Source organism: Nicotiana tomentosiformis, chromosome 5 (genome assembly GCF_000390325.3).
Source record: "Nicotiana tomentosiformis chromosome 5, ASM39032v3, whole genome shotgun sequence".
NCBI lineage: Eukaryota > Viridiplantae > Streptophyta > Magnoliopsida > Solanales > Solanaceae > Nicotiana > Nicotiana tomentosiformis.
In genome coordinates this window covers 67078518-67150606 of record NC_090816.1, presented here as the reverse complement: position 1 = coordinate 67150606, position 72089 = coordinate 67078518, and the positions used below count along the sequence as shown (strand labels likewise).

At 40.2% G+C, this 72089-nt stretch overlaps 1 protein-coding gene across 1 annotated transcript; it reads left to right on the top strand.

Moving 5' to 3' along the window:
- The first annotated feature begins 62182 nt into the window (after positions 1 to 62182).
- Positions 62183 to 71527, top strand: LOC138892522 (uncharacterized). Its single transcript, XM_070176250.1, has 4 exons — positions 62183 to 62257; positions 62330 to 62607; positions 71091 to 71187; positions 71303 to 71527. The coding sequence occupies exons 1-4, from the start codon at positions 62183 to 62185 to the stop codon at positions 71525 to 71527; spliced, it is 675 nt and encodes a 224-aa protein (XP_070032351.1).
- Positions 71528 to 72089: the final 562 nt, after the last annotated feature.

Here is a 72089-nt window from a genome sequence, read left to right as displayed (position 1 = left end):
AAAAGGAAAGAAAAGATTTTTTCTTATAAAAAACAATTTAACGGGGCGGGGTGGTGCAGGTTTATGCGATGTGGGGCGGGGCGGATTGAGAACTAAAATTTTTACTATGCGGTGTGGGTTGAAGTCTTAGCGGGTTAAGGCTGAACCCGCCCCTCCCCGCCACATTCCATCCCTACTTATTCACACGCTGCACGGACAACTCATGTGTCATATATAACCACTACACAGACAACTCACGTACTAACACAGCTGAGATCCCCACGGGCCACTCACGTGCTATCAACCCAGTCCATATCACACAGAAAGCATATACAAGAATAAATGTACATGAAAAATGGATATCAGTTTACATACTCATGGACTGATATAAGTTACATACTAAAGCGTAGGCATGTGCGAAGTGTGCTACCATAATTTTAGTTAGGCGATTATGCCAGAAGAATAGCAACTAATATCTTTGAACAGGAGATCAACCAACAAATAATTTCTAACATGCTTCAAATAGCTCACAAAGAGAATACAATAAAAGAGTTATGATAACATAAAGCTAAACAATAAATTCAGGGCATATAATAGCCTAATCACTACCACGAACATAGATAGTACCCCGTGCACGCACATGGGCTCGATCCCCTCACATGTGTGTCAACCATAGCGCATAGCTAACACTAATAATTCAGGAAACTAGTACCTCAATAAAGTTTAGGTAAGATACTTACCTCAAACAAGCCAAAACCATAGTCCAAAAATGCCTTTCGTGCGAATTGACCTCCAAACGGCTCGAATTTAGCAAAAAGCAATTAAAACATCAAATAATATCATAAGAATCAAATCCAAACGATAAAGGCCGAATCTTTAATCAAATACTAAAAATCAACATAAAAGTCAATCCGGGCATGCACCCTGGAACCCGGCAAAACTCACAAATTCGGATAATCCATTTGAATATGAGTTCAACCATACAAGTTTCATCCAAATCCAACTCCAAATCGATGTTCAAAACCCAATTATTCACTTTAGAAAACAATTTGTCAAAACCTCCAATTTTAATTTTAGATTTATCAATTAAATGCCAAAATAAAAGATGGAATCCGGTATAATAATAAAATCCAAGTCAAAAAATACTTACCCCAATCCATGTAGTGAAAATTGCCTCAAATATTGCCTCAATCCGAGCTCTCAATCTCAAAATATGATAAAATGAGTAAAACCCTCGAATATAATAACTTATAGATCTGCTCCAGGAATACCCATCGCGATCACGACCAATAACCTCGCGATCGCGAAGCACAGAATCACTATCGCCCTCATAACCAACTACGCGATCGTGCTAGACCAATCGCGATCGCCCTAGACCAATCACGATCACGGAAGACAATCAGCTTAACCATCGTGAAGGCGGATCCACAATGCAAATGCAGTGACAAAATTACCTCTGCTCAACTCAGCCCTACGCGAATGCACTACATCAATGCGAATGCGGAGACCTTCAAGATCTAACCCTTCGCGACGCCTTGTCGTGAACGCGATTCACAAATCCCCAGCTCACAACATATACTACGCGTTCGCGATCCTATTCATGCAATCGCGAAGAACACTCCGAGCACCAGAAAATCAGAGAAAACCAGCAATGCAAACATGAGAGAAAATGGCTCGGAACCACCCCGAAACTCACCATGTCCGAACATACCAACAAGTTTCAAAACATCACACGGGCCAACTTGAAGCCTTAAATCCCATAAAATAATATTAAAACTACAAATCGCATCTCAATTCAAGCTTAATGAACTATTTCAAATTTTCAAATTTCAAACTTACGCTGAACACATCTAAACAACTCGGAATAACCCCAAATTTTGCACACAAGTTCCAAATGACATAAATAACCAATTTCAACTCCCGGAACCATAATCCGAAACTGATAATATCAAAGTTAACTCCTGGTCAACCTATGAACTTTCCAAACCATCAAATTATCAACTTTCACCAAATAGAGCCAAAACCTTCTAGAAATATCCAAATAAGAATTCGGACATGCGCCCAAGTAAAAAATCACCATCCGGACCTAATGGAACCATCAAAACTCCGATACGAGGTCAAATACACAAAAGACAAACATGGTCAACTCTTCCAACCTAAAGCTTCTAAATTGAGAATCATTCTTCAAAATTAAACCCGGACCACTCGAAAACAAAAAACCGCCCATACACACTAGTCACAATATATCATATGAAGCTACTCAAGACCTCAAATCACCGAACGGAATGCTAATGCTGAAAACGACCGGTCGGGTCATTACATTCTCCTCCACTTAAATATATGTTTGCCCTCGAACCTACCAAGAGTCGTAACAAAGCCATCAAATCACTGCCTTAACTTAGCATACACATACCCATGGGTGATCCCACGCCACTCAATCCATACAAGCCCGTCAACACCACCTAACCGAAGATTCTTTCTTCAACCTTAGTTCATAAATCTTAGAATCCAATCTCCAACATTCGTAATTCATCATAAGACTTGATTCTCGTATCTAATCACTGTATAAGTCTAAACAAGCTGTATCAAACCATAACTATATCCCAAGCTATAATCACATGATATACCACATAACTCAAGATAGTCTCTCAATATCAAACCTGGCACCAGCAACATACCTCGTATCAAATAAAACCTTGTTCCAAACCTTCATATACTACCAATGAATAAAGAAATGCGTTGCAACTTATAACCACTTCTCATATCAACAAGTCGTGAAGCTCTCTCGCCCGCCAAGAACCATAGCCAAATTCTCAGCTGACTAGTGACATTACTCTTTCAAACATACCTTAACCAAATCTAATGGCTCAAATCCCAGGTCCAATAATGTCATTTTTACCCAGTGCACTACTCGACTGACAGACCACACCAATGACACCTAGAGCTCATATGATGCAATCCATCCACCAAACAAGCAACAACTCGAATGTCACTAATGATGGAAGGAAAACCGAATGAGAGAACCGTCCCATAAGCTCAATAGATACCACCACAAAGTGCAATGCTATGAACCTATCTTACATAGAAGAAACAAAACACACAAAATAAGCATAAAGGATCATATCCTAATATAACTCTACTACAATGCTTAACCCGATCCAAACTATACCGGTCCACATGGATTACCCATTACCCAAATTCTCATAATCACCAAACATGTGTATATCAACAACAAGCACGCGTAGTGCATGACCATAAACATGGAGAAGCGAATAGTACAATATACCATAGAAAGGAAAATAATAACCAAGGTGCAATCAACCATTCAACACCAAAGAGTCATCTCGCTCAAATATCTCCACAAGGCCCAAACAAAACCACATCATATGTGTAAATAGCCAACAGTCTGACAACCCATCGTAGCATAGGAGAGTAACACATGGAACATATTATAACATGAATAATATCAACTCTAGCCGATGACACACCCCCAACAATAGCTATGCTAAGTAAACAAACCCGATCTGATGTAGAATATACATTCTCATTAGGCCTACCAATGGGCCCTTAAATCAATTCCAATCCTCCCGAAATAGGTAAATAACCTTCCAAAGATCCATAGTAATCTATCCATAACACACACCATCATTGTTTTTAACTCTAGCCATATATTCACAGTCCACAACCAAGGAATAGTCTAACTTTAAGAACTCCCAGTCTCCAAATCCCAAGAATACAAGAATCTCCATATTTGATCTCAGCTCCACCACTCAATGACTGACATACCCCTCATACACAATCATCTCACAAGAAACACTCCCACGAATCTCCGCGCCACGTAGCAAGATTTGAACATTAGCAATCAACAACCAGGCGGATCTTGTAATATCAATCAAGCATCCACAAGTCAAGACGTAGTGCACCTTCTAAAATGTGCATCCTTCTCAGGTGATACCAGATAATATCGGCATTCTTCTAAACATCTGAAACCGTCTATGCTATCTAGAACTCATGACCTTCCCTTTAAAACTGAACAACGACCTTGTACATGCAAACCACAATCCCACACGCTTTACCGTATCTATCAGGCCTTCATATTAAAACATGATAACCCTATTATCAATCGTGAATCACAAGTAGGATAGACACCTATTAACCAGGAACTTTCCAATTGACCCCGTCCTGGAAGAAAAATCTCAACACGTAACATACTCTTCATACTTGTAGAAGACATTCATCTCAAGATGTGGTAGACACCATCGAGAAATATTCAAAACCCATTTGCACATTACCAAGCCGACAGAACTGGATCCCTATAATTAAATAATCAAGACTCACCCCAAGAGATCCTAGCATGATACCACGTCGTCTTAAGGCCCATAAGACAATGTATTCTTTCTTAAGCACCTAATAGTACCACCCGAGATACCTACTCTGAACAGACCTTTTGTGAATTTGAATTTGTTTCTCTATCCTCTCTAATACTAAAATGTAGAATCACTAGTAATATAGAACTAACACAAGTCTCGGCAACATCCAATGCAAATCTCAGATCTTAGCCATATACAAATTCGGGAAATAATTAAATACCTCTCATGAATCTTGAACTCATTAGAACCTTCTCTAGAGTCATCCACTCAGCTCTAATCTCCATTTTGTTGTCAATACAAGTTGAACGACTTGTGCTCCATTAGCACACAGACACCTCAAGAAGTAACCCCACCTTTAAGCAACCGAGTGAATCCCTTCTCTTTGCACACTACATCTACCACGAATAAATAATATGAATCATTCCAAGATTTCCATATGCCCATAAAGTACAGTACATAATGTGTCCAACATTTTCTTTGCTCGAGTCATCCTCGAAATCAACCTCTTCAAATCATAAGTATACCTCAGTCCAAAACTAATAACACATGACCATGCAATCTGATCATTGATAAAAGCCTCCCCTACTTGGCTCGAAGCCATATAACATAACATCTGATAACCAACAATACCCTTACTCCATAACTGTCATGATCTCGCATTGTAATTCAACTAAATCCTTCATAAGCTCTTGTAGTACTAGTTATAAATAACCTCAAATCTTTTGCCAAGCATATATTCACCCTTGTGACAGCTGTACGAACTTCCTCAAGTGACCCGAACTCAAACTACAGCACATATACCTCCCACTAGTTAGGAAGAAAAAACTTCACATAAATATCATAGAGACCACACAACCTCAGAACATCCCACATGAGATAACCCATATGCTTAGCCTCAAACTGGCATCTCTCTACGCCTAACATGGTCACAACTACTATGAAATCACTTAATCCTTCCGAGTATGAACACGTCAACAAGACATAAGAATCTACTTCATCCCACGAATGAACAATTGAAAAACCACTCAACACACCCATAAATCGAGATTGTACAGCACATTAAGATAGAAATCAAGCATCCATAGTTCATTACACCCCAAGCAAATCCTTCTAGTAACATACAAACCATCTAAGTGTAGTCCTCAATCACATAATACTCATCTTATAGCTATCCAACCACTCACTGAGCCATCAATCACACTCCTAGGGACACTACCAGACATATGATTCCAAAAGTACATACTCACACAACTGAAACCACCAAGCCCAAGATGTGGTCTAAACCTGGCCTCAAGTCCTCCAGACTGGCCTACCTCCACAACATAGAAAAAATATCTCGCACCTCATCCACGACATCACAAGTCATCGATGCACAACTAATACCTAGTGCTCAACATCATATATGTGTGAATGGAAAGAAAATGAAGATATATGCTTCGAGCTGAAATAAAGTCACACGATAAAGAAGAAAGATGGGATGTTTCCTAGATTCCATGTATCCTCTCGAAGATAAGTATGGACATCATCATACCGATCCACAAGACTCTACTAGACACTTGCTCATGACTCGTAGAACCTATGAACCTAGAGATCTGATACCAACTTGTCACGATCCGAAATTCACCTTGTTGTGATGTCACCTAACCCAACCTACTAGGTAAATCAAACAACAGTTACATAATTCTAATGAAAGATAATCAATAAATTAAATAGTTGAATTTCTATATGATATCCCAAAGATTTGGTAGTAAAAGTCATGAGCCATGGAGAATTAGATTTACAAGAATGGTACGAAAATAAATACATCGCCCGTTTGAAATATACACAAAGAGAGTACGAATCCAAAACTACCAAAGACAGGTGGTTGCTAAAATCAAAAAGCAGGTACATCTTCAAATGCAAGCTTTTGTCATCCACAGCAGCTCAGCTCCAAGATTAACGCGCAAGGTACAGAAGTGTAGTTTGAGTACAACCGACCCCATGTACTCACCAAGTAACATAATCAACCTCAGTGAGATAATAGAGGCAAGGATTATCAATGATACTCGCTAATAACCTATTCAATTCCTAAATTTCACATGCATACAACAATGGTTCCATCTAATCATATAACACAGATTAAACCACAATGGTGAAGAAAGAGATAACGTGCAAAATCCTGAACCAATTAACAATCCACCATATAGAGATATGCATGAAATACCAAATAATCCTTCACCAATTGAATATAGAGAAGATATGCATGAAAAATCAATTTATCCTTCAACAATTTCATATGGAGAATATATGCATGATTAAACAAGTCAAGCCATACGGATTCACATATAGAGAAGATATGTACCGTGTCTCATCTCATCAAGTAGGGTAGCATATAGAGAAGATATGCATAAAGGCATGTATACATTTCGAAACTAGCAAATATAGAAGAGATGCAGTAAAATCATGTACACATCCAAGGTAATTTCAAGTAGAGAAGAAATGTAATAACAAAAAAAGACACTGGCCAGTTTTCCTCATACCGCATGTACACTATCAAGAGTGAAACATGAGAGGGTGAACTTAGGGGAATGGACCCTTATCCACGCGCTGCACGGACAACTCATGTGCCATATATAACCACCGCATGGACAACTCGCGTGTTAACACATCTCAAATGTTGTGACGAGTCGATAGGTTGTTTTGATCACTAGCTCCTTTTTCTATGTTCCGAGATCTCTATTATCTTCATATGATATTATATGACTTGCGTGCATGGTCCCTGTCATTGTTTAGGAAACGTTTATGCAAAATTGTGAAGAAAATGTAATTTTTGACTTAAAATAAGGGTTGAGTTGACCACGGTCAACATTTTTAGTAAACAACCTCAAATCAGTATTTTGACGATTACGGTATGTTTGTATGATATTTTTGGACTTGTACACTTATTTTTTTAAGGTACTGAGAGACCCGAGGGCATTTCGGCGCATTATGTAAAAGATTGTAAAATGTTGTTTTGAACTTTAAATCCTTGAGTTTTTATGAATGTTTCTTGATATTTGATGTTCTTTTGGTGATTTGAGGGAGTGATCGAGTTTATATGATGTTATTACACTTGTGTGCATGTATGGATAGGAGCCCTGATGGCTCGGGAGAGTTTCGGGCGAGTTTGGTCGATTTTGGAACTGCTGGTAACTGCTATTAAGTTGTAGGTCTCACATTTGCGAGAACCTGATATCAATTGCGAGTCTTGCATTTGTAATGTCTGCCTCACAAATGCGAATAGGGAAATGGGGACTAGGTTTTGCTTTTGCATAGAAATCTTCGCATTTGCGATGACAGGGGACTTTGGTTAGCTTGTACCGCATTTGCGATGGCTGGGGGCTTTGCAAATATGAGGTATATGTCGCATTTGTAACTATAGCTAGGCCAGGACACTGATCGCATTTGCGATTAGTGGTTCACTTTTGCGATGGTCGCAATTGCGAATTGCGACATCTACATCTAGGTAAAAGTTGGAGAAAATGGGATTTAGCTCATTTTACACCATTTCTTAATTCTAGACTCCATTGAGGCGATATCTTGAGAGTTTTGTCTTCCCAAATTCATAGGTAAGCAACTCTAATTTGTTTTCCATCAATTCCCATTACTTTTCCATGAATTTCTACCTCAAATCTATGAATTTTAAGGTAGAAATTAGGATTTTTGGGCAGAATTTAGGAATTTTGTGAAATTGAGATTAAGACCTCAAATTGAGGTTATATTTCAAAACAAATCACATAACTGAGCTCGAGAGTGAATGGGTAATCGGGATTTGGTCCGAATCTTGAATTTCGACCACGTGGGCTCGGGGGTTGGCTTTTTAAATTTAGTTCAAGATTGAACCTTTTTCATTCATGGGTAGTTTCTAAAGCTTGTTTGGATTTTTTGAATGATATTTGACTAGATTCGGATTGTTTGGAGGCTTGTTCTAAAGGAAAAGTCGTGGTTGATTGTTGATTTGAATCCGGAACGAGGTAAGTGTTGTGGTTAAATTTGACTTGATGGAGTTATGACTTAATTGGTCTATATGCTACGTGATTAAAGTGTGGGGATGGTGTATATGCAAGGTGATGAGTGTATATGCACTGTCATGGGTTAAGCATGCGAGGTGGGCTATTAGTTGTGTATTTCAATTATATCATGACTTTTTTTGCTCCATGATACTATTCATATCATGCCTTCATTGTTACCTACCTTTACTTGCTAAATACATGTCTTCACTGCTACATGCCTCCATTTTCTACATGTCCTATGCATCCATGTTTGTACATGTTGTCCATTTTTACTTGTTCTAAGCCTTTAACTGTCAAATTTGCCTTCACTTGGTTCCATTTCATTTCGGGTTATATTGGTTTTCCATAGAGTATTTACATGTTTTGGTTCCTTTTTGGTACGATGTGAGCTACGTCGTAGTTGCTTGTAGTATCACTATATATTTGAGATTGGGTTGCATGCCGCAACGTGTTTGGGATCAGGTTGCACGCTGCAATAGTTATTGATAAGATATTTGGGATCGGGTTGCATGCTATAACGGATATTGGTATTGTATATGGGATCGAGTTGTACGCCGCAACGGTGTTGGCATATATATAAATATGTAGATCGAGTTGCACTCCACAACAAAAGATACATTATGATTGTTCTTGGGTGTTGGTTCCGTATCTGTGTTGTGTTGTAAATTTGAGCATAGATGATATTCTGGGGCCCTCTATTATGTATTTCTTATTCCGATATTCATGTTAATTGTTGTTTCTCTATTCTGCTATTATTTTTACTTATACTCGTACATGTTTACAGTGAGTGCCTTGTTACAGCCTTGTCACTACTTCATCGAGGGTAGGCTCGGCACCTATGGAGTACATGGGGTCGGTTGTACTCATACTATACTTCTGCACTTCTTATGTAGATTCTGGTGTTGGTCCAGCGGCATTTGGTAGGGGTTTGCTTTGACTGTCGTTATTTCTGAGAGTTGAGGTAGTACTGCACGGCGTTCGCAGACCCTGAAGGCCCATTCTTATCTTCATTACTGTTTATTTTATTCGGACAGTTGTATTTTCATTTAAGACCTTGTTTGTAGTACTTTTAGCAGCTCATGTATTTGTGACACCATTTTCTGGGCTAGACTAGACAACGTTGGTTTTAGATTTTTGTTATAATGCAAGTATTTCAGAATTATATTCTTATAATTTGCTTTTAAATTGTTAAAGTTGAATAACTGAATAGCTAGTATCGGCTTACCTAGGCGCCATCACGGCCTCGTGATTGGGATTTTGGGTCGTGACAAGTTGGTATCAGAGTCCGAGGTTGCCTATGTCTCACGAGTCATGAGAAAGCTTAGTAGAGTCTTAAGCATCAATATAGAGATGTTTGTAGTCATGTTCAAGAGGCTATAAGGCTCGGGGTGAGAACACATAATCTGTCGTAGATGGTGAGAACACATACGCTATCCACATATGGTTAAGAGCCGGATCCCCAGGCTACAGCCACTACTAGGGGTAGGGGCCAGGGCCGAGGTATAGCCAGAGGCAGAGGCAGAGCTCAGTCTAGAGCACGCGCAGCAACACCTGTCATTGAGCCTTAGATAAAGCAAGATGAGGAGATCCTTGTTTCGACAGTGCCAGTTGGACCGGCTCAGGTCCCAGAGAGGTTCATTGCTACCTCAGTACTTTAGGACGCCATAGTCCGCTTATTTGGTCTTATGGAGAGTATGGCCCAAGACGGTTTGTTCCCTATAGTACCAGCCGTCTCTCAGGCTAGGGGATGAGCCCAGACCACTGCTACTCACCCTCTAGAGTAGATGGCTCATGGATATCAGACCACATCAATTCTACCAGTTAGGGCAGCTCAGCCAGTTGTTTCTATACAGTCCAGAGGTCCGGTGATACTAGTCGAGGGGCCGAAGAGGTTGGACAAGTTCACCAAGTTGTTTCCCACCCGCTTTGGTGGTACACCTTCTGAGGACCCCCAAGATTTCTTGGACCATTGCTATGAGGTATTACGCAACATGGCTATAGTGGAGTCCAACGGAGTTGACTTTGCACTGCTTGAGATGCATGGCTTTGCAAAGAGGTGGTAGCAGGTGTATGTTCGGGGCAGAGTAGCAGGTTTACCTCCTCTCACTTTGGCTCAGTTCTCACATTTATTCTTGGAGAAGTTTATCCCCTTCACTCAGGGAGAGGACTTACATAGTCAATTTGAGCGCCTCTAGTAGGGTAGCATGACTGTTACTCAGTATGAGACCAGATTCATGGATTTATCATGCCATGTAGTTATCTTGATCCCCAAAGAGAGGAGAGGGTGCAGAGTTTTATAGATGGCCTTACTTATGGTGTCAGGCTACAGATGGCCATAGAGACCGAGGATGATATTTGTTTCACTCGAGTTGTGGAGATACCTAGGCGGATCGAGATTATTCATGGCTATGGTAGAGAGGCGACATCTGAGAAGAGGCCTCATCATTTCGGCGGTTTTAGTGGTGCCTCGTCTAGAGGCAGGGTCCATTTGGTAGAGGCTATCAGGCCGGTTCAGTCACTGCTTTAGGTATCACATGATGCTTTGAATAGTCGTGGTTCTTATGGGTCTCATCCTGAGCAGCTAGCATATAGTGCACCTTCAGCTCCCATTAGTGCAACACTGATTCATGAGCTATCATAGTGGTTATTCGGACCGTCATGGTTAGTCCTAGATTCAGCAACCAAGTTAATAGAGAGAGTGCTTTGAGTGTGGAAGTGTGGGTCATATCAGGAGGTATTATCCAACACTTCAGAATAATATACCATAGTAGGGTACTCATACCATGATTTTAGCACCGGTTGCTCTACCGCTTGCTCAGCCAGCTAGAGCAAGAGATCATACATCTAGAGGTGGAGGTCAAGCAACTAGAGGTGCAGGCCGGTCAGTGATAGGTCGTTTGTAAGGTGGAGGGAAGATTGGTGGGGCTCATCCTCGTTGCTATGCATTCTCATCTAGACCTAACACAGAGTTGTCTGATGCGGTCATCACAGGTATTGTTTGAATTTGCCATAGAGATGCATTAGTTTTATTCAATCCGGGTTCTACTTACTCGTATATGTCATCCTATTTTGCTTCATATTTAGATATGTCTTGTGATTCTTTGAGTACTCATGTTTATGTGTCTATGCCCGTTAGGGATTCTATTGTGTGGACCGGGTCTATCATTCTTGTTTGGTCACTATCGGGAGCTATGATACTAGGGTTGACCTTCTGTTACTTAATATGGTGGATTTTGATGTGATTTTGGGCATGGATTAGTTGTCACCATATCACTCTATTTTGGATTGTCACACCAAGACTGTGACGTTAGCCATGTTGGGGTTGCCTTGATTGGAGTGGAGAGGGACTCCTTGTAACTCCACTAGCAGGGTCATTTCATATGTGAAGGCTTGGCATATGGTCAATAAGGGGTGTTTGGCGTATTTGGCTTATATTTGTGATTTTAGAGCCGAGGTGCCTTCCATGGATTTAGTTCCGGTGGTAAGAGAGTTCCCAGATATGTTTCCTACAGATTTGTCGAGTATGCCATCTGACTGAGATATCGACTTTTGCATCGACTTGGTTTCGGGCACTCAGCCTATTTCTATTCCACCATACCATATGGCCTAGTTGAGTTGAAAGAATTGAAGGAATAGTTGCGTGATTTGCTTAACAAGGGATTCATTAGACCTAGTGTCTCGCCTTGGGGTGCACCGGTGTTGTTTGTGAAGAAGAAGGAAGGTGCAATGAGGATGTGCATAGACTATCTGTAGTTGAACAAGGTCACTGTCAAGAACAAGTATCTGTTACCTAGGATTGATGATATTTTGGTTTACTCCCACCGTCGAGAGGAGCATGAGCAGCACTTACGGATCGTACTTCAGACTCTAAAGGACCATCGGTTATATGCCAAGCTTTCGAAGTTTGAGTTCTGATTAGACTCGGTTACCTTTTTGGGGCATGTTGTATCTTCTGAGACCATAAAGGTGGATCCTAAGAAGATTGAGGCACTTCAGATTTGGCCTAGACCTACTTCAGCTATAGATATTTAGAGCTTCTTTATTTTGGCGGTTATTATTGCCGGTTCGTAGAGGAGTTTTCATCTATCTTAACCCCATTGACCAAGTTGACCCAAAAAGGTGCTCTTTTCAAATGGTACGACGAGTGTGAGGTGAGGTTTCAGAAGCTTAAGACTGCATTGACTACAACCCCAATGTTAGTGTTGCCTACATGTTCGGGGTCTTATACTGTATATCATGATGTGTCGCGTATTGGGCTTGGCACGGTGTTGATGCAGGACGGTAGGATGATTGCCTACGCTTCTCATCATTTAAAGGTTCAAGAGAAGAATTACCATGTGTATGACTTAGATTTGGCAACCATTGTTCATGCACTGAAGATTTGGAGACACTATCTATACGGCGTTCCATGTGAGGTCTATACCAACCATCGGAGTCTCCAGCACATGTTCAAGTAGAAGGACCTTAATTTTCGGCAATAGAGATGGTTAGAGTTACTAAAGGACTATGATATAACCATATTATACGATCCAAGGAATGCTAATGTGGTGGCCGATGCATTGAGTAGGAAGGCTGAAAGCATGATTAGTTTGGCATATTTACCGGCAGTGGAGAGGCCACTAGTCATGCATGTTTCGGCTTTGGCCATTCAGTTCATGATGTTAGATGTTTTGGAGCCTATTTGGGTCCTTGCTTGTATTGTGGCACAGTCATTGTTGTTGGAACGCATCAAGGCTCGCTAGTTTGATGATCCTCACTTTGTGGTATTGAAAGACATGGTGCAGCGGTGTGGTGCCAATGAGGTTGTGATTGGAGATAATGGTGTTATACGGCTTCAGGTCCGAATTTGTGTCCCAAATATTGATGGGTTGAGAGAGTGATCCTTGAGGAGGCTCACAGTTTGCGTTATTCCATTCATCCAAGTGTCAGGAAGATGTATCGTGACTTGAAACAACACTATGGTGGAAGAAGATGAAGAATGATATTGTTGATTATGTCTCTCGGTGTTTGTGGTAGGCTTACCATGAACCTTGAGGAAATATAATGTAGTCTGGGTTATTGTGGGCCAGTTGACTAAGTCCGCAAACTTCACTCCAGTGATGACTTCCTATTCTTCAGAGTGGTTGGCTCAGATTTACATCTGGGAGAATCCGTCTACACGGCGTGTCAATTTCTATCATTTTTAACTGGTGCACGCAGTTCACATCGTATTTTTGGAGAGCCGTGCAGTGTGAGTTGGGCACACGGGTCAAGCTCAGTACCGTATTTCATCCTCATAAGGACGGACAGTTTGAACGCACTATTCATATATTGAAAGACATGTTGTGGGCATGCTCTATGGATTTTGGGGGTCAGTGGGACCAATTTTTTCCTCTAGCGGAGTTCATCTACAATAACAGCGATCAGTTGAGCATCCAGATGGCTCCGTACAAGGCCTTATATGGGAGGCGATATCATTCACCGATTGGTTTGTTTGAGCCTGGTGAGGCTAGATTGTCAGGCACTGATTTGGTCTGTGATGCTTTGGAAAATGCTAAGGTGATTCAGAAGTGACTTCGTACTGCTCAGTCCAGGAAAAAGAGTAATGTGGACCAGAAGGTTCGAGATGTGGCTTACATGGTGGGTGAGAAGGTTCTCCTCCGAGTGTCGCCTATGAAGGGCGTGATGCAGTTTGGGAAGAAGGGCAAGTTGAGCCCGACGTTTATTGGCCCGTTTGAGATCTTAGAGAGTGTTGGAGAGGTTTCTTATAGGCTTTCATTGCCTCCTAGCTTAGCAGGGGTACATTAAGTATTTCACATTTTCATGCTTCGGAAGTACCATGAATATAGGTCACATGTTCTAGACTTCAGCACGGTGCAGCTTAATGAGAATTTGACCTATGAGGAAGTGCCGGTGGCTATTCTAGAATGGCAGGTTCGGAAGTTGAGGTCCAAAAGTTTTCTTTCTGTGAAAGTGTAATGCAGAGGTCAGACAATCGAGGAGGCTAGTGGGAGTCTGAGTCAGATATGAGGAGTAGATACCCACACCTTTTTACTACTCCAGGAATATTTTTATGTTCGTTCGAGGATGAACGTTTCTTTTAGAGGTGAAGAATATGATGACTTGATAGTTCGTTTGGAGGACTAGCTCCTTTTTCTATGTTCTGAGACCTCTCATAACTTCATTTGATGTTATATGGCATGCGTGCATGGTCGGTATCATTTTTCGGAAAGATTTTGTGTGAGATTTTGAAGAAAACATGATTATTGACTTAATAAAGGTATGAATTAACCACGGTCAATGTTCTTGGTAAATGATCTAGGATCGGTGTTTTGACAATTCTGGTTGGTTCATATGATATTTTTAGACTTATACGCATGTTTTGTTTGGGTCTTGTGTGACCCGAGGGCGTTTCGCTGCATTAAGTGAATCATTATAAATTTTGGTTTTAAACTTTAAATCCTTGAGTTTTGATTATCTATTCTTGATATTTGATGTTGTTTCGATGATTTGAGGGAACCAACGAGTTTATATAATGTTATTACACTTGTGTGCATAACCGGATTGGAGCCCGGAAGGCTCGTGTGAGTTTTGGATGAGTTTTGGTTGATTTTCGAACTGCTGGTGCAAGTCTGTTGCTGGTGTTAATTTGCAGGTCTTGCATTTGGGAGAACCTGATCGCAATCGTGAGCCTTGCATTTGTGATGTCAAGCTCACAAATGAGAATATGGAACGGGGAGCAGGGTTTCGCTTTTGCGAAAAAATCTTCGCATTTTCTGACTGGGAGTGTTTCGCATTTGCGACACTTTATTCATTTTTTCAATGACTGGGGACTTTGCTCAGCTTCGCATTGCGAAGTTTGTACCGCATTTGCGATGGCTAGGGGCTTTCCAAATGCGAGGTAGATGTCGCATTTGCGACTACAACTGGGATGGGACACTGAACGCATTTGCGATAAGTGGTTCGCTTTTGCGATTGTCTCAATTGCGAAGAATTATTCGCAATTACGATATCCGCTGGTGGGTAAAAGTTGGGGAAAAGAGGACTTAGCTTATTTTACACCATTTCTTTACCCTAGATTCTATTATTTTATGCAAATATAGCACTAAGCTGGGTGCTTAGTGGTATTTTTTATTAATAATAATCAAAACTAAAATACAAAGTGTCAGTAGGTCTCGCAAAATGAAGATGAATAAAGTATGAAAGTACATCAATCATATTACCAAAGTTGAGTATTGCACTCAACTTTGATAGTACAAAATGAACTATGAACTATATCCCATGAAAGGCCACGCTCGGCCATAAGCTTCTGTTACCAAGGCTTTCCAAATATGTGTACCATGCATTGCACAACTTCACATATGATTCTGACCATAAGCATTTCCAATCCTTAACATCTAGTAGCTCCAACTGGTATCTAGAACTGAGATCCAAACTTGGCAAATCCAAACTGATAGCTAAATTATACACAATTAGGCCCATCATCACTGTGCACCTCAAGGAAACCCTAGTGTTGTTGTGACTTTGCCTTAGTAATTCGTGATTGTACTTGATATCTCTGAGCAAAAACCAATTGAAACTACCTTCCTCATGTATGGTACATGTCATAAATACCTGGCAGTTCCTCCACATGATAATCAAACAGCCCGCAAAATGATACCAACTCCCATGGCTGAAATTGTCAAGCCTGGGCAGTGAAAGCTTCATGCGCATAACATCTTCCATTGTGCTATCATGTACCCTGCAGTTTCTTGCTTGTGGAACCTCCAGAAAGCTGTGGATGCAAAGGCAAGTGCACCTTATATCGTAATGCACTCCATTAATACCAAGTTGGTATTCTATGATCCAGTTTGGTTGGCTTGTATGAGGCTTCCTGCACACCTTGTTTGGTATGTTTTTGAGTTTTTCTATGTAGTGGTTACACTTACTGGGAATGAGCATCAATGATGTTAATACCACCCTAATAAGCTTTGCCAAAACATAGAATCCAACTCCATCAAAAGTACCTGCAAAATAAGAAACTATGCTAGTAGAAAATGTCTTCCTACTCTCCTCCTTAGGGATTTGAGTAGAAAGTGATGTGTAAACTCCTTCTCTAGTGGCTTTCACATATCCTCCATAACACCTCTTCACCCTTATTCTTGCTACAATGATCCTCCATATTATCCTGATATCATCATACTGCATCATCCTGTAGAGTTTGGTTTGACAGTTCTTGCCCTAATATAGGGTATCTGTAGTTTGTCACTATTCAATATCTTCCTTCCCTGAGTGTCCAGTTCCATAAATGAATGCGCTTGTACCATGGCATGTTGCTCGATAGTCAGGTTCAACCTGGAACACACCCCTAACCATTAGAGATTTAATTTACTCCACCTGATTGACTATGCTTCAAGGTGGTTCCCAAACTTCCTCCAATACTCTTTTCATCAATAAAGAATTTGTCTCAATCAAACATGGAGGAAACTGTGATTGAGCTATGTACCTTAGAGCCTCCGGTATAGCCTAAGCTTCAGCTATATTATTGGTAGTATCTTCAAGTTCATCTTCCTATGTATATATAAGATCTCCAACTCATCGCTAATACAAATGCATATGAAGCTCTACCATTATCTCCTCTACATGCACCATCTGTGTTACACTTGATCCACCCTGCAGGAGGAAATTGCCACAGCACCTTTAGTATATTTCAACTTAGGAACATGTTGCAACAATTTGTCATGTAAGTACGGCCAGTTGGCAGTAATTCCAGAAAAATTTGGCCTTCTCTCCTTTAATAACATGTGTATAGAAGTTGAAATCTGAAAAATCAACCTATTAATGGATACATTCTTTCCATGCATACCTGAGTTCCTCCTCTTCCATAGATTCCATACAATCAGACATGGAATGGCATGATACAATACCTTCAAGCTTGTGTTCACTAGCCTTCTCCACCATTTATTTATAATTTGCACTAGCTGTTTCCCTTCTATATTGATCCCTGTAGGAGCACCAAAGTATTTCCAAATAAATCTGGCTACTGCAGACTTCAAAAAGACATGAGGAAGTGTTTCCTCATTAGGGTTCCTACAGCACCAACATCTTGATGTTCTGAAATATCCAACCTTAAGAAGAAATCATCTAAGGGCAATTTTATTTTCCACAACCTCCACATAAAGAAGCAAACTTTAAATGGCAACCCTTTTATCCAAATGAACGTGTATAGTTTGCTTTTTTGCCTTCTTCTCCTTATATACTGCCATGCAGATTTCAATGAGAAATGACCTTTTGTTTCAAGTTTCCACCATTGTTTATCCTTCACATGATGACATGAAGGTTGTGCAATGGTCCCCAGGATATGATCAGCTAATTCATCTGGCAAGATCTCCCTCAACAGCACTTCGTTCTATGCCTCATTCTCCACAACTTCATCAACATGTATTATGGATTCATCACACCAACGTTTTGGACCTGAAGAATGGTAAAGAGCTCCAAGTCCAGTCCAATTGTTATTCCAAAAGTGAGAATTACCACTTTTCAATTGCCACCAAACCTAATGTTCCATTTGATCTCTCATTTGAAGCATTTTCCTTCATACATGAGATCCATTTCTCCATGGAACCAAGACCTCATTAATCTTTTTACAATATTTGTTTCTCATAAATGGAGCCCATAATGTATCCTTAGTTCTATAGTTCCACCAAAGCTTAGCAAATAGTGCCTTGGACACATCATGAAGTGATCTAATGCCAAGATCACCCTCATCCTTAGGTAAACACAAAGAGTCCCATGAATCCAAATGCCTTGCACTATCATTCCCTCAATTGCTCTAGTAAAACCTAGAAAACATCTTATGCAACTGAGCAATAACATATGCTAGTGGATTCACAACTGATAGGAGATGGATGGGAATATTTTCCAGCACATGTGAGATCAATGCTGCCCTACTACCAATTGATAGTAGTTTGCCCTTCCATGATTGAAGTCCTCATGTACTTTAAATATGATATTCTTGTAAATTCCCTTTTGTCTCCTGCTGTAAAAGATTGGACAATCCAAGTATGTGAAGGGGAAAGGATGTCTTTGAAATTCAATAATGAGATGGACAGTATTCACTTCATCTGCGGGTGCTCCTTCATGCATGTAGAAAGAAGACTTCTCCTTGTTAACCTTCTAGCATGAGGCTGCCTCATACTCTTCCAGCATATTCATGATCAGTGAATTGCCCATATTGTGAAGAGCTGAATATAATTGTGTCATCAGCATATGAAAGATAGTTGATGTTGTGACTCTACTTTGGCATTCCAAATCCTATAAAATTAGGATTGTCAAACAAAGCATCCAATGCCCTCCCAAGCACCTCAGCTGCTAAGATGAACAATGTAGGAGATAAAGGATCTCCTTGTTTAACACCTCTTGAAGATTTGAAGAATCCATTAGCCTGTCCATTCAGTAAAACTGAGTACCAATTATTTGACACTAGTCTGAACACCATGTCAATAAAAACCTTACCAAAACCCATATGCCTCAGCACTTTTGTCAAAAATAGCCATGAGACCTTATCATAGGCCTTTGCCATATCTAATTTGATAACCACATTGGATAGCTTTCCTCTCAATCTTATGTCAATTATTATCTCATATGTTAACAAAATGTTCTCCACTATATTCCTCCCCTTAACAAAGCCAACTTGATTAGGAGAAATTAGAGTAGCAGTAGGTCAACTAACCTTTCATGGATCACCCTAGATATGATCTTGTTTCAAAAATTGCTCAAACTAATTGGCCTCATGTCAGAAAATGTAGCCACATTCTTCGTTTTAGGCAACAACACAAGATTTGTGTGCGTAATGAACTTTGAAAGCTCTGCACCATTAAAGAAAACCTTGACCATATTGAGCACATCTTCAGAAAGAATATCCCAACTAGCATAGTAAAGCTGGTCAGTTAATCCACCAGGACCACTTGGACTATCCCCATTTATTCCACACACTGCATCCTTGACCTCTTCCGTTATTGGTTCTTCCCACAGCCTATCATTTTGATCATCAGAAGTCATTCTAGGAACATTCTTGATAATATCAAAATTAGTTGGAACCCTTTCTTCTGTGAACTGTGCCTGAAAGAAGTCTACTGCCTCCCTAGCCATTTCATCCTGTGTTTCAATTCAATTACCATTGTTATCAAGTATTCGAGATACATGTAGCCTTTTCTTTTTACCTTTGACATGGGCATGAAAGAATTTTGTATTTCAATCACCATCCTGGAACCACTACATGCCTGCTTTTTGCCTCCATAATTCTTCTTCTAAGTGATAGTACCTAGTGATATGAGCCTCCACCTTATGCAATTTTGCACTATTTTGAGCTGTTGGATGAAGCTCAAACCCAATTTCATGAACTTTAATGACATCTTCTAATATTTCTATTTGTTTGAATATATCACTAAAGGTCTCCTTGCTCCAAACTGCTAGTGCTTTCTTCACATTCTTCATCTTGTTTTGAAACAAAATGAAAGGATTTCCCATACAATTAGTGTGCCAATTTTCCTTTACCACATTCAGAAAAGTATCATGCTTTATCCAGAAGCTTAGAAACCTGAATGGTTTCTTAACCTGGACAGTGTCAACATTCCAAGATAATAGGAGAGGAGCATAGTCAGAACCATACTTGATCAAGTGCCCAACCTCCAAAGATGGGAATAGATCTTGAAAGTGTTTATTAGCCAAGAACCTGTCAAGCCTCTTAAAGATACAATCATCATCAGACCTCCCACTCCACCTTGAGTGTAGACTCCCTTTAAATCCAAGATCGTACAATGCACAAGTGTCCACTCAATGTGCAAAGTCTTCCACTTCACTCAGGTAAACTGGAAGGCCTCCATACTTCTCCTCCTACAAGCCAAGGTGATTCCATTTTTGAAGCTAAGTGATACATAGAATCCCACAATTCAATTCTCTCCATAGCATCACATTTAGCATATACAAGTGAAATAATTAGTTCCTTTCCCAAGCTTCTATGAAACAAATTTAGAGCCATATATTTTTCAAAATCCATAATAATGTCCACATCAATATCCTCATCAACAAAAGCCCAGATCTTACCATTCATGTTTGCAAAGGCATAATGGATCCTTGACCTTCTTCTATATTCCTCCAGCTTATTGATATCTTGCCAAGGCTCTATTAAACCAATCAAATAGAAATTATACTTCTTATGTAAGTTAATTAACATTTGGAAAGCCTTTGTGTGTTCACAGACCTCGCATTCCACAGTAATGCATTGTCCATAAGATCACTTGGAAGTTGAGAGCCCACCCCTCTTTGGTTGTACCCTTACAGGTACAATCCTCTCTTTGTGTTTCTTTGCATGTTTTCCAGCTGATTTCTTTTTGCCAACACTTCTAGGTGAGATTTCTCCATCCCTAGCTACTTGTTGAAAGTTAGTAGTGGTCGATTCTTCCTCAATATCATCACCTAGTTCCTCTGGCTCACCCTTATCATTGTCTACCACTTGAAGGGCCAAAGGATTTGGCTCATGATTTTTGTCTATCATCCCCAACTCCTTTTGACCCCTATGATTAATGAGCATGCCCTTTGCCAATACGCCACTTGTAACACTAAAGGTTTTCCCAACTAAGATTCAAGGATCATCAACTGCAGGAGCAGCAATTTGAATTGCATTGTTGCTTGTGCTTGTCTGCCCAGTTTCTGAAGCACAAGCCCTTGTTGCCAGGTCAATTTGATCATGTGTCTACCTTGTAGACTCCTTCAACACTATTGAATTCCTCTCCATAGTCCCTTCCTGCATCACCCTAAATTGAAGAGCATAGACTGATCCTAATATAAGGTTTACTGTAGTTGAGATTGCAAAATTACTACTCCATTAGTTTCCATCATCTTGCCTTCAGTTATTTGATGGGTTTACATCACTATATCCTCTAACACCTTAGTAGGAACATTCTCAACTTGATCACCGCCTGAAAAATCCACCAGATCACCTTTAACATTAGCCAAAACATGGACATTTCCCTTAGGGTTTACTGTTCCATTTGCATGCATCTTACCTGAAGCTTCAATTCTTGATCCTTGAATGATTTCAACTTGCTTTTGTGCTCCTTGATCAAGTCCAGCTTGTAGATTACCCTGCTTCCTTTTAGATCCCTCTTTAGACTCAACCAGTTTTATGTGAGCTAGGGTTTACTGTAGCTGCAGGAATTAGGTCAACTGTTTGGCCCTTCTTTCCTCCACTTTGTGCGCTCTTACCAGCAATGTTTTCATCATTGTTCTTCTCCATATTCTCAACTTTATCACTCTACAAAAGATATCCAGATGTTTTTTCATTGTTAGCTACATTCAATTTGGCAGACTCCTCAAATGTTTATGAGGGAACTTCTTGGCATGAGTGATTCACAGTCGCATTAAGTTGCTTCAATTCTTCTTTGCTTGTACCAAATTTTCTATGCACCCATTCAATGGTCGACTCCTTTTTATTAGCCTCCTCAATCCCTGTATCATTAGGATTAGGAAGCTTGTCCTTAGCTGCACTTTGAATCCCATCCTTCCTTGGACTGGTTCTCCTAGTAGTAGTAGGATTTGATTTTCTCTCCTTGTTTGCCTCAGCTTTCTCATTTCTCACCACATTTAACACTGCTTCCTTCTTCACCTGTATGGCTTCCTCAATTTCACCTTCCTCCAGTAGAGCAAACTTATTAGTAGTTTGAGCTGGGACCTGGGATTGATGTTCCACATTAACAGCTTCCTTCCCAGCTACCTCACTACATATTTCTCCTCATTTTTTGCATCATTGTTTTCTTTGGTCGATTATATTTCACCTCAGTCCACTTACCGTTAGGATAACCAACTATTTTGCCACTAGTTAGCATCCTAATTGGTTGCTTAATTTATTCAATTGCACCTGCTTTTTTTCACTAACTCCACCTTGATCTTGCACCTCACTTTGATTTTCCACAGCTGGAATGAGTTCTGGATGTAGCCTTCTACACTCATATTCATTGTGGCCTTGAAGTCTGCATTCCCTACAATACTTAAGGACATAATCATATTGTCACGACCCAAATCGATGGACTGCGACGGGTACCCGGTGTATTACCCAACCGAGTATCATCGTAACGTATCTTTCTTATCATACCATCATGGGTAAATGGGCCAGAAGGGCCGTCATGATATAACTAGAATAAAAATAAGGGAATACTCAACATGGGATGACCCAACATGGAATACAAACTTATACATGGGACATACGGGCCTATAAGGCCGACATGATCATTTGTACACTCAAAACATAGGCCGACAAAGCCATACAAGTATCCATATACATGACATCTATCTACAAGCCTCTAAGAGTACATAAACGTCATAAAGGTCGGGACAGGGGCCCCGCCATACCAATCAATATATGTCCAAATTATACTGACCAAATAAGCAACTCCGGAGCAAGTGGAGTGCACCAACACCTTCCGCTGAGCTGATATCCTACTAGGAAGACTCCCAACCTGTCTATCAGGACCTTCGGGCATGAAACGCAGTGTTAACATCATCAAGCCTCTGAGGGCATCCCATCATATCATATCGGCCTTAGTGGGCAAAATCATCAATGTATACCAGTTGATCAGGTGGTGGTACGTATATAGCGCCGTAACCTTTTCCCATACCCCATATACATATAATATACGCGTACATAACGTCATCTGGTCATGGGTCACTGTACATGTATAAATGAATGCAATGCATAATGAAGTAAGTCAATAAGATCTCTCAGAATGTCATAAGATCAATATGCCTTCAGTTAATATCTTGGAATAAACTTTATCAACTTACATATTATCTGAGACCCATGAACAGACGATAGTATAATAGGACAAGTGGGGAATCAAGAACATAGGCACCCCTACTACTTCTAAGAATAGTGTCATTTGTGAAAGTTGCACGTTTCGTTTTTATCAAATGGATCATGCCAAAAGGAAAGAAGGGATAGCCTTAACATACCTTAACCATTTTGAGTCATTAATACCTTCCAAGCAACTCTTCAAACAACTCAACTCAATCTACCATATCATAAGGAGATTCAAAATCAGTGCTGAGTAAAGGCTAAGTCTGTAACTTAAGCTAGTAGCTCGTTTATGTAAATTCGGCAGCATCTCTCTTGTTACAAGGGCCTCCTCCAATACCATATACTAATAACAACAACCTAAGAAATCTAGCAAGATATAATTATAAATAGCAAGATACCATATAATAATAACAAGTCACAACTACTTCACGACGAGCTGAAGGCTCATATTGGAATTCGTATACCCCATATCACCCCTTATTGACTTCTTACTTTAACATAACAATATCATTAATATGATAATAAAGCCATTCACCAATGATTCCGGTCTTATACCATATTGTAACAAAGAAAACAATCCACAACTCCAACTATCCTCAATTAGCAACTTTATTCATTAGTTCATGTCTAGTCCATCCATTTAACTTAATCAACATCAAGATAACCTTAAGAACATGCAATAACACAATATAAATACCTCCTACAGTAGATGCAAGTGAAAATCCAAGTTATATTTAGCTTACATAAGCCCTCAATGGCAATACAACACCATAGAAGTGACTTAAGCTAATCTTCACTTCCAATCTCAAGTTTCATATGTTTCTTTCATCAATTCACTTGATCAACATATATACATGCATAACAACAGAAATCATATCATAATAAAGTTATTTTCCCTAATTTTCAGCCTTAAAACATATATATATATATATATATATATATATATATATATATATATATATATATATATAGAGAGAGAGAGAGAGAGAGAGAGAACCTTAAAACAACCCAACAAAAGATAACAACATCTCTTCCCATTTCAAGTGTTATCTTGTAGTCTTTCACTCCAACATCCCAACAATCATATAATTAACCTTAAAACACATCAAAAGGATGTTAAACATACCTTAGAAAGTAGATAAATTTCGAACCCCAAGCTTAACTTAGCTTACCATCATCCTTATTCACATCACAACACCATAAATGGGTTGTTCTTCAACTTTGGCTAACTTTGATGTTGGATTATGCTGTATTTTTGTGGAATTTGTTTGGAGACTTTGAGGAACTGTTTGGGAGAGTTTGGAGAGTGTGATAATGGAAGGAGGTCGAAAATGAGCAAATCGCATCCCAAAAATGAGATAAGAATAGGTAGAGGTCTGCCACCGACCAAGTGGGTCCCATAGGGGCTGCCTACGCAGTCTCGCAAAAATGCGAATATCTCTCTACTCAGATGTCGTATCGATGAACGATTTAATGAGTTAGAAATTAGACTCATAGATCATCAATTTGGTATGTTGAGGATCCCTTAATTCCAAATATATTGGGAGAAAAGCGCAGCTACATTTGACCTAAGTTTCAGCACATTTATGAATGTAACTTGTGATGATCTTTGCCAACTTTTGTTCCACAACTCTCTTGGATTTAAAACGTAATGCAAGCCTATCGTATGACTAAAATAACTCATTACATAACCTCCTTATCCATTTAATCACCCTAGTCTCACCCCAAAAGTACATGTTATAACATTTCTAACTTGTCGACATTCGACGAAACTTATTTTCTTCAATTTGTTTAGCTTCTAAGTCTTTCAACCCTCTTGGTACTTGTTATCCATCTTAAAGATTTGTAACTTCCAAGGTAATATTATTAACTTACTTTATGTAGTTTCAAAGATGATCTCATTCTGAGCTTACATCAATTGACTTACGACGTACTTTTACGTACAAAAACGTGGGGTGTAACATCATTCTCCCCCCCCCCGAACATTCGTCCTCGAATGTTCACTGATGTACCTATCCGTCTTATAACCTATAGCTTTTATGAATACTTTAATAGTGTCCTTGATATCTAGGCAACTATTTCGTGAATAAATCCAAAGTCCTGGGCATTCCCTCCTTTAGGACTCTTTCTCACACCATGACTTGTGATCAGAATTCTTGCAATCTCGTAACTGTTGCTGCCTTCTGTCATGCAGTCTGTATGACTCTGACCTTGTAAGTGTGCCTATGCGATTCTTCTCTCCTTTTTTCCTCTAGTTGTTAGCCAATCTTTAGGCCTCACTTTGTGAACATATACAGAACTATGACAAGTTGTTCCTTTGGGCATCTATAGGTATACTGAAGTTCTTCATTTGGTACTTTGTCAAACTTACGACTATTGACATATCTTGTTTCATAGCTTCGGTTATCTATGCTTATGGCTTTACTACAACTAGGTAGGTCATACTATACCATAACACTTACTTCGATTTATTATTAACGAGGTCTGCCACCCAACTCCATGTTACACTCTCGTTGTTTATCCTATATGTATAATAAATTTAAGTCCTTTAATGCTTCCTCATTACTGTTCATCTTAAGAATGATGACCGAATCTCATCCTATACTTTGTAACTTTTATCCATCCATTGTTGATTCACCTTAATGTTGATCCATAATATACCACTGATAACTTGAAACCTCTTACATAATACATGGTTACTAGGGCTCACGTTGCATCGGGGAACATTTGAAGTGATTTGCCTTATCCACCTAGGGACAATACTATACTTCAATAACCGTATTTCATAGCATCCCAACGTGATTCATCTTATGGGAGTATTCAAATCCCGTGCAATTCATGAAATCCCTTTTCTTAAAATCATTACTCAATCAAAAGCCTAAACATCATCCTCATATCTATCACCAATACAACCTTGTTCTACGACAAGTCAGCATTTTATCTCTTCTAATTGCTCCTAGTCTTAGACTTCTCTGATTTCGTTTAGGCCCTACTAAGCTTTCTATAACATACGAAAACCATCAGCTCTCTTGCTTGATGGGCTTAATCCCGAGGCCTTACCTATTCTTGTCACCTTCTAACTCACCTTTTTCTTATCCTTACTACTATCTACCTAAAATCTTGTCGCTCTACCATACTTTAGCTTGCGACCTACACATATCTATTTATATTACTCGCAACCTTCCTTTAACTTGATAGCACTATAGATTCCTTTCTGTGCCTTCTCAGTTGTCTTTAAATGTAAGCAACTAATTTTCCTGGTCATGCAACGACCCAACCGGTCGCTTTGAACCTTTGCACTTCGCTCGGTAGTTTACGGGTATGAGTAGCTCCGTATGATGTATTATGACTTATGTGAATCGTTGGTTTTGATTTTTAGGTTATTCAAAATCGAATTGGAAGAATGGATTTCATTGTTGAAGCTTTAAATTATGAGAGTTGACCAAGTTTGAATTTTTGTGAATTTGAACCCGGAACAGAGTTTTAATGGTCCTGGTAGGTCTGTTGGGTGATTTTGGACTTAGTAGCGCATCCGGATTATGATTTGGAGGTCCGTAGTGAAATTTGGCTTGAAATGGTGGAAGTTAGATTTTTGGATTATGACCGAGGCTCACACTTCTAGGTATTTCGTGCATCCAGGTTCTACGAAAATGTATCATGATCTTAAGGAAGTCTATTGGTGGAATGATATGAAGAGAAATGTAGCGGACTTTGTGGTGAGATATCCAAATTGTCAGCAAGTAAAGGCCGAACACCAAAGGCCCGGTGGGTTGGCACAGAACATAGAAATTCCAATGTGGAAATGGAAAATAATTAATATTTACTTTGTGGTAGGATTACCCCGCACTCCTTGTAAGTTTGACTCAATTTGGGTGATTGTGGATTGATTCACAAAATCAGCACACCTTTTGTCAGTTAAGGCTACCGACACAACGGAACAGTACGCTCAGTTGTAGATCAAAAAAATAGTCAGGTTGCATGGCACTCCAGTTTTCATCATATCTGATCGGGGAGAACAATTTACTGCTAACTTTTGGAAGAAATTTTAGCAAGGTTTGGGTACTCAGGTGAATCTTAGTACAACCTTTCACCTGCAGACTGACGGGCAGGCAGAGCGGACTATTCAAACGCTTGAGGATATGTTACGCGCTTGTGTTCTATACTTCAAAGGTAGTTCGGATGACCATTTATCACTCATAGAATTTGCCTACAACAATAGTTATCATGCTAGCATTCAGATGGCACTGTTCGAGGCTTTATATGGAAGGAGATGCAGATCTCCCATTGGGTGGTTCAAAATTGGGGAAGCAGAGTTGATAGGGCCAAACCTCGTGCATCAGGCTATGGAAAAAGTTAAAATTATCAAGGAGCGGTTGAAGATGGATCAGAGTCATCAGAAGTCCTATTCGGATGTTCGTCGTAGGGATTTGGAGTTCAAAGCAGATGATTGGGTATTCTTGAAAGTTTCCCCCATGAAAGGCATAATGCAATTTGGTAAGAAAGAAAAACTGAGTCTGAGGTATGTCAGATAGTACAGAATCATTCAGAAGATCAATGAGGTGGCGTACAATCTTGATCTAACACCTAAAATGTCATTAGCGCACCCGGTGTTTCATGTGTCTATGTTGAAAAAAGTAGTTGGAGACCCGACAATCATTGTTCCTGTTGAGACTATTGAGGTTAATGAGGAATTGACTTATGAAGAGATTCTAGTTTCTATTATTGATCGGCAAGTTCGAAAGTTGAGAAACAAAGAAATTGCATACGTGAAAGTGCTTTGGCGAAACCAACAGGTTGAAGAGGCTACTTGGGAGGCTGAGGAAGAAATGAAGAAAAAGTATCTTTATTTGTTTGAATAACCATGTATTTATGATTTGTGCTTTATGAAAATACTAAGAGTTACTTTCTATGAATTATGTATCATTTTTACCGTTGATGTTAAGGGTTTTCCTTTTATGGTAATATAATTACTTGTGAGGCCACAGTTGGTGTTGTTTTGTGTTATGTTACGTTATTGGATTATATATATGTTTTGAGGGTGTGTTTCTGGGGCTCTCTGACAGGCAGATAGGCCTAGTTACAGGGGAAACTCTGGCGAAATATTTAGAAATTTAGGGAGTTAGTCAAATTTAGGGCTGCTAGTGTGTGGTATGAAAAATTGAGTTGCATAAGATGCTAATAACAAATTTTTACCCTCTTTCAAGGACGAACGATATTAAGTGGGGGAGTGTATGTAAGGCCCCATAAAATTTTGCAAAAGAAAATAATATTTCATGGTGCCGAATTGGTTTTACGTGTCGTGGCTCAGACTTTTTGGGTTGAACAATGTACTGAGGGATAAAGGAAAATATTTGGCAGAAAAATGCATTTCTGCGGTACATTATGCGACCGCAGAATCACTCTACGGACCACATAATGGCCGCAGAGTGAGGCAGGAGAGGGGCAATTTTGGATGCCATTCTGCGGTCGACTATGTGACTGCAGAACTGTTCTGCGGTTCATTATGCGATCGCAGAACAGGTCTGTGGGCCGCATAGTGACCGCAGACCCAGGAAGATTTTTGGCCAGCTTTGGATATCAATTATGCGGTTGGTATGCGGTCCACATATCGATTATGCGATCGCAGACCTTGTTCCGGAGCTTCATTTTTTGGATTTTTAAAACCCTACCCTACTTCGTTAAATACATGCTTTGGGCTATTTTTGAGCTAAAATCTGACATTTTAGAGTGAGAGAGAGTGCCCTAGAGTGAGAAGGTGTTCCTCAATAATTGTTCTTCAATTCTTGCTCAAATTTTGGAATATTAAGAAGGAAAACTCACTAGGTCTTCATCCTAGAGGTAAGATTCTACACCCTAACCCTCAATTTCAAATTTTGTCTAGAAATGGGTAATTAGCAAGATAATATTTGGGCATGAGAGTTGTTTATTTGACATGCATGTGTTATCAAAGGGTGTAGGAATATTGTTGAGCTAAAAATGGTAAAGATTGGGTTGTGGGATTATGGAATCCTCCATAAAAGAACCTTGAAACCTTAATGCACAGCTAGTGTTTGTTAAAATGCTCAAATGAGCTAGAACCATGAGCATCTTCCTAATTTTGGTTTAATTTGTTATATTTTTTAAATAGATTGAAGTTGCTAAGAATTCAGGAACATTTTAGAGTTTAAGGAAGCTTCATTGAGATATGTTGGCTAAACTCTTCTCTTAGAATTGAATACCACAGTATTCATGTAAATTATGTAAGACCCGAGTTGATCATTATAAATTGGATATTCCAAGTAAGTTATGTCGAAAGATATATGTTCAATAAGTATCCCAAATGCTTTATTCATGTTATGTTATCAATTGAGAGTGTGTTCAAAATATGGGCTGTTCTTTAATAATGTTTCGACTTCAAGTCAAGTTCTAACGAAGGCTATTATGCCAAATTTTGTGAAGTATCTCTATGTGCCTAAGACTCTTAATTGCTTACATGTGTACTATAAACCTTGAATTGAATTGTATTGGTTGTTAAAGATGATGATGATGTTTGAAATTGAAAAGGTGAGCATGAAATACTAAATACGGCCAATGTGCCAAGAATGATTTTATAATTGTGGCCACTAGTACAAATGAAATGAAAAGATGTGAAAGAAGCAAGAAATACGATGATTGATATAAAAAGGTTGATTTCTCGAAAAGACAGCCTAGCCGAGCGGGTCGTGATCGGACACCATGTCGCACACATGGTGGTGATTGTGCTGGAAATTATAATTGAATTTGTGATTTGTGGTTGATATCTCTAATGAGATAGCCTAGCCGATCGGGTCGTGATCGAACTCCGTGTTAAAGGTACGTGGGTATTGATACTGAGAGTGATTATGGTTGATGTCTCTAAAGAGATATCCTAGCCGATCAGGTCGTGATCAGACTCCGTGCTAAGAGTACGGTGGTATTTGTATTGTGAATAATGATATTGTGAACAATGGTATATCGGTGCTAAGAATCACCAATCTGAAAATATGGGAATTTACGTGAAACTTGATGTCTTGGTATTGTTCGAGACTTTCATTGATTTTATGATTATTCCTCCTTGTAATATTATTTGTTCTATTAAGAGGGTGTTTAGTTATACATACTAGTATTCGACAGTACTAACGTCTCTTTTGCCGGGGGAGCTGCATCTTTAAATGGATGCAAGTGGTCCCACAGTAGGAGATATTGATCAGTGATAGCAGCACACCTTCTTCCCAGCTGACTTGGTGAGCCCCACTTCATCCCGGGGTCATGTATCTTTTGTACTTGTGTATTCTGTTTGAGGTATAGCCGGGGCCTTGCTGCCGGTATTATCATTGCACTCTTCTTTATCTATAGAGGCTCCATAGACATAGTGTGGGTTGTATATTGGTGCTGGGGAAGTGAAACTCATTATGTTGTGTTTGAATTACTATTTCCACATCAGATTATGAAAAGTGTGTGTGAAATTAAGACTTTAAAATGAAGTAACTAATGGTAAGAAATTGGTATTGCAGACATGATCACTTTATTGTTTGATTAGCAAATATATATATATATGTATATATTCTCTTTAGTCATGAATGAGTTTGGGTAGAAGAAAATCTAATAGGCTTGCTCGGCCGGGTTCACTCGGTTGAGCGCCGGTCGCGCTGCTCGGTTTTGGGGCGTGACAATATATGTATCTCAACCTCCTGGATTTCAATTGTCAGGGATGGAAGACAATGTTTATAAGAGAGACAATATCTTGTATAGGCTAAAACAAGATCCCAGAGCACAATATGAGAGACTGTCTAAGTTTCTTCTTGATAATAGCTTTACTAGAGACAATATTGATAATACCTTGTTTTTTAGGAAGAAAGGTAAAAGTCTTCTGATTATATAAGTATATGTTGATGATATTATTTTTGGTTCCACTAATAAATCTTTGTGCAAGGAGTCTTAGAACTAATGAGTAAAGAATTTGAAGTGAGCATGATGGGCGAGTTTAAATTTCTTCTTGGGGTTGCGAATTAAGCTAACTTCTCAGGGAACACTTATCAATCAACAAAAATACATAAGAGAGTCACTGAAGAGATTTGAAATGGAAAATACAAAATCAATTAACACACCCATAACCACTGCTATCAGACTAGACACTTATCAAAGGTTCTCTCTTGTACTTAACTGCTAGAAGGCCAAATATTGTCTACAGTGTAGGAGTGTAAGCCAGGTTCTGAACCAGTCATATAGGACCCCACATGAAAGAATCCAAAAGAATTCTCAGGTACCTAAAGGGGAGTCAAGGCATACGGTTGTGGTACCCTAGAAGTGGAAGTTATGAGCTTGTTGGATTTGTTGATGCAGACTATGCTAGGTATCTAGTGGACAAAAAGTACATCTAGAATGACTCATTTCCTTGGTCCTTGCTTAGTTTCTTGGGCTATTAAGAAATATAATTTAGTTGCTCTTTCCACTGCTGAAGCTGAATATATAGCAGCTACATCTTGTTGTGCTCAACTTATGTGGATAAAGCAACAACTGGAGGATTATGACATCTTATGTGGATGTATACCAATCTACTTTGACAACACAAGTACCATCAACATTGCCAAGAATCCTATTCAACACAAAAGAATAAAGCAAATTGATATTAGGTAACTTCTTGAGGGATAATTCTGAAAGGGCCTAATCACTATGTAGTTCTATAACACAGAATATTAAATTGTCAATATATTTACTAAGGTAATCAACCACGCTATTTTTGACAAGAACAGATTGGAGATTAGATTGATTAAATTCTCTTGATCACTTGTGTGATTACTCCCCTAATGATTAACTATAAATAAATTTAATATTGGTTTAAGTACTGGTTGAATATATTTCTTAGTCTTATACTGTAAAAGGTATGCCTTCAGACCAAGAAAAGCATGTTTCTATAAAAGTAATATGCCCAGAATCTGATTGAGGTACAAAATATATCTTGCTAGGAAATGAATCAATACCCACAGGTAGAGACTAGGTTGCACATGAATATAGATGCCCCATTCCCCATTTACTTTATTGGGGGAATATTCGCCTCTTCGTCCATAGACAGAACATGAATTTAAGCAACATACGACAAAGGGTAGCCGCTATAACTTTGGTTGTAGGATGGGAATGAAGGTCGAGTAGGTAGAGAAGAAAAGGTTATTCGCTATCAGCTTACCTTTATATTAGGCCTTGGTACGGCCTATACACAGTGGATGAAGTTACACTATATTCTAGGTCATTCGAAAGACCCCACATAATTTTAGGGTGTAATGTTGTGGTGTTCCCTCTCCTTTCAGTCGAGTGATTTTGTACCTATCCTTACCAAGAAAAATGAATTACCTAGAGGCATCTTCCATTAATATATATTTGTGCACTTGTCACGCCCTAAAACCGAGGAGCGTGACCGGCGCTCAATCGAGTGAACCCGACTGAGCAAGCCTGTCAGATTTCATTCTACCCAAATTCATTAGTGAATAAAGAGGAGATGTACTCTGTTAATCAAATACTGAAGAGATTTCATTAACCGCTTCCATTTCATTCCCATTAACAGCATCATTCAATATTTCCAAAATAGTACAAGTTTATAGATTTAATGAAAAATATATTGCCAAACACCAACAGTTCTAATCCAATTCCCAACATCAAATAGCATCCACAACCTGTCTACGGAGCCTCTAAGTACAACTGAAGAGTAATATGAAAATGCCGGTAACAAGGCCCTGGCCATACCTCAACCACAAAGTACATGAGAAATAAAAGATACATGACCCCGAAATGAAGTGGGGCTCACCGAATCGGCTGACAAGAGTGTACTGCTATCACTGATCAATGCCACATGCTGTAGAACCACATGCATCCAATAAAGATGCAGCGCCCCCGGCAAAAGGGACGTTAGTACTGTCGAATAACACTAGTATGTATAGCTAGAAATCCTCTTTCAAAATAGAATGCCCATATGATCTATACGTGGAACACATAATATAATGTAATTGAAACAACCTGTACAAACAAGGACAACAAAAGGGGCACCTATTGTCTGAATTAATAATGTGTCCCATTAGACCGTCCTTAGTGTTCACATATCATATTATACACTTATGCTTTTCATAAACCGTCCATAGTGTTTATTCATACCGTACATCTATACCTCTTATACACAATGCACCTATGCGTTTCATATACCGTCCACAGGATTCCATATCACAATGGATTTTATAACACAATGTACCTATGCGTTCATAGACCGTCCACAGGATTTCATATCACAATGTACCTATGCGTCCATAGATCGTCCACAGGATTTCATAACACAATGTACCTATGCGTTTCATACACCGTCCACAGGATTTCATAACACAATGTACCTATGCGTTTCATAGACCGTCCACAGGATTTCATAACACAATGTGCTTCATAACACAATGTACCTATGCATTTCATAGACCGTCCACAGGATTTCATAACATAATATACCTATGCGTTTCATAGACCGTCCATAGGGTTTCATAATACAATATACCTATGCGTTTCATAGACCGTCCATAGGGTTTCATAACACATTGAAAACAAAAGTACAAATATGTACATCTTATAACCTTTCACACCACATATCACCTAATCTGTACTTTCAACCACTTACAATATTATTATTTCATTGGCTCTCTTGGCCATACATATGATTCTTTATCCATGGCGCAATGGCCGTATTTCATATTCCACACTTTCATTTCTTCCCTTTCATAGATCATTATCATAATTATCAACAAGTAGAATATTCAAGAAATCACAACTTTAAATTCATTAGTAATGAAGGCTTTTAAACACAATCGATTTCTTTCCAATAAATGGAGTAAAATGCTTGTCAATCGAAGTACAAGTTAAAATCATACACAATTTCCACTCACGAATATGTAAGAATGGAAAACACATTGAAAATTACTTACAAAGCATAATATTAGCTAAAACAGCCACATATGGGCATCACTTGAGTTCATAAACCTTTAGCCAATTATATTGTCGAAGTCAATTTTGGAATAGTTGAGTCAAAACTCATTTCATAATCTTTCTCACATTATTTCATTTCATTGGCACCATTGGTCACAAGTATAACTTTCACTATTGGCACATTGGCCACACTTTATATTCCCAATTTACTGATTTCACTTTCAACCTTCTTTATAGGTTATTAACAATAAGACATTCCCAATCAAGACTTTAGGTACACATATGAGCAATTAAGAGTATTAAGAATATTGAGATTTTCTCACACAATTTGGCATACTAAATTTCATTTGAAATATGATTCAAGCCACCACATTTTAATATGCAACCCATACTTTGAAACTCACGGAAACATTATGGAATTCAATTCCAAGAGAGAAAGTTTAGCCAACATACCTCAATTGAGCTTTCCTTAAATTACTACAACGTTCCGGAAATTCTAGCAATCCCAATCTATTTGAGACATAACAAAATTGAACCATAATTAGGAAGATATTCATGGTCTCAGCTCATTTGAGCATTTTATCAAACACTAAATGTGGATTAAGGTTCAAGGTCCTTTTATGGCGGATTCCATCGTCCCACAGCCCAATCTTTACCCTTTTTAGCTCAACAATCTTTCTACACCCTTTGATATCACATCCATGTAAAATAAACAACCCTCTTGCCCAGAAATTATCTTGCTTATTACCCATTTTTAGACAAAATTCGAAATTGAGGGTTAGGGTGTAGAATCTTACCTCTAGGATGAAGACATAGTGAAATTCCCTCCTTAATCTTTCAAAACATGAGCAAGAATTGAAGAATCAATTATAGAGGAACACCTTCTCACTCTAGGGCACTCCCTCTTACTCTAAAATATCATATTATACCTCAAAAATCACCCAAACAGTGTATTTAACAAAATAGGGTCGGGTTTTAAAAATCCAAAAATGAAGCTTCTGAACAGGTTCTGCGGTCGCATATGTGACCGCATAATGGTTATGCGGACCACATATCGGTCGCATAATTGGTGTCCAAAATGATCAAAAATCTACCTGAGTCTGCGGTCACTATGCGGTCCGCATAACTGTTCTGGAGTCGCATAGTACACCGCATAACAGTTATGCGGTCGCATAGTCGACCGCATAATTGCTTCCAACTGACCCAATTAACTGCCTTACTCTGCGGCCATTATGCGGTCCGCAGAGTGATTCTGCGGTCGCATAATAGACCGCAGAAATGCACTTTTCTGCCAAAAATTTTCCTTTACTTTCCCGTGCATTTCTACAATCCTCAAACACGTAAGCCATGTCCGGCACCATGAAACATATTTTTCTTTGCAAATTTTACCGGGCTTTACCCTTAAGTACTTCGAAATTTTCCGGGGTATTACATTCTCCCCCGCTTAGGATCATTCGTCCTCGAATGAGGGTAAAAATCCGTCATTAGCATCTTATGCAACTCAGTTTTTCTCATACCACTTTCGAGCAGCCCCAAATTTGACTAACTCCCAAAATTTCCAAACATTTCGCTAGAGTTTCCCTTGTAACTAGGCCTATCCACCTGTCAGAGAGCCCCAAAAACACATCCTAACAACATATACGTAAGCCAACGACGTAACATAATACAAAACAACACCAATTGTGGCCTCACAAGCAATTATATTACTAGAACGGAACACCCTTAACATCAAATGTACAAATCATACATAATTCATAGAAAGCAACTCTTAGAATACTTTGTAAATACATAGATATTCAAATAAGTAAGGATACTTTTCTTTATTTCTTCCTTAGTTTCCCAAGTAGTCTCTTCAACCTGTTGGTTTGGCCATAGCACTTGATGGAGGCAATATTAACTTCCGGACTTATCTAACAAGGATAGCAAATAGTCGCTCATCATAATCCAATTATCCATTAACTACACCTTCTTACACAAAGACACATGAAACACCGAGTAAACGGAGGTCAATAATAGGGAAACATCATTCTCATAGTTTGGCCTATTTTCTTCAATACTTCATAAGGCCTAGTGTGATTACACATACTTTACCTATATTAAAAATTCACATAGCATCCTCATGGAGGACATATTGAGAATAACCCGTTCACTTTCTTCAAATCTAAATTTCCATTCCAAACACCCAAAGTAACCCTTTGGCAACCTCCAACAATTACTTTAAGATGTGGTAGCTTGAATATTACCATAAAACTTCTTATCCAATATATTTGATCACAAGATAATGCTTCTTCTTTGATATGTTTGAGCCTTCAACCCCCACTGGTTTCTATAAATATGAACAACGAGGTTCGATATTGGCTAAAATTATTCAAAAATCCATCGAGGTACTGAGCACGGTATTTCAAGAGGTTATATCCTAAGAGACATGAAGGTTACTACCAATAGTGCTGACATTGTTAATCATTATGATGATATCATTGATTCGATACATGAGGCATAGAGTTGCCTAGTAGGCATTGATAATGTAGGGACCATGTTCATGATTCTGAGATTTAAATAAATGAGTCATTTTAGACATGTGGCATATGAGAGGCATAATCGGAAGGATAAAGACATTAGCATCAGTTATTCTTGGAAAGCTATAAGTCATAAAGAGGACAACAACAATTGTTTCATTCCATCCATGCCTTGTTTGGCAATAATAGGCCTCAAAGAGAGATAACACTTATGTGATACCAGTCGCCTCCTGGAGTGTAGGGAAAAATCAGTTTAACTCGAAATGAGAATATTCTAACACCCTGAATGTGATGTGGGTTTCAAAATACATAAAGTTGCATTATGCTCTTAACAGTAACTAGCAAAAAGGTATCTCTGCCACAAGCCTACAAGGATGAAAAAAAAGTTGAGCACTTGTAATATTATTATCATTCTAACAGCTTAACCCTTCACAATAGTTGATCCTATATGAGAGGACTAGAGATACGACGAATCTGTCTTTCAATTCAACATGTTCATGATATGTGTTAGAATCTGAAACATTCACGAGTGAAACCACATAGCTAGGATATGCTAATATTGGGGTTGAGGGACTTACTTGCTGTCCCTTGACTGTTGGGGAAGTGCCTTAGCTAGTGGCCCTTGACTCCAAATGACGCCTCCCACACTTGGGACATGGGGGCCTTCGCTGCAGCTGAGAATCCCCATTTGACTGGACCTGCTGATTAGACCCATGGTTGCCTTGCTTACTATGGCCCCACCGCTGCTGATCAGGCCCTAATGGTAGTGCTCTAGATGAAGACTGAGCAATTGACTGCGCGGGTCTGGATGACACTCTGCTATGTAATGCCTTTCCACCATTACCCCTACTGTATGAGCCACTAAGATTGCCCGTGGATCGGGTCTTTTTGTTATTATCTAGCTCTCTCTTTCTTTTTAACTTTTGATCCTCTGTAGCTTGATCAAATGCCACCATTTTTCCATAATTCATATCAGAATTCAAGGCAGCCGTAGCGACCTCATTAATTACCAGGGACTAAGTCCTTGCACAAACCGGCGCACTCTAGCCTCCATAGTGGGCAACATGTAAATAGCATACTTGGATAGGTGCAGGAATTTCATATGGTACTCCCATACACTCAGGCCACCTTGCCTCAGGCTCTCAAACTCAGCGGCACGGGCCTCCTTAGTTTCAGCAGGCAAGAAGTGGTGAATGAAAGCATCGGTAACTCACTCCACCTTGCCGGAGGGCTCCCTTCTTCATGGGACTCCTCCCATAGTTCAAACCAAGAATACACCAGGCTCTTTCAGGCGATAGGAGGCCAATTCCACTGCCCCAATTTCAGTAGCACGCATAACTATGAGAGTCTTGTGCATCTCATCAATGAAATCCTGGGGATCTTTCTATGGGTTAGTACCCGTGAACACTGGAGGATCCAACTGGAGAAAGCTATTCACCCTGGAACTAGTAGAATCCCATGGTTGACTGGAAGAATTGGGTGCAACATTTGACCTCTGGGTTTGGGAAGCCACTATTTGAGCCAACATCTGTATGGCTCCCCTAAGATCAACATCAGAAACACCAGAATCGGAAGCTGGAATTGGAGATTGAACTGGTATATCAGTTGGAGGAACTGTTATACCTTCAGTAGCTGTAGGGACAAGTGCAGCCTGATCAGTTGTAGTAGAGTCAGGCAATGTAGTAGCTGGAGGAATATTCTCACTCCTCGGGTGCTCACCCACATCATCAATTATACAATCAACTGTCACTCCTGGGGTGACATTGGCTCTTTGGCTAGCTCTTGCATTCTTCTTAGGCGCCATATACTGAAAGTTAGAGCAACTCAAGAGTTAAAAGAAGAACAATCTTACAACAAGCTTTATCGCACGATCAAGAATATGAAAGAAGGGTATTATTCCTAAATGCCCATGTAGTATCCTAATTATAGATGTGGTCGACAATATACCGATAATAAGAACTCTACTAGACACGGCTCTGAGACAGCCTAGGACACTTTAAAACCTTAGGCTTTGATACCAAGTTTGTCACGCCCCAAAATGGAGGAGCGCGACCGGCGCTCAACCGAGTGAACCCGACTGAGTAAGCCTGTTAGATTTCATTCTACCCAAATTCATTCGTTAATAAAGAGGAGATGTACTCCGTTAATAAAATACTGAAGAAATTTCAGTAACCGCTTCCATTTCATTCCCATTAAAAGCATCATTCAATATTTCCAAAATAGTACGAGTTGATAGATTTAATGAAAAACATGTTGCCAAATACCAACAGTTCTAATCCAATTCCCAACATCAAATACCACCCACAACCTGTCTATGGAGCCTCTAAGTACAACTGAAGAGTAATATGGAAATGCCGGCAACAAGGCCCCGGCTATACCTCAACCACAAAGTGCATGAGAAACAAAAGATACATGACCCCGAAATGAAGTGGGGCTCACCAAATCGGCTAACAAGAGTGTACTGCTATCACTGATCAATGCCACCTGCTATAGAACCACATACATCCATTAAAGATGCAGCACCCCCGGTAAAAGGGACATTAGTACTGTCGAATAGCACTAGTATGTGTAGCTAGAAATCCTCTTTCAAAATAGAATGCCCATATGATCTATACGTGGAACACATAATATAATGTAATTGAAACAACCTGTACAAACAAGGACAACGAAAGGGGCACCTATTGTCTGCATTAATAATGTGTCTCATTAGACCGTCCTTAGTGTTCACATATCATATTATACACTTATGCGTTTCATACACGGTCCATAGTGTTTATTCATACTGTACATCTATACCTCTTATACACAATGCACCTATGCATTTCATAGACTGTCCACAGGATTCCATATCACAATGGATTTCATAACACAATGTACCTATGCGTTCATAGACCGTCCACAAGATTTCATATCACAATGTACCTATGCGTCCATAGACCGTCCACAGGATTTCATAACACAATATACCTATGCGTTTCATAGACCGTCCACAAGATTTCATAGAACAATGTACTTCATAACACAATGTACCTATGCGTTTCATAGACTGTCCACAGGATTTCATAACATAATATACTTATGCATTTCATAGACCGTCCATAGGGTTTCATAACATAATATACCTATGCGTTTCATAGACCGTCCATAGGGTTTCATAACACATTGGAAATAAAAGTACAAATACGTACATCTCATAACCTTTCACACCACATATCACCTCATCCGTACTTTCAACCACTTACAATATTATTTATTTCATTGGCTCTCTTGGCCATACATATGATTCTTTATTCATGGCGCAATGGCCGTATTTCATATTCCACACTTTCATTTCTTCCCTTTCATAGATCATTATCATAATTATCAACAAGTAGAATATTTCGAAAATCACATGTCACGCCCCAAAACCGAGAAATGCTACCGGCGCTCAACCGAGTGAACCCGACCGAGCAAGCCTGTTAGATTTTATTCTACCCAAACTCATCCATGAATAGAGATAATACATATTATCATTAATTAGACGAAAATGTGTTCATGTCTACAATACCAATTCAATTCCAATAGTTTTATCATTTTTAAAGTCTCAAATGGAATAGTAATACAACCACAACATAATATAGTTTGTCTTTCCCCAACACCAATACACAACCCACACTATGTCTACAGAGCCTTTATAGATAAAGAAGAGTACAATGATAATGCCGGCAACAAGGCCCCGGCTATACCTCAAATCGAATACACAAAGTACAAAAGATACATGACCCCGGGATGAAGTGGGGCCCACCAAGTCAACTGGGAAGAAACTGCACTGCTATCACTGATTAATATCTCCTGCTGTGGAACCACCTGGATCCATTGAAAGATGCAGCCCCCCCAGCAAAAGGGACGTTAGTACCGTCGAATAGCACTAGTATGTATAACTAAACATCCTCTCAATAGAATGGCAAATAATGCAAACAAGATTATCATAATATCAATGAAATACTTAATCAACATCAAACCTCAATTTAGGATCAAGACAGTGTTCAAATTAATTTTCATATCTCACATTGGGAGATTTTTAGTATCGATATACCATTGTCCACAATACAAGTACCATTATTCACCATGCCAATACCACTATTCACAATACCATTATTCACAAAACCAGTACCACCGCACTTTTAGCACAGAGTCCGATCATGACCCGATCGGCTAGGCTATCTAAGTAGAGACATCAACCACAATTTCTCTCAATATTAATACCATCGTCTTTAACACGGAGTCCGATCACGACCCGATCGGCTAGGCTATCCATTAGGGACATCGACCACAATAACAATTTCAATTATAATTTCCAGCACAATCACCACCATGTGTGCGACATGGTGTCCGATCATGACCCGATCGGCTAGGCTGTCTTATTTGAGACATCAACCTTTTTATATCAATCATCGCATTTCATATTACTTTCACATCTTATCATATCATTGGCACTAATGGCCAAAATTATAAGATCATTCTTGGCACGTTGGCCATATTTAGTATTTCATGCTCACCTTATCAATTTCAGATATCATTATCCTCATCAACAACAAATACAACTCAAATCAAGGTGTGTAGTACGCATGTGAACAATTTAGAGTCTAAGGCACATAGAGATATTTCACAAAATTTGCCATAATAGCCTTCATTTGAACTTGACTAAAAGTCGAAACATTATAAATGCACAGCCCGTATTTTAACACATCCTCAATTGGGAGCATAACATGAATAAAGCATTTAGGATGCTTGTTGAATATATATCTTTCAACCCAATCTTACTCGGAATGGCCAGTCTCATAATGAATCACTCGGGACTTACATAATTTACATGAATATCGTGGGATTCAATTCTAAGAGAAGAGTTTAGCCAAAATACCTCAGTTGAGCTTCCTTAAACTCTAAAACATTCCAGAATTCTTAGCAACTTCAATCTATTTTAGAAATATAACAAATTGAACCAAAATTAGGAAGATGATCATGGTTCTAGCTCATTTGAGCATTTTATCAAATACTAGGTGTGCACGAGGTTTCAAGGTCCTTTTACGGAGGATTCCATCATCCCACAACCCATTCTTTACCATGTTTAGTTCAAAAATCTTCCTACACCCCTTGATATCACCTGCATGTAAAATAATCAAATCTCATGCCCAAAAATTATCTTGCTAATTACCCATTTTCAGAAAATTTCGAAATTAGGGTTTAGGGTGTAGAATTTTACCTCTAGGATAAAGACCTAGTGAGCTTCCCTTCTTAATCTTCCAAATCTTGAGCAAGAATTGAAGAAAAATTATTGAAGAACACCTTCTCACTCTAGGGCACTCTCTCTCACTCTAAAATATCAGATTATGTCTCAAAAATGGCCCAAAGAGTGTATTTAACGAAATAGGATCGGGTTTTAAAAACCCAAAAATGGAGATCCGGAACAAGGTATGCGATAGCATAACCGATATGCGGACTGCATATCGGTCGCATAATTGGTTACAAAATAGCCAAAAGAACTGTCTGTGTATGCGGTCACTATGCGGTCCGCATAACCGTTATGCGGTCGCATAATGCACCGCATAACAGTTATGCGGTCGCATAGTCGACCGCATAATTGCTTCCAATTAGCCCAATTAACTACCTCACTCTGCGGCCATTATGCAGTCTGCAAAGTGCTTCTGCGGTCGCATAATAGACCACAAAAATGCACTTTTCCGCCAAAAATATTTCTTTACTTTTCGGTGCATTGTTCAACCCAAAAAGTCCGAGCCGCAGTGAGCTTGCGAGCCGCAAAGAATTTCTACAATCCCCAAACACGTAATCCTTGTCCGACACCATGAAAAATTATTTTCTTTGCAAAATGTACCGGTCTTTACACTTAAGTACTTCGAATTTTTTCGTGGTGTTACATTCTCCCCCGCTTAGGATCATTCTTCCTCTAATGAGGGTAAAAATCCGTCATTAGTATCTTATGCAACTCAGTTTGTTTCATACCACTTTCGAGCAGCCTCAAATTTGACTAACTCCCAAAATTTACAAAAAGCTTGCCAGAGTTTCTCTTGTAACTAGGCCTATCCACCTGTCAGAGAGCCCCAGAAACACATCGTAACAACATATACGTATTCCAACGACGTAACATAATACAAAACAACACCAAATGTGGTATCATAAGCAATATATATCCAGAAAGGAATACCCTTAATGCCAATTGTTCACATGATATAAAATTCATAAAAAGTAATTCTTATAATTTTTTTCCTAGATCTCAACTTTAAATACATGGTCATTCAAACAAATGAGGATACTTTTTATTCATTTCTTCCTCGGCCTCCCAAGTAGCCTCTTGAACCTGCTGGTTTCGCCACAATACTTTCACGGAGGCAATTTCTTTACTTCTCAATTTTCAGACTTGCCGATCAATAATAGAAACCGAAATCTCTTCGTAAGTCAATTTCTCATTTACCTCAATAGTCTCAACCGGAACAATGAGTATCGGATCTCCAACTACTTTCTTCAACATAGACACATGAAACACCGGGTGTACTAATGACATTTGAGGTGGTAGCTCAAGCTTGTACGCCACCTCAACGATCCTCTGAATGATTTTGTACGGTCCGACATACCTCGGACTCAATTTCCCTTTCTTACCAAATCGCATTACACCCTTCATGGGGGAAATTTTTTCAAGAATACCCAATCATCTTCTTCGAACTCTAAATCCCTACTACGAACATCCGAATAGGATTTCTGATGACTCTGAGCAGTCTTCAACCGCTCCTTAAAGATTTTAACTTTTTCCATAGCCTGATGCACAAGGTCTGGCCCTATCAAATCTGCATCCCAAATTTCGAACCACCCAATGGGAGATCTACTTCTCCTACCATATAAAGTCTCGAACGGTGCCATTTGAATGCTAGCATGATAGCTATTGTTATATGAAAATTCTATGAGTGGTAAATGATCATCCCAGATACCTTTGAAGTCTATAACACAAGCGCGCAACATATCCTCAAGCGTCTGAATAATCCGCTCTGCCTGCCCGTCAGTCTGCGGGTGAAAGGCTGTACTAAGATTCATCTGAGTACCCAAACCTTGCTGAAATTTCTTCCCAAAATTAGCAGTGAAGTGTGCCCCCGATCAGAAATGATGGAAACTAGGGTGCCATGCAACTTGACTATTTCTTCGATATACAACTGAGCATACTGCTCCGCTGTGTCGGTAGACTTAACCGGCAAAAAGTGTGATGACTTCGAGAGTCGATCCATAATCACCCAAATTGAGTCAAACCTGCGCGAAGTGCACGGTAATCATACCACAAAGTCCATATTAATCATTTCCCACTTCTACATTGGAATTTTTATGTTTTGTGCCAACCCACCAGGCCTTTGGTGTTCAGCCTTCACTTGCTGACAATTCGGTAATCTTGCCATAAAGTCCGCCACATTCCTCTTCATATCATTCCACCAATAGACTTCCTTAAGGTCCTGATACATTTTTGTAGAACCTGGGTGCACGAAATACCTAGAAGTGTGAGCTTCAGTCAAAATTCTTTCACGGAGACCATCCACATTTGGAACACATAGTCGCCCTTGGTACCTTAGTGTACCATCATCCATGACAAGAGAAAAGGCCATGGTCTTATGTTTATGAATCCACTCTTTCAATTTCGCCAACAATGGATCGTGGTATTGTTTATCTTTGACTTCTACAAGAAGCGATGATTCAGCCTTATTATGCATAATTACCCCTCCTTCACTAGAGTCCGCAAGACGAACTCCCAAACTAGCCATCGGTGAACTTCTTTTGCCAATGGCCTTTGATATGCCTTCAAGTGTTCTAAGATACCCGTAGATTTTTGGCTAAGAGCAACCGCCACAATATTAGCCTTCCCCGGATGGTATAAAATATCAATGTTATAATCGTTGAGTAATTCAAACCATCTTCTCTGCCTCAGATTCAATTCCTTCTGTTTGAAAATATATTGAAGGCTCTTATGGTCCGTGAATATATCCACACGGAACCCATATAAATAATGACACCAAATTTTCAGTGCAAATACCACTGCCGCAAGTTCTAAATCATGTGTTGGATAGTTCTTTTCATGATTCTTTAGTTGCCTAGAAGCATAAGCTGTCACCTTCCCATGTTGAATTAATACACATCCAAGCCCGATTCTTGAAGCATCACAATATACCACAAATCCATTTATACCCTCTGGTAGAGTCAACACCAGTGCCGTAGTCAATCTTGCTTTCAATTCCTGGAAACTCTTTTCACAAGCATCTGACCATTGGAACTTAATTGCCTTATGTGTCAATTTAGTCAATGGAGAGGCAAGAGTAGAAAACCTCTCCACAAAATTTCAGTAATATCCAGCTAAACCTAAGAAACTGCGAATCTCTGTTGGAGTTGCAGGCATCAACCAATTCTTCACAGCTGATGTAGGGTTTTCAGAACTACCCTGAGAAGGTCAGCATGGTCCTCTTGACTTCATGAATATACAAGAATATCATCAATGAACACTATCACAAATGAGTCGAGGAATGGCTTAAAACACGATTCATAAGATCCATGAAGGCTGCTGGAGCATTTTTTAGACCAAAAGACATTACTAGAAAGTCAAAATGCCCATACTAGGTTCTAAAAGCTATTTTCGGAATATCCCGCTCCCTGATCTTCAATTGGTGATACCCGGATCGTAAATCAATTTTGGAGAAGTACCTGGCACCTTGTAATTGATCAAACAAGTCATCTATCCTTGGCAGTGGGTACTTATTTTTGATTATTACCTTATTAAGCTGCCGATAGTCAATACACATTCTCAGTGACCCATCTTTCTTTCTCACAAAAAGGACCGGTGCGCCCCAAGGCGACACACTTGGCCGGATAAAACCCTTTTCTAAAAAATCTCTCAATTGTTCCTTTAGCTCCTTCAGTTCTGCCGGTGCCATTCTGTAGGGTGGAATAGATATAGGATGCGTGTCTGGCATCACATCAATCCCAAAATCAATCTCCCTATCTGGTGGGATCCCAGGGAGTTCATCCGGAAAGATTCCCGGAAATTCATTCACAACAGGCACAGACTCAAGTGTAGGTGCCTCAGCATCGGTGTCCGTAACCCGGACCAAATGGTAAATACATCCCTTGTTGATCATTTTCGTGGCCTTTAGGTAAGAAATAAACCTACCCTTCAGCACTACATCATCACCCTTCCACTCAATAACTGGCTCATTTGGAAATTCAAACCTAACAGTTCTGGTTTGGCAATACAGCTTGGCAAAACAAGAATAAAGCCAATCCATCCCCATTATCACATCAAAATCGTCTATTTTCAATTCAATAAGATCAGCCACGGTGTCCCGACCATGCAACATAACAACACAATCCCTATAAACCCGCGTAGCTAAAATAGACTCACCAACCGGAGTAAATACAGATAACGGCTCATAGGGATGTTCTGGTTCTATCCCAAATTCCATAGCAACATAAGGTGTGACATATGACAAAGTGGAACCGGGATCAATAAGAGCATATACTTCATGAGATTGGACAGTCAATATATCTATGACAACATCTGGAGAAGCCTCTGAATTCTGGCGACCCCTCATAGCATAGAAACGGCCGGATCCTCCCAAAATTCTGAGCTCCGCCCCTAGCTGCACCACGCCCTACGGGTGTTGGAGTGCCTCGAGCTGGAGGAGGTATTGCGGATGTAGTAGCTGCAGAACTGGCTGACTGTGCCATGCCCCTGCCTGTACCCTAGCGGGACGAACGACAATCCCTCTGAATATGCCCCCTCAATCGGCATCCGTAGCATATGGGTAAGTCCATGTAGAATATTCCTAGGTGTATCTATCCACACCTAGGGCATGGGGGCTTCCTTTGCTGCTGGAATCTACCAACATGATGACCCTGCTGATTGGATCCCCTGTTGCCCTGACTGGGCCTGAAACGGCTCCATTGCTACTGCTGACTAGGCCCTGATGGCGGAGCACTAGCCGAAGACTAAGCAAAGGACTCTTATTGCCCTGACGACCCTCCTCTGAATGTTGACTTGCCACCACCTGAAGAACTACCAAAGTTTCCCGTAGACCGGGCCTTATTACTACCCTCTCGCTCCATTCTGTTCCTTAATTTGCAGGTCTCGGTGGCTTGAGCGAATGCCACCATCTTTGCATAGTTCATATCAGAATTCAAGGCTGCTGTAGTGGCCTCATTAATTACCAAGGGACTAAGGCCCTGCACAAATCGGCAAACTCTAGCCTCCATAGTGGGAAACATGTAAATAGCATATTTAGACAGGTATGCAAATCTCATATGGTAATCCCACACACTCAGGCTACCTTGCCTCAAGTTCTCAAACTCAGCAGCATGGGCTGCCTTAGTCTCGGCAGGCAAGAAATGATCAATGAAGGCATCAACAAACTCATCCCACCTCACTGGAGAGATCCCTTCTTCACGGGACTCCTCCCATAGTTCAAACCAAGAATATACCACCTCTTTCAGGCGGTAGGAGGCCAATTCCACTGCCTCTGTTTCAGTAGCGCGCAAAACTCTGAGAGTCTTGTGCATCTCATCAATGAAATCCTAGGGATCTTCCTCTGGGTTAGTACCCGTGAACACTGGAGGATCCAACTGGAGAAACATGTTCACCCTGGAACTAGTAGAATCCCCTGGCTGATCGGAAAAAGTGGGTGCAACATTTGACCTCTGGGTTTGGGAAGCCACTATTTGAGCCAACATCTGTATGGCTCACCTAAGGTCAATATCAGAAACACCAGAATCGGAAGCTGGAACTGGAGGTGGAACTGGTATATCAGTTGGAGGAACTATTGCGCCTTTAGTAGGTGAAGGGACATGTGCGGTCTAATCATTTGTAGTAGAGTTAGGCAGTGTAGTAACCGGAGGAATATTCTCACTCCTTGGGTGCTCACCCACATCATCAATTATACGATCAACTGTCACTCCTGGGATGACATTGGCTCTTTAGCCAGTTCTTGCCTTCTTCTTAGGCACCATGTACTGAAAATTAGAGCAACTCAGGAGTTAAAGGAGGAACAATCTTACAACAAGCATTATCGCACGATCAAGAACATGAAAGAATGGTATTATTCCTAAATGCCCATGTAGCATCCTAATTATAGATGTGGTCCACAACACACCGATAATAAGGACTCTACTAGACATGGCTCCGAGACATCCTAGGATACTTTAAAACCATAGGCTCTGATACCAAGTTTGTCACGCCCTAAAACCGAGGAGCGCGACAGGCGCTCAACCGAGTGAACCTGATCGAGGAATCCTGTTAGATTTCAGTCTACCCAAACTCATCCATGAATAAAGATAATACATATTATCATTAATTAGATGAAAATGTGTTCATGTCTACAATACCAATTCAATTCCAATAGTTTTATCATTTTTAAAATCTCAAATGGACTAGTAATACAACCACAACATAATATAGTTTGTCTTTCCCCAGCACCAATACACAACCCACACTATGTCTACAGAGCCTCTATAGATAAAGAAGAGTACAATGATAATGCCGGCAACAAGGCCCCGGCTATACCTCAAACTGAATACACAAAGTACAAAAGATACATGACCCCGGGATGAAGTGAGGCTCACCAAGTCAGCTGGGAAGAAAGTGCACTGCTATCACTGATTGATATCTCCTGCTGTGGAACCACTTGCATCCATTGAAAGATGCAGCACCCCCGGCAAAAGGGACGTTAGTACCGTCGAATAGCACTAATATGTATAACTAAATATCCTCTCAATAGAATGACAAATAATACAAACAAGATTATCATAACATCAGCCAGTGTGCACAAGGTTTCAAGGTCCTTTTATGGAGGATTCCATCATCCCACAACCCATTCTTTACCATGCTTAGTTCAACAATCTTCCTACACCTCTTGATATCACATGTATGTAAAATAATCAACTCTCATGCCCAAAAATTATCTTGCTAATTACCCATTTTCAGAAAATTTTGAAATTAGGGTTTAGGGTGTAGAATCTTACCTCTAGGATGAAGACCTAGTGAGCTTCCCTTCTTAATCTTCCTAAACTTGAGCAAGAATTGAAGAAAAATTATTGAAGAACACCTTCTCACTCTAGGGCACTCTCTCTCACTCTAAAATATCAGATTATGTCTCAAAAATGGCCCAAAGAGTGTATTTAACGAAATAGGGTCGGGTTTTAAAAACCCAAAAATGGAGCTCCGGAACAAGGTATGCGATCGTATAACCGATATGCGGACCGCATATCGGTCGCATAATTGGTGACAAAATAGCCAAAAGAACTGTTTGTGTATGCGGTCACTATGCGGTCGGCATAACCGTTATGCGGTCGCATAATGCATTGCATAATAGTTATGCGGTTTCATAGTCGACCGCATAATTACTTCCAATTGGACCAATTAACTGACTCACTATGGGGCCATTATGCGGTCCGCAGAGTGATTCTGCGATCGCATAATGGACCGCAGAAATGTACTTTTTCGCCAAAAATTTTTCTTTACTTTTCGGTGGATTGTTCAACCCAAAAAGTCCGAGCCGTGGCGACCTTGCGAGCCGCGAAGAATTGCTACAATCCTCAAACGCGTAAGCCTAGTCCGACACCATGAAATATTATTTTCTTTGCAAACTTTACCGGGCTTTACACTTAAGTACTTCGAAATTTTCCGGGGTGTTACATTCTCCCCCGCTTAGGATCATTCGTCCTCGAATGAGGGTAGAAATCCGTCATTAGAATCTTATGCAACTCAAATTGTTTCATACCACTTTCGAGAAGCCTCAAATTTGACTAACTCCCAACGGTGATAGCTATTGTTATATGCAAATTCTATGAGTGGTAAATGATCATCCCAGCTACCTTTAAAGTCTATAACACAAGCGCACAGCATATCCTCAAGCATTTGAATAGTCTGCTCTGCCTTCACGTCAGTCTGTGAGTGAAAGGCTGTACTAAGATTCACCTCAGTACCCAAACCTTGCTGAAATTTCTTCCAAAAATTAGCAGTGAATTGTGCCCCCCGATCAGAAATGATGGAAACTGGGGTACCTTGTAACTTGACTATTTTTTTGATATACAACTGAGCATACTGCTCCGCTGTGTCGGTAGACTTAACCGGCAAAAAGTGTGATGACTTCGTGAGTCGATCCACAATCACCCAAATTGAGTCAAACTTGCGTGAAGTGCGCGATAATCCTACCACAAAGTCCATATTAATCATTTCTCACTTCCACATTAGAATTTCTATGTTTTGTGCCAACCCACCAGGCCTTTGGTGTTCGGCATTCACTTGCTGACAATTCAGACATCTTGCCACAAAGTCCGCCACATTCGGACTTTACGGTGCATTGTTCAACCCAAAAAGTCCGAAACCATGAAACATTCTACAATCCTCAAACACGTAAGCCTAGTCCGACACCATGAAATATTATTTTCTTTGCAAACTTTAACGGGCTTTACACTTAAGTACTTCGAAATTTTTGGGGTGTTACATCACACCTTTAAATTCATTAGTAATGAAGGATTTTAAGCACAATCGATTTCTTTCTAATAAATGGAGTAAAATTATTGGGAATTGAAGTACAAGTTAAAATCATACACAATTTCCACTCACGAATATGTAAGAACGGAGAACACATTGAAAATTACTTACAAAGCATAGCATTAGCTAAAACAGCCACATATGGGCATCACTTGAGTTCATAAACCTTTAGCCGATTATATTGTCGAAGTCAATTTTGGAATAGTTAAGTCAAAGCTCATTTCATAATCTTTCTTACATTATTTCATTTCATTGGCACCACTGGTCACAAGTATAACTTTCACTATTGGCACGTTGGCCATACTTTATATTCCCAATTTACTGATTTCACTTTCAACCATCTTTTTAGGTTATCAACAATAAGACATTCCCAATCAAGACTTTAGGTACACATATGAGCAATTAAGAGTCTTAAGAATATTGAGATTTTCTCACACAATTTGGCATACTAGCTTTCATTTGAAATACGATTCAAGCCACCACATTTTAATACGCAACCCATACTTTGAAACTCACGGAAACATTATGGAATTCAATTCCAAGAGAGAAAGTTTAACCAACATACCTCAATTGAGCTTTCCTTAAATTACTACAACGTTCCGAAAATTCTAGCAATCCCAATCTATTTGAGACATAACAAAATTGAACGATAATTAGGAAGATATTCATGGTCTCAGCTCATTTGAGTATTTTATCAAACACTAACTGTGGATTAAGGTTCAAGGTCCTTTTATGGCGGATTCCATCATCCCACAACCCAATCTTTACCATTTTTAGCTCAACAATCTTTCTACACCCTTTGATAACACATGCATGTTAAATAAATAACCCTCTTGCCCAGAAATTATCTTGCTTATTGCCCATTTCTAGACAAAATTCGAAATTGAGGGTTAGGGTGTAGAATCTTACCTCTAGGATGAAGACCTAGTGAGTTTCCCTCCTTAATCTTCCAAAACTTGAGCAAGAATTGAAGAATCAATTATAGAGGAACACCTTATCACTCTAGGGCACTCCCTCTCACTCTAAAATATCAGATTATACCTCAAAAATGACCCAAAGAGTGTATTTAACGAAATAGGGTCTGATTTTAAAAACTCAAAAATGAAGCTCCGGAACAGGTTCTGTGGTCGCATATGCGACCGCATAATGGTTATGCGGACCGCATATCGGTCGCATAATTGGTGTCCAAAATGATCAAAAATCTGCCTAAGTCTGCAGTCACTATGCGGTCCGCATAACTGTTCTGCGGTCGCATAGTACACCGCATAACAGTTATGCGGTCGCATAGTCGACCGCATATTTGCTTCCAACTGACTCAATTAACTGCCTCACTCTGCGGTCATTATGCGGTCCGCAGAGTGATTCTACGGTCGCATAATGGACCGTAGAAATGAACTTTTTCGCCAAAAAATTTCCTTTACTTTTTCGTGTATTGTTCAACCCAAAAAGTCTAGTCCGACACCATGAAACATTATTTTCTGTGCAAATTTTATCGGGCTTTACCCTTAAGTACTTTAAAATTTTTCGGAGTGTTACATCACTCCTATCATATTGTTTCTTCTATCACGATAGGGATCGCGTGATTATTTCTATCCTCATATTTTCTAGCTCTTATGGAGTTATATTCTCTAGGCTATGTTGATTCCACCCTTATGTTCAAGAATGGAGATTCTTTGCGTAATAAAAAGAATCAGCCAAAGACCTTGGGTCTCCTGCATACATGTATTCTTTCACTATTTATTTAGCTGATGTCATATGATGTGTTTACTTGTTCCACATCTGCTATCCCAATTCCCTCCTAAATCATGCACCTCCCTAAGCTCCCTAAAATACCATAAACGTGTCACTACTGTCACACTCAAATTAATTCCTTTTAAATAAAAATAGAACATCTATCTATCTCTTTCTCACTCCCTCAAACACGGAAAACGACCCAATTCTACCCAACTTCAACCCTCTCCCTAATTTATCGTGTGAACTCTAGCCCCGTTGTTGACGGCTAATTTTGACCCTCCCTTTAAAATTAAATTATTTATGCTTAATAATTTGCAATAAATGTGGTAAAATATTTTCTAATCAATAATACCTATTTTTATATAAATATAATAGGAAATAATAATTAATAAGGTTGAATTAATAATTTTGTATTAAATATCTACGAATTATATTACCCTTACTATTTTAAAATTATTAAGATGACCTTTATATTTCAATAAGAAAGTTTTACAATTAATTTAACAATTTAATATTTGATTTTAAATAACATCGCTTATTATTTGAAATTAATCCAAAATTAGTTTCAAATTTAGTAAATAAAGTATTTTAATTGATAATTAATTACAGTATTTATAATATATTTGATGATTATATTTTATCATATTTAATTAGAATTAATTAAGTTAAGTTAATCTTTAAAGAGATTAAAAGTGCAAAGGGCTACAATTGCAATTGATCAATTAAACCCAAGTGGCTATGACTTAAACTAATTTGGCCAAAATAGCACAGGCATAATCGCCTGACCTGGTCCGGAACTAATCCCCTCTATCCACTTTGAAAATCCATGCCAACCCCTGAGAACCAATGGCATAGTGTCACTTCACCCGTCTCCCTCACTCATAGAGTAAAAACACGAATAGATCTGGATCATTTATTCAATTCATCAATGGTTTGTGTTTAATCTCCATTTTCTTATTTTCTTTAATGTTGCTAAGATCTCATCTCCGCCGTTGGATTACAAAGATCCAACGACCACCAATTCTCCATCAAAAACTAATTCAATAATTCTTATCTCCCTGAAATATTAGGGTCGTTGATCAAACGACCCAACATCCCAGATTTTGTCTCGCATTTTAAAACTCAAAGACCACCCCCAAACCCTACTCATTTCCACCTACCATATTGCCTTCCTTTTCCTCTTTCTCTCCTTGCTCTCTAAAAAATGTAACCCCATCAATCCAAAGAACCTTACACAAATTAGTGCAAGGTCACCTCAATCGAGCCTAAATCATCTCCTCTGTCCCTGTTAGCCGTGATTCCCGCTTGAATATTTCCCCTTTCGTCGTTACAATTCAAAACCCAAATCAAAACCCTAGACCTAAATCAATGACTCGGGATTTCATTCGTTTTGGCTCTGTGCTTTCAAATCGAAACAGGCATGGAGATAAACTTAGGCTTCATCACTATTATTTGATGTCTAGAGGTCAAATGCAATGACCTCTGGACACTGGGGCTTCGACCAATGGCTTTTCACGCTTCAACGGTCAATTCCTCATTTCTTCATGCCCAGGTAAATCCCCGTGCTATTTTGACCCTTCGTGTTTCTCTGATTACACCTCTCTGCTATCATCATCCTTACTATCGTCACTATCCACTAACTGATTCGAGTTTACCGGAACCCTAGGGCTTGAATGCCACTTTATATAGGGCTTTTATTGTTCACACCTAACACCACCTAACACTACCTAACACACCAGAAATACATTGAAATATAGAAGAGAGAATAACTTAAGAATTCTCTGTTTGTCCTAAGTGTCCAGAAGTTCCTTTCTAATCTCTTTCTTCTCTTTTTGTTCGATTTCAATAATTGTGGGTTGGCTGTGATTTTTGATCCTTAAACGACTACTAACACTCTCTACCTGGTTTGCTGCTCCAAAAAAGGTCAGTGTACACTGACCCCCTTTTTTTATTTCTTAAATTAGTTATATAGTTTTGTGTTTGTGAAGTTACATGTTAATCACATGCTATTCATGATAATATGTGACTCTTTAATATGTCTTGCTATCCATGGCATTTTATTTCTGTTAAGATTAATGATATCTCCTGATAATTGTACTGTCTTTGTGTTGTTATTCAATCTGTGATGGTTATTGAACTTTACCTCTCATGACCTAGCTAGTTCAAATATGTTTTTGCATTGTTGTTGTTCTTATAGATAAATCCTGTTAATCCTTCATGATTAGCCATACTAAACTTTGTGTGGATGATATTATGTGTGAACTATCACTGTCAGTCAAATAATAGCCACATGTACACTACTATGCTAGCTAAGTCGATTGAATCATGTTCTTGAGCTTCCATTGATATCCTGCTAAGATTTCATGCCTTCAACAATGTGCTGCCTTGACCTTTATGCCTATAAAATGGTGCTGCATTGTTTCAGTCCAATAAATGATCCTCTTCATTACTTATGTTCTCATGTTTGATTTGTCTGAAGAATTTGGTTGGCAATCTTGTTATGATACCATATTGTTCTATATGTTAAAGATGGGTTAGTCTATGTATATATATATCATAGTAGTCTTAAGTAAGAGGAATCATATAACAAGTGTCATTATTTTTATCTCATGTCTATTTTGGGCTCCATGATAGTGGCCGGGTGTCCACTATATTGCTGTACTGATTAAATGGCTCCTATTTGACTTCTATACTTGTGTCTACACTTATCATGTTCTTTCTGCTGATCGAATAAGGTTCCTGAACCTTCACATGCCCCATTGGTTGAGAAAATTTCATGTTTAAATCACTATGTCAACTTACCTATAGTCCCCTCTTGATTTAAAAGGATCTTCCCAATAGTTATGCTTTTCCCATTATGCTAATCTATTTGTCCAAGTAAGAAGCCTTTGATAACAGCTATGTTTGGCTTCATATTAATTCTGTTTGACCTAGGGTACCACAGTAATCCTACCTGCTCATTTGAAGTGATGTTCTGCATTCATCTACCTGTTTGATTTGGCTATTTTCATGTAAATATTTCCTTGATTGTATCATGACGAAGTGATGTCTAAGATACTGTTTGTACAGACTTCTCTTGTCAATTTGATTACTGCTTACCTTGATAACTTAATAACTTGTCTGAGTGTTAGCTTTGCTAGTGTAGCCTGCTAGTAAAGTTACTCACAAATCCAAAATGAGAACTTGTTATGATTTGCCTGCCTGATTTGACCAATTATAGTGCTGAATACCTCTACTTGTAAACCATGGTTGTTTGACAATATTGTTTGGATGATCATCACTTATAAATATGAGTGTTGTTTGGTCCTGATAGCCTGTACATTGTCACAACTAGATATCATATCTATTAGGTTAAATGAAGATTAAAAGCTTGCTTTCTTATTCATGTTAATGTCTCTGTTGACCTATTTGTTTAGCATGCTCTTTGGGGATTCTGATTGATGTTATTAGCATAGGTGTTTAAAGGAAGTCCTTGTTGTGTGCATACCAGTTAGAACTATTCTAAAGCTGTTATATTATTCTATAACCTACTCAAGTGATCTGGATCATGCTTAAAAAAGGTTCTGAAATGTTGGACCTCCAAGGAGGATAACAAGATAAGTATGCAGGTCTATCTTTGTCAATCACTGATATCTTAGCCTGCTTAATATGACATCCCTGACCTTAAGATTATAAATACGGCATATCTGGTGGTAACATGTAATTAGCCATCTGCACTTTAAACTTATGTTTGATTGTGTCCTAGTAGTGATCCTCTTGTGTATTTTATACACATTGTGTCACCTTAGGGCCCATGATACTGATAGCATTTTAATAGTCCTTATAGGATGACCTATTTTTACACTCAGTTCTCTGATAAGAGTGCTCTAAGGTTGACATTGTGTTGGTTCTTAGCTAATTATGCTTTAGCACTCCATTGATGGTTGCAATGTCTTATATAGTTGTTTGTTTCACCTTTTTTATGCTTCTGTGTGGCTGGACCTTTGACATTTGCCTATTTCATATTGACAATGTGAGACCACTAAATGGACATCTCATTTGTATCTAAACCTTTGAGGAAGAGTAAGTATGGATGGCTAATAGTATTTGGGTGTAAAACCTAGTTTGTGATTAAGATGTTGTGACGACCCAGCCTGTTACGATCCGACCAGTAATTTTTCTTTCTAGATCCATATTTCCCTAAATAAGACTCCCCGTATGTTCTTTTATTGTTTTATGACTCGCGAGGATGGCTAGTTCAGGATTTGGAAGGGTTCGGGCTGAAATCGAAACACTTGTTTCCTTAATGTTGGCTAAAAAGGGCTAAGTTTGACTTGAGCCAACGTTTTTAGTAAATGACATCAGAACCGGGATTTGATGATTCCAATAGGTTTGTATGATGATTTTGGACTTGGGCGTGTGTTCGGATTTGATTTTGGATGACCCGGGAGCATTTCAGCGCTTAATATTGGAAGTTGGTGCATTGAAGGTTTTTAAGTTCTTTAAATTTGGTTTGGAGTAGGTTTTGGTATTATCGAGGTCCGTTTGGGATTCCGAGCCTAGGAATAGTTTCGTATGGTGATTTAAGACTTGCACACACAATTTGGTGTCATTCCGAGTAGTTTAAGCATGATTCGGCGCGTTCGGAGTAAGTTGGAAGAACTTAAAGTTCACAAGTTGATTTGATTTTGGTTTGGGGTGTGATTCTTAGTTTTGGTGTTGTTTTTCACATTCCGAGGGTTTGAGAAAGTCCGTCTCATGTTTACAAACTTGTTGGTATATTTAGATGAGGTCTCGGGGGCCTCGGGTGCAATCCGGACGACGCATGGATTAAGTTAAAACTTGAAAGGTATGCCCGCACTTGCGAGCTTTTGGCTGCAGGTGCGAGTTCGCAGAAGTGAGCCCAAGGTTGCAGAAGCGCAAGGGAGTCGACTGCCTTGTGGTTGAAAAAGCGGGGAAAGGACCGCATCTGCCAAGGCGCAGATGTGGGATTTCTATCGCAGAAGCAGATTGGGACTGTGGCCTGTAGACCGCAGAAACGGTGGAAGTTCCATAGAAGCGGACTTGCTTCTGCAAGGAAAGGACCGCAGGTGTGCTTGGAGGCTGGCCAGGACTGACCGCAGATACGATGTAGCTTCTGCAGAAGCGGGAGACCGTATGCAAAAGCGAAATCACAGAAGGCAGTGAGGTCATTTAAGACGGACTTAGACCATTATTTTGACTCATTTCTTTCATTTCCTTGGGCGATTTTGGAGCTTTTAGAGAGGGGGTTTCTCCTAGCTATTCGAGGTAAGTAATTTCTATCCGATGGAAGTTAAATACATAGATTATGGATAGATTTTAACATGAAAAATTGTGAAAATTATGGGTTTACTTGAAAAACCTAGGTTTTTGATAAAAATAAAATTTAACCACGAAAATGATTATTGAATGGGATGAAAATTATATGTTTGAGTTCGTAAGGTTATGGGTAACGATTATCTTTGAAATTTTTTGGAATACGGGTACGTGGGTCTTGGGATGAATTTTAGGAATCTTTCAATTTGGGTTGTGTAATTACTCTAATAGTTAAATTATGAACTTTTGAACATGTATTGATTAATTTATACAACATTTGACAAGTTTCTTATTTTTCGGCATCGAGTTGTGGCTTTAGAGTGAATTTGAGGACGGAAAGCGAGCTTTGAGACAAGGTAAGTCTCTTTCCTAACCTTGTAAGAGGGAGTTTACCGCTTAGGTGATTTAAATTACTATATGCTCCTAATTGTGGGGCTACATACGCACGAGGTGACGAGAGTCCGTGCGTAGCCACTAATTATGTTTATGTCCGGGTAGTTTAAGACCTGAATTATGAGATACTTGTAATGTTTGCACCCTAATTGTTAATCAAAGTGCCTAAATTACATTGGAACTTGTTAAGAAATTTGTAAAGACTGAGTTACACTTACTTGAGTTTTTGGTGGGCTACTTGACCGTTAATAGAAATTGTGCTCTCTTTGTGCATTAGCCTCATATTAGTTCCTTAACCGGTTATTCATAAAGTATCCTCTCTTCTTGTGGAGCAGGCCGAATACCTCGGCAGTAGATAGACGCATCTATTGTTCGTGCCGCACGACCCTCAACAGTGTACACATTATTCTGGATTAGGCCATACGACCTCGACATAATCACGCATGATAATACTTGGAGTTTAATTATATATTTGATATCACTTCATGGCTTGAGATGTTAAAACTATACAAGACAGAAATTAATTTGGGACTTACTATGAGTGAAAGAATTATTTATTTCCTGCTTGTTATTAAGGTATTGTTATTATTTACATAACCTATGCTTATTTAGAACTTATGTATTTTTATTGTTAGCCCATAGTAAGTGTCAATGTCGACCCCTTGTCACTACTTCTTCGAGGTTAGACTTGATACTTACTGAGTACATGTTGTTTATCTACTCATGCTACACTTCTGCACTAACCGTGCAGGATCTGAGGCAGGTGCATGTGGCGGTCATACCAGCGCGCATCCCCGTTACCCTAAGGCCTAGTGGTGAGATGCTTCCCGAGCCGTTCCGCAACACGTAGAATCTCTCTTTTGCACTAATTTTCTGTCTATTTTTATTTAAGACAGTAGTTAGAGTTTTGTATATTCTATTAGTGCTCATACACTTGTGACACCAGGTCTTGGCACGCATACTAGTAGACTTTATGGTTTTGGAATATTATTATCACTATGATTGCACTCAGATACTTTCATTTTATTTATTTAAATATTTTTCTTCTTAATCTCTTAATCTATAGAATTTAACTACTTGGAAACTTATTAAAAAGAGTAATCACGTTGTTAGTTCACTGTTGTCTTGCCTAGCAGTGACGCTGGGCACCATCACGACCTAGATGGTGAGAACGCGTGCGGCAGATGTACCCGATCATGGAGGAGCTGCTCCCCCTGTTGTTAGAGGCCGAGGGAGGGCTCCAGGTCATGGTAGAGGATGAGGACGTCCTAGAGTTGCTATAGTTATGCCACCAATAGATCCCATTATTGAGGAGCAGGGCGAGGAGCCTGCAACAAAGCGAGCCCCGGTAGATTTCATGTCCGCACCGGGATTCCAGGAGGTCATGGGCCATATGCTGCAGTGCATGAATTCTATGACTCAAGCTGGTTTATTTCTAGCGGACCCGGCCACATCTCAGGCGGGAGGGGGAGCACAGAACCCTACACCTCAGGCTCCTGGGCATGCTGCTGTCGTATATCAGACCTCGGGTGCACTACCCATGGGAGGAGCCTAGCCAATAGCGACAGCTATACTTGAGCCCAGACTAGATGCGGTCGGCGAGCCGCAAAAGCTATTGGACAGATGGACCAGGCTTCATCCTCCTATATTTGGAGGTGAGCGACATGAGGACCCCCAAGACTTTATTGATTGGTGCAGGGACAGACTGCACAACATGTGGATATTGGAGTCCCACAGAGTGGACTTTACCATATTTCAGTTGGAGGGCATGGCCCGTGGGTAATGGTAGTCATATTTTCTCGGCACACCAGCAGATTCTCCTTCCATGACTTGGGACTGGTTCACCCATATTTTTCTAGATAGGTATATTCTTCCCTCTCAGAGGGAAGAGTTACGGTTTCAGTTCGAGTGGCTCAAGCAGGGTCAGATGTTAGTAACCGACTCTGAGGCGAGATTCTCTAAGTTGTCTCGCCATGCACTTATGATACTTCCTACCGACACAAAGAGAGTGCGGAGGTTTGTTGCAGGTTTGAAATATGGTATTCAGGCCACTATTCCCAAGAGGTTGAGATGGGGACTTCTTACAAGCTAGTTGTGGAGATAGCTCGGAGGATCAAGGGTGTACGTCAGCATAGCTGGGAGCAAGCTTTGAGGGATAAGCCATTTTGGTATTCTGGAGAGTTCAGAGGTGCCCCGACTGGGGGCAGAGGCCAGTTTGTGAGGGGTCAGTCTAGCAGGCCCAAATATCCAGCACCGCCGCCTCCTCGGTGTGCTCCAGTGCGACCTTATTTCAGCACCATGCTAGAGTGTTCCTACCGTCCACCAGCTATTCAGGGTTCCTCCAGTGGGTATTCAGGCCATCAGGGTCAGACTTCAAGTCAGCAGTCCACCGTACCGAGAGGTTGTTTCCAGTGCGGGGATCTCAGTCATGTGTGGAGGTTCTGCCCCAGGCTTCGGGGCAAGCCAATGCAGTAGGGTCAACAGCCTATGATTCCAACACCAGCTGCCGCACCAGCCATCCGGCCGCCCAGAGGCGGAGGGCAGTTGGGTAGGGTCCGTCCTAGAGGTGGAGGCCAGTTAGGTGGAGGCCAGTCAGGTGGAGGCCAGTCAGGTGGCGCTCCAGCTAGGTTCTATGATTTTCCGGCCAGACCAGATGTAGTGGCCTCAGATGCCGTGATCACAGGTATTATTTTTGTCTGCCGTAGGGATGCTTCGATACTATTTGATCTAGGGTCTACATATTCATATGTTTCATCTCTGTTTGCTCATTTCTTGGGTGTTCCTCGTGAGTCATTGGGTATTCCTGTGTATGTGTCCACAACTGTGGGCAATTCCGTTGTTGTGGATCAGATCTATCGTTCTTACATTGTTACATTCTGTTGTTATGAGACCAGAGCAGATCTACTTTTACTCGATATGACCGACTTTGAGATCATCCTGGGCATGGACTGGTTGTCTCCATATTACGCCATCCTTGATTGCCATGCCAAGACTGTTACCTTGGCGATGCTAGAGTTTCCTAGATTGGAGTGGAAGGGTTCGTCTGTCAGTACGTCTAGTCAGGTTATCTCTTTTCTAAAGGCTCGACACATGGTCGAGAAGTGGTGTTTGGCTTATCTAGCTTATGTTTGGGATACTACTACAGAGACTCCGGTGATTGATTAAGTGCTTGTAGCCGGGAGTTCTCCGATGTGTTCCCTTCTGATATTCCAAGCATGTCACCGGATCATGATATTGATTTCTGTATTGATTTGGCTCCAGGTACCCAACCCATCTCTATTCCACCGTACCGTATGGCTCCGAAGGAGTTAAAGGAGTTGAAGGAACAACTTGAGGAGTTACTAGCAAAGGGGTTCGTCAGACCGAGTGTATCACTCTGGGGTTCACCAGTGTTATTTGCGAAGAAGAAGGATGGGACTATGCAGATGTGCATTGATTACCGCCAGTTGAACAAAGTTACTATTAAGAACAAGTACCCGTTACCGCGTATTGATGATTTGTTTGACCAGTTGCAGGGTGCCAGGCTATTCTCTAAGATCGACTTGAGATCGGGGTACCATCAGTTGAAGATTCAAGATTCAGAAGTCCAGAAAATGGCTTTCCGGAATAGATATGGCCATTATGAGTTTCTAGTGATGTCCTTCGACTTGACTAATGCCCCGGCGACGTTTATGGATTTGATGAAGCGGGTGTTTAGGCAATATATTGATTCATTTTTCATTGTCTTCATTGATGACATTTTGCTCTACTCGCGTAGCATAGAGGAGCACGAGCAGCATTTGAGAGTGATGCTTCAGACCTTGTGGGAACAGAAGCTATATGCTAAGTTCTCCAAGTATGAGTTGTGATTGGATTCTGTGGAATTCTTGGCGCATGTTGTATCATGCGAGGGTTTTAAGGTAGATCCCAGAAGATCGAGGTAGTTCAGTGTTGGCCTCGTCCTACCACGATGACTGAGATCAGGAGTTTCTTGGGGTTAGAAGATTATTATCGTCGGTTTGTAGAGGGCTTCTTATCTATTGCAGCACCTTTGACTAGATTGAACCAGAAGGGTGCTCCGTTCTGATGGTCTGATGATTGTGAGGCGAGCTTTCAGAAAATCAAAACCGCACTGACTTCAGCACCAATGTTAGTGTTGCCTTCTGGTTCGGGGATGTATACTGTGTACTGCGACGCTTCACGCGTTGGTTTGGGTTGTGTATTGATGCAGGGGGCAAGTTATTGCATATGCTTTATGTCAGCTGAAGCCCCACAAGAAGAATTACCCTGTACACGATTTGGAGTTAGTCGCGATTGTTCATGCTCTTAAGATCTGGAGGCATTATCTGTATGGGGTGTTCTGTGAGGTTTACACCGATCATCGTAGCTTGCAGCATTTGTGAAAGCAGAGGGATCTCAATTTGAGGTAGTGCATATGGCTTGAGTTACTAAAAGATTATAATATCACCATCCTCTATCATCCGGGCAAGGCAAATGTAGTTGCGGATGCCTTGAGAAGAAAGGCGGAGAGTATGGGTAGTTTGGCATTCATTTCAGCAAAGGAGAGGGCACTAGATTTGGACATTCAGTCCTTGGATAACAGACTTGTAAAGTTGGATATTTTAGAGCCTAGCTGAGTTGTTGCATGCGTTGTCATCCAGTCTTCACTATTCGAACAGATCAAGGCTCTTCAATTAGATGATCTGCACTTATTGGTTCTCAGAGAGACGGTACTACAGGGTGGTGCCAAAGAGGTTACCAACTGGGAGGATGGTGTTCTGCGACTCCAAGGTGGCCTATGTGTCCCTAATGTTGATGGATTAAGGGAAATATTTCTAGAAGGGGCACACAGTTCTCGGTATTATATTCACACAGGTGCTACGAAGATGTATCGTGACCTAAGGAAGCATTATTGGTGGGGGAAGACGAAGAAGGACATAGTTGAGTATGTAGCGAGGTGCCTTAATTTCCAGCAAGTTAAGTACGAGGACCAGAGGCTAGGTGGCCTACTCCAGTAGATGACTATACCTGAGTGAAAATGGGAGTGCATTACCATGGATTTCGTGGTTAGGTTGCCGCAGACCTTGCGGAAGTTTGATGAAGTTTGGGTCATTGTCGGCAGGTTAACCAGTGGGCACACTTCATTCCGATTGTTACCACGTATTCTTCAGAGAGGTTGGCTCAAATTTACATTCAGAAGATTGTTTGGTTGCACAGTGTGCCTATCTGCATTATATCAAATAGAGGCCCTCAGTTTACTTCGCATTTTTGGAGGGCAGTACAAAGTGAGTTGGGGACCCAGGTAGAGCTCCACACAGCCTTTCATCCGCAGACCGAGGGGCAGTCGGAGCGGACAGTTCAGATTTTGGAAGATATGCTCGGAGCATGTGTGATAGACTTCGGAGGGCAGTGGGGTCGATTCTTGCCTTTGGCTGAGTTTGCTTACAACAACAGTTATCAGTCCAGTATCAAGATGGCTCCATTTGAGGCTTTATATGGTCGGCGATGTCGTGCGCCCATCGGATGGTTTGAGCCCAGCATGGCGAAGTTATATGGTACTGATTTGGTAAAGGATGCCTTGCAAAAGGTAAAGTTGATTCAGGAGCGACTTCGCATAGCACAATCCAGATAGAAGAGTTACGCGGATCTGAAGGCGCGTGATTTATCATTTATTGTAGAAGAGAAAGTTCTCTTGAAGGTCTCACCGATGGAGGGATCATGAGGTTTGAGAAGAAGGGCAAGTTGAGCCCAAGGTTTATAGGTCCATTTGAGGTGTTGAGACGAGTTGGGGAGGTTGCTTACGAGCTTGCTTTGCCTCTGAGTCTATCGGTATTTCATCCGATTTTCCACGTGTCCATGCTCCGAAGGTATCATGTCGACAGGTCGCATGTGTTAAACTTCAGCACGGTTTAGCTAGATGACAACCTAGGTTATGAGGAGGAGCCAGTTGCCATTGTCGATAGACAGGTTTGCCAGCTGAGGTCCAAGTAGATTTCTACGGTAAAAGTTCAAAGGGCCAACCAGTCGAGGAGGCGACCTAGGAGGCCGAGGAGGACATACGGAGCAGATATCCACACCTATTCAGCACTCCACGTATGATCCTAGACCCATTCGAGGACGAACGTTTGTTTAAGAGGTGGAGAATGTAACAAACTGACCGGTCGTTTTGCTTTCTAGATCTCCGTTCCCCTAAATAAGACTCCCCGTATATGCTTTAACTATTTTATGACTCACGGGAATGGTTAGTTCAGGATTTGGAAGGGTTCGGGTTGAAATCAGAACACTTGGTTCGTTAATGTTGGCTAAAAAGGCTAAGTTTGACGTGAGTCAACATTTTTAGTAAACGACCTCAAAACTAGGATTTGATGGTTCCAATAGGTTTGTATGATGAATTTGGACTTGGGCGTGTGTTCAGATCGGGTTTTGGATGACCCGGGAGCGTTTCAGTGCTTAATATTGGATGTTGGCGCAATGAAGGTTTTAAAGTTCTTTAAATTTGATTTGGAGTAGGTTTTGGTGTTATCGATGTCTGTTTCAGATTCTAAGCCTGGGAATAGTTCCGTATGGTGATTTAAGACTTGCACACAAAATTTGGTATCATTCCAAGTAGTTTAAGCATGATTCGGCGCGTTCGGAGTAAGTTGGAAGAACTTGAAGTTCATAAGTTGATTCGATTGGGTTTACGGTGCGATTCTTAGTTTTGGTGTTGTTTTCCACGTTCTGAGGGTTCGAGCAAGTCCATCTCATGTTTACAAACTTGTTGGTATGTTTGGACTAGGTCTCGGGGGCATCGGGTGCAATCCAGACGATGCACAAATTGAGTTAAAACATAAAAGGGGCTGTTGGTGCACCAGTTCTGGTGTGCCCGCACCTGCGAGGTTTTGGCTGTAGGTGCGAGCATGTAGAAGCGAGCCCAGGGCCGCCGAAGCGCAATGGAGTGGAATGCCTTATGGTTGCAGAAGCGGGGAAAGGACCGCATCTGTGAAGGCGCAAATGCAGGATTTCTATCGCAGAAGCGGCCTGGGACTTTGGCCTGTAGACCGCAGAAGCGGTAGAAGTTCCGTAGAAGCAGACTCGCTTCTATGAGGAAACGACCATAGGTGCGCTTGGAGGATGGCCAGGCCTGACTGCAGATGTGACGTAGCTTCTTCTGAAATGGTTCCGCAAAAGCGGGAGTCCGTCCGCAGAAGCGAAATCACTGAAGGCAGTGAGGTCGTTTAAGACGGTTATTCATAAAGTATCCTCTCTTCTTGTGGAGCAGGCCAAACACCTCGGCAGTAGATAGATGCATCTATGGTTCATGCCGCACGACCCTCGACAGTGTACACATTATTCTGGATTGGGACGTACGAACTCGACATAATCGCACATGATAATACTTGGAGTTTAATTATATATCTGATATCATTTCATGGCTTGAGAGGTTAAAATTATACAAGAAAGAAATTAATTTGGGACTTACTATGTGTTAAAGAATTATTTATTTCCTGCTTGTTATTAAATTATTATTATTTACATAACCCATGCTTATTTAGAACTTCTGTATTTTTATTGTTAGCCCATAGTAAGTGTCGATGTCGACCCCTCATCACTACTTCTTCGAGGTTAGACTTGATACTTACTGGGTACATGTTGTTATGTACTCACACTACACTTCTGCACTAACCGTGCAGGATCTGAAGCAGGTGCATCTAGCGGTCATACCGGTGCGCATCCCCGTTACCCCGAGACGTAGTGGTGAGCTGCTTCCCGAGCCGTTCTACAATACCTAGAGTCTCTCTTTTGCACTTATATTCTATCTATTTTTATTTCATATAGTAGTTAGAGTTTTGTATATTCTACTAGTGCTCATACACTTGTGACACCAGGTCTTGGCATGCATACTGGTAGACTTAATGGTTTTGTAGTATTATTATCACTATGATTTCACTCAGATACTTTCATTTTATTTATTTAAATATTTTGTTTCTTAATCTCTTTATCTATGGAATTTAATTACTTGGAAACTTATTAAAAAGAGTAATCACGTAGTTAGTTCACCGTTGGCCATCACGGCATATAGGAGAAATTGGGTCGTGACACAGCCGGTCATTTTGAGCATTTGCATTCTGTTCTGCCATTTGAAGTCTGAGCAGCATCGTATGATAAATTATGACTTGTGTGAATTCTCGGTTATGGTTTTCAGGTTATTCGAAATTGATTTCGAAGAATAAATTTCATGATAGAAGCTTTAAAGTTGGAATAATTGACAAAATTTGACTTTTTAGTATTTGTCCTCGGATTAGAGTTTTGATGGCCCCGTTAGGTCCGGATGGTGATTTTGGACTAGGGCGTATGCCCGAATTTGTATTTGGATATTTCTAGAAGGTTTCGGCGCCTATTGGTGAAAGTTGGAAATTTGAAGGTTTAGAAAATTCATAAGTTTGACCGTGAGTTTATTTTTATGATATCGGATTCGGATTGTGGTTTCGGGAATTTGAATAGCTTCGGGTGAAAAAAGTTGAGCTCATTATGGGTTGATTTGATATGTTTCGGCATGACTTTTGGAAGTTGAAAGAGTTAAAGTTCATTAAGTTTGATTTGAGGTGCGATTCATTGTTTCCATGTTGTTATGTGTGATTTGAGACCTCGAGTAGGTCCGTATTATGTTTCAGGAATTGTTGGTATATTCGGACGGGGTCCTGGGTGGATCAGGTGCGTTTCGGACGGGATTCGGATCATTTTGGAACTATTTGGTTAAGGCTGGTTTGGCAGGGATTCTGGTGAGACCGTGTAAGGCCCCGTAAAATTTTACCAAAGACCCGAGATTTTGTGGTGCCAAAGTAGGCTTATTTCAGACTTTTTGGGTTGAACAGTGCATTTGGGAGTTGATGAAATTTTTTTTGAAATACAGGGCATTTTCTGCGATCCATTCTGCGGTCGCAGAACTGATCTGCGGACCGCATATCTGCCGCAGGCCGAGGCAGAAATTTGGGCAAAGTTTTGGACCATTATGCGGTCTACTATGTGCCCACATAACCCCTCGTAGATCCAACACAAAAAAATTACGGAGGAATATTCTGTGGCGCATTATGCGACCACAGAATAGGTCTGCAGACCGCATACCGATCGCAAAGTGAGGCCAGGGTTCCCAATTCCGGAGGGCCATTATGCGGCCCATTTTACGGATCGCAGAAGCGTTATGCGGTCGCATATGCGACCGTACACCTACATCAGGGCTTCATTTGTTCTAATTTTTGAACCCGACCTCATTCTTATAAAACAATCTTGGGGATTACTTTAAAAGGGAAAAACATGTATTTCTAGAGAGAGGGAGTGCCATAGAGTGAGAAGGGAAGTTCCTGAGTCAGTGATTGAATGGAAGGGGAAGGATGTGGTGCCAAAGGCTAGGTTTATTTTGTACCTTAAGGCCACGAAAATGATTAACAAAGGGTGTATTCATTTGGTCCGGGTTACGGACACTAATGTTGAGGCACCCATACTTGAGTCTGTGCCGGTTGTGAATTAATTTTCGGAGGTCTTTCTGAATGAGCTCCCTGGGATCCCACCAGATAAGGAGATTGATTTTGGGATTGATGTGATGCCGGGCACACAGCCTATATCTATTCCACCCTACAGAATGGCACCAGCAGAATTGAAGGAGCTAAAAGAACAATCGAAGGATTTGTTAGAGAAGGGGTTCATCCGGCCGAGTGTGTCGCCTTAAGGCGCACCGGTCCTATTTGTAATAAAGAAAGATGGGTCATTAAGGATGTGTATTGACTATCGGCAGCTCAACAAGGTCACGATCAAGAACAAGTATCCACTGCCAAGGATAGATGATTTGTTTGACCAATTGCAGGGTGCTAAGTATTTCTCCAAGATTGATTTAAGATCCGGGTATCACCAATTGAAGATCAGTGAGCAGGATATTCTGAGAACAACTTTCAGGACCCGGTATGGGCACTTTGAATTTCTGGTAATGTCTTTTGGGCTAACAAATGTCCCGGCAACTTTCATGGATCTTATGAATCGAGTCTTCATGCCTTTTCTTGACTCATTCGTGATAATGTTTATTGAGAGGACCCCGAGAGTTAGGTAAGGGGTGGTTCTACAGACTCTATATCAGCACTAGTTATATGCGAAGTTTTCGAAATGTGAATTTTGGCTTGAATCTATCACGTTCTTGGGTCATGTCATCTCTAGAGAAGGAATTGAGGTTGATCCTCATAAGATTGTAGCTATGAAGAATTGGCCTAGACCTACTACCCCAAAAGAGATTCGTAGTTTCTTGGGCTTAGCGGGATATTACAGGAAGTTTGTGGAGGGATTCTCTACTCTTGCCTCTCTGTTGACTAAATTGATCCAGAAGGCGGTCAAGTTCCAATATTCAGATGCTTGTGAAAAGAGCTTCCAATAGTTGAAATCAAGATTAACTATGGCAACGGTGTTGACCCTACCAGAGGGTACAAATGGGTTTATGGTATACTGTGATGCTTCAAGAATCGGACTTGGGTGTATATTAATGCAACATGGCAAGGTTTTAGCTTATGCTTCTAGACAACTCAAGAATCATGAAAAGAACTATCCAACAAATGACTTAGAGCTTGCGGCGGTGGTATTTGCATTGAAGATTTGGCGTCATTATCTGTATGGGGTCCATGTGGATATATTCACGGACCATAAGAGTCTTCAATATATTTTCAAACGAAAGGAATTGAATCTGAGGTAGAGAAGGTGGCTTGAGTTACTCAACGATTACAACATCAATATCCTATATCATCCGGGGAAGGCTAATGTTGTGGCTGATGCTCTTAGCCAGAAATCTATATGTAGTTTGGCTCACTTGGAAGCATATCAAAGGCCGTTGTCCAAGGAGGTTCATCAGATGGCTAGTTTGGGAGTTCGTCTTGCGGACTCTAGTGAAGGAGGGGTGATTGTGGTGGAAGTTAAGGAGAAGAAATACAATGATCCATTGTTGGTACAATTGAAGGAGGGGATTCATAAACATAAGACCATGGCCTTTTCTCTTGGCATGGATGATGGTACACTAAGGTACCAAGGGCGACTGTGTTCCAAATTTGGATGGTCTCCGCGAAAGAATCATGACCGAGGCTCACATTTCTAGGTATTCCGTGCACTCGGGATCTACAAAGATATATCATGATCTTAGGGAAGTCTACTGGTGGAATTATATGAAGAGGATGTATCGGACTTTGTGGCAAGATGTTCAAATTGTCAGCAAGTAAGGGACGAGCACCAAAGGCCCGATGGGTTGGCACAGAACATAAAAATTCCAATGTGGAATTGGGAGATGATCAATATGGACTTTGTGGTAGGACTACCTCACACGCCTCGGAAGTGCGACTTGATTTGGGTAATTGTGAACTGACTCACGAAATCAGCACACTTCTTACCTCTGAGTGGATGATTCTCGAGAAGGTTCTAATGGATTCAAGATTTATACATGGCAATTGAGAATTTTCTGGACTTGTATATGGCTAGTATATGAGATTTTCATCAGATGGTATCAGGTCTTGCGGTATTTCTATATCATTATGGATTCTACATTTTAGTATCAGGAAGGTGAAGGAAACATCTTTAGATTTATAGAAGGTCTCTTCTGAGTGGGTGTCTCGATTGTGGTACTTTTGGGGTGCTTAAGAGGGAATACAACAGCTTATGGGCGTTAGGGCGGTGTGGTTTTATGTTAGGATCTCTAGTGGTGAGCTTTAGGCAAGGATCTTGTTGTTTAGGCAAGGAGGAGTGTCAACTTGAGGGTAATTCGGAAGGAACTCAGAGAAATAGGACAGCTTGGTAGTAGGTTGGATCATCACGGTAATGGATATGATCGGTTCTTTGGGTACTTATGATGTGGTGAGTCTCTATAGGTGTTTTGTGGCAATATTCTGGGTTTGGTGACTTGCGTGGTTTGGTGGAGTTAGAGAGATTCAGTTCTGATGGCTTGGTTATGTGCAAATGAGTTTCGAAGAGTCCTCGATGGTTCTACCACGGTTTGAGATGGATATTTCCTACCGGCGTGAGGAGCATGTTGCGTATTATGATTTTCTCCTGGATGGGATCAAATGGAAGGTTTCTGACTTAGAGCTCGCGACAGTGATTTTTACATTGAAGATTTGGCGTCATTATTTGTATGGGGTCCATGTGGATATATTCACGGACCATAAGAGTCTTCAATATATTTTTAAATAGAAGGAATTGAATCTGAGGAAGAGAAGATGGCTTGAGTTACTCAAGGATTACAACATCGATATTCTATACCATTCGGGAAGGCTAATGTTGTGGCAGATGCTCTTCGCCAGAAATCTATGGGCAGTTTGGCTCACTTGGAGGCTTAGCAAAGGCCGTTGACCGAGAAGGTTCATCGGTTGGCTAGTTTGAGAGTTTGTCTTGTGAACTCTAGTGAAGGAGAGGTGATTGTGCAAAATAGGGCTGAATCATCGCTTGTGGTGAGGTCAAGGAGAAGCAATACAATGATACATTATTGGTAAAATTGAAGGAGGGGATTCATAAACCTAAAACCACGGCTCTTTCTCTTGGCATGAATAATGATACACTAAGGTACCAAGGGGGACTGTGTGTACGAAATGTGGATGGCCTCCAGGAAAGAATCATGACCGAGGCTCACACTTCTAGATATTCCGTGCACCCAGTCTCTACAAAGATGTATCATGATCTTAAGGAAGTCTCCTTGTGGAATGATATGAAGAGGAATGTAGTAGACTTTGTGGCAAGATGTCTAAACTATCAGCAAGTGAAGGCCGAACACCAACGGCCCGGTGGGGTGGCACAAAATATAGAAATTCCTATGTGGAAACGGGAGATGATCAATATGGACTTTCTGGTAGGACTACCTCGCACTCCTCACAAGCTTGACTCGATTTGGGTGATTGTGGATCGACTCACGAAATTAGCTCACCTCTTACCTGTTAAGGAATACCGACACAATAGAATAGTAAGCTTAGTTGTATATAAAGGAAATAGTCAGGTTGCATGGCACTCCAATTTCCATCATTTTTGATCGGGGGCACAATTCACAGCTAATGTCTGGAAGAAATTTCAGCAAGGGTTGGGTACTCAGGTAAATCGTAGTACAACTTTCCACCCATAGACCAATGGGCAAGCAAAGCGGACCATCCAAACGCTTGAATATATGTTGTGTGCTTGTATTATCGACTTTAAGGGTAGCTAGGATAATCATTTGCCACTCATAGAATTTTGCTGCAACAACAACAACTACCATGCTAGCATTCAGATGGCGCCGTTCGAGGCTCTATACGGCAGGAGATGTAGATCCCCTATTAGACTGTTTGAGATTGGGGAAGTAGAGTTGATATGGCCAGACCTCGTACATCAGGCTATGGAGAAGGTTAAGATCATTAAGGAGCGGTTAAAAACTGCTCAGAGTCATAATAAGTCCTATTCGGATGTTTGTCATAGGGATTTGGAGTTCAAAGAAGATGATTGGGGTGTTCTTGAAGGTTTCCCCCATGAAGGGTATAATGCGGTTCAGTTAGAAAAGGAAATTGAATCCGAGGTATGTCAGGCCATACAAAATCATTTAAAGGATTGGTCAGGTGGCTTACAAGCTTGAACTACCTCTAGAGATGTCTTTAGTGCACCCGGTATTTCATGGATCCATGTTGAAGAAGGTGGTTGGAGATCCGTCACTCATTGTTCCAGTGGATACTATTGAGGTTAATGAAAAATTGACTTATGAAGAAATTCCAGTTGCCATTCTTGATAGGCTAGTTCGAAAGTTGAGGAATAAAGATATTGCCTCCGTGCAAGTATTATGGCGAAGCCAAAAAGTTGAAGACGCCACCTGGGAAGCCGAGGAAGAGATGAAGAAGAAGTACCCTAATTTATGTGAATAGCTACGTAATTCTGTCCATGATGTTGAATGCTAACTTTCTACAAATTATGTTTCCCCTGTACAACCTATGTTGAGGTTACTCCTTCTTAGTAATGTAATGTTTATAATATTGTGGCCGGTGTTGTTTCCATGTTGTTTTACATTGTTGTGTTGTGGTTATATTGTTAGGACTGGTTTTGGGATTCTCTGGCAGGTGGATAGGCCCAATTACATGGGAGACTCTGGCGAAAATTTTGGAAATTTAGGGAGTTAGTCAAAAATTTGGAACTGCTGGTGTGTGAAATAGTAGCTGAGTCACATTGGTTTCTAATAGCGGATTTTGACCCTTATTCGAGGATAAATGATCTTAAGCGGGGGAGAATGTAAGGCCCTGATAACGACAAGGTCGGGAATCCAAACTAGAGTAAGAATTTGAAAAGTAAATACGGAAGCAATAACAATAAGGAATTGAACAACTAGCACTTAGGGGCAGAAAATAAAGGATATGGGAAAATTCAAGGAAAGAATTCCAAGAACTTCCAAGAACGCAAGTTCTATAGCCTTGACAAGATCAAAGTAACAAC

What these genes read in the sequence shown, in the direction of transcription:
- LOC138892522 (XM_070176250.1), top strand. Translation starts at nt 62,183, where the DNA reads ATGGGTAGTTTGGCATTCATTTCAGCAAAGGAGAGGGCACTAGATTTG. An exon ending in ATAGTTGAGTATGTAGCGAG is followed by an intron (nt 62,608 to 71,090) that starts GTGCCTTAATTT and finishes TGTTTGTCATAG; the next exon opens with GGATTTGGAGTTCAAAGAAG. An exon ending in AAAAGGAAATTGAATCCGAG is followed by an intron (nt 71,188 to 71,302) that starts GTATGTCAGGCC and finishes ATGTTGAAGAAG; the next exon opens with GTGGTTGGAGATCCGTCACT.